The 53,336-nt window shown below is 25.8% G+C and overlaps 3 protein-coding genes across 3 annotated transcripts in view; 2 read left to right on the top strand and 1 right to left on the bottom strand.

Moving 5' to 3' along the window:
- The first annotated feature begins 9,435 nt into the window (after nucleotides 1–9,435).
- On the top strand, nucleotides 9,436–18,697 carry LOC145849468 (DNA polymerase epsilon subunit 2-like). The gene is made up of 14 exons (XM_082954471.1): nucleotides 9,436–9,538; nucleotides 10,242–10,342; nucleotides 13,165–13,237; nucleotides 13,552–13,629; nucleotides 14,052–14,179; nucleotides 14,801–14,916; nucleotides 14,976–15,032; nucleotides 15,549–15,670; nucleotides 15,828–15,960; nucleotides 16,184–16,362; nucleotides 16,789–16,926; nucleotides 17,084–17,186; nucleotides 17,352–17,531; nucleotides 18,489–18,697. The coding sequence occupies exons 1-14, from the start codon at nucleotides 9,468–9,470 to the stop codon at nucleotides 18,570–18,572; spliced, it is 1,563 nt and encodes a 520-aa protein (XP_082810597.1). The 5' UTR covers nucleotides 9,436–9,467; the 3' UTR covers nucleotides 18,573–18,697.
- Nucleotides 18,698–34,413: 15,716 nt separating this feature from the next.
- LOC145843389 (osteopetrosis-associated transmembrane protein 1-like) lies at nucleotides 34,414–36,922 on the top strand. The gene is made up of 4 exons (XM_082950864.1): nucleotides 34,414–34,626; nucleotides 34,958–35,240; nucleotides 35,762–35,926; nucleotides 36,190–36,922. The coding sequence occupies exons 1-4, from the start codon at nucleotides 34,440–34,442 to the stop codon at nucleotides 36,335–36,337; spliced, it is 783 nt and encodes a 260-aa protein (XP_082806990.1). The 5' UTR covers nucleotides 34,414–34,439; the 3' UTR covers nucleotides 36,338–36,922.
- A 12,418-nt stretch (nucleotides 36,923–49,340) lies between these two features.
- LOC145836977 (uncharacterized) overlaps nucleotides 49,341–53,336 on the bottom strand; it is a 17,997-nt gene continuing 14,001 nt past the window's right edge. The window contains exons 20-24 of the mRNA XM_082944748.1: nucleotides 52,763–53,336; nucleotides 52,015–52,198; nucleotides 51,236–51,350; nucleotides 49,784–49,961; nucleotides 49,341–49,522 (exon numbers count right to left, since the gene is read on the bottom strand). The exon at nucleotides 52,763–53,336 is cut by the window's right edge and continues 12 nt beyond it. Coding sequence (XP_082800874.1) covers nucleotides 49,360–49,522; nucleotides 49,784–49,961; nucleotides 51,236–51,350; nucleotides 52,015–52,198; nucleotides 52,763–53,336 — 1,214 coding nt within the window. The 3' untranslated portion in view covers nucleotides 49,341–49,359. The remainder of the gene's footprint in view (nucleotides 49,523–49,783; nucleotides 49,962–51,235; nucleotides 51,351–52,014; nucleotides 52,199–52,762) is intronic.

Raw genomic sequence — 53,336 nt, 5'->3', positions numbered from 1 at the left:
AAAATAACATTTACGTAACAAACAAAACATACATTTTTAAACCTATACTAGCTTGTTCAAAACATAAACAAACAAAACATAAACTCTTTTACACTTTCTTTAAACACAAGAACTTGTATTGTTACTTTTACTTTCACAGCTTAAACGTATAAGTAAACTATGTGTTTAAATAAAAGAAACATTTATTTTGAACTAATCACTGATACTTATAATAATGTTAATGTTGAACTGCTAACTTCATGAACTAAGTGTTAAAATTAATCCTACAATAAACAAGCCTTATACTTTCTATTATGTTCAAAACATTTTAAATTTTTTAACTATAATGACTAAAAACGAAAAAAGCTAAATCAAATATAAGGATATGAGAAACACAATGTCTAAATCTATAGTATTATTAACCAAATGGTTTACAACTAATTATAACTTGTTTAATAAAAAAATTGCAGAATACTAACATGCTTTAGTTTTTAATTTTTTCTTTAACACTTGAGGCGGTGGAACTCATTCAAACTATAAAATAAACACACCAAGGATGAACTTTTAAAACATTATGCTAAAACTTAAATGTTTTTAAACTTTGTGTGTGCTCAAAATAATATAAATAAAAACATTTTCAAACTTAAAATTTAAAAAAACTGACACTTACCAAAATATGTTAATGCTATAAATAATGCATTAAATTTCGTTGAAATCTTAGATTAATCTAAAGTTTATTTAGTTTTAATAACTCTTTACGTCTGTGATGTAACTTAAGCAAGAAAATAAATTGTACAAAAGAACTAAAATTGAAACATTTAACAAAATAATTTAAGTGGTTTCTTATTTTATTTTTCGAGTCCACAGTCAGACTTGTCAAAGTTTCTTTATTATATTTTACCTTTAAATGACTTTTAAATAGTTATTAATTTAGAAAGTAGAATGATCAAATTAAGTTTGTTTACTTATATTTATGTTGTTAAATTTTTTAGACCTTACATTTAAATTATGTTCAAATTTTTTTTAATAAAAAGCTTAAAATAAATAAATACTGCAACGGCTTTGCGTCGATTAGCGGGGAAAATTACTTTTCTTTTTATTGGGTTCATTTTATTGTACTGTTTTGGCAGTAACTTGTTGCCGTTGTTATGAGCTCATTTTGGCTGTGCTTTTGCACAGTTAAGCCATTATTATCTTGCTCAGTTGTTCAAGAATTTAGTTTAAACGAAAATTTTGTGTTCTGTTTCTTTGATTCGGTATTTCAATTAGTTGGCATTCATGTTCTTTAGTTTTTTATCATCTTTATGTTTCGCAGTTTATTAATTGTAAATACACCATTTCCTTGACTCGATTTTATTACAACTAGTCTAAATTTAAATAGTTAACTGTTTTTTAAATCCTTTTTAATAAACAATAGTTCGTTTAGCACCTATAAAATATTAAGTTAATAGTAAAAGTTTAATTCGGATTTAATACATCGGCTTTATTAACATGTCAACTTAATTTAAAAGTAACTTAAGAAACTATCTACGACCTATCTTATAATAACGTGTTAAGTCAGTTAAACGCTAAACCCGCATGTATAAAAGTAACAATATCGGCAGATGGTAAAATGCAAACATGAGTACAAACACTTTTGAAACAATCGGCTTAAAATAATCAAATAAAATTTTTACTGATCAAACTTCAAATTGTAATATTTCTTAAAATTTAAAAGAATAGAAAACCTAAATAGACAGAGAAAATTGTAAAATAGTTTTATTTACTTTTGTTGCAGTCTATATATAAATTTTACACATTTACACTTTTATGTAACGTATTTACTAATATACTAGTATTTATTAGTTGCTAGGTACTTTTGTTGCTAGGTTTAAACAAGTAGTTTTACGTTTAAAATAGTAAAATAGATAGTAAATATTTAAATACGTTAGTTAAAATATCTTAATAAAATGATTTGATAGAATTCTTAAAATTATTTTTGTATTGTTATTATTAAGTTGAGGTTTGCCATAGAGTAACTAGTGTAATTCTATATTAAATACAAAGTTTTAGTTGAAGCTTTAACTTGAAAGATATTAAAAGCTTGTAGTATTATGTTGCATAGTTTATTTTTATATTTTTCAACATAACATATAAGCATAAACAAATGTGTCTTTCCATGCTAAAATGACGCCGTGCGAAAGTGTTACTCCGTGCTAAAGTGACGCCGTGCTAAAGTGTCATCCCGTGCTAAAGTGTCACCCCGTGCTTAAGTGACGCCGTGCTAAAGTGTCACCCCGTGCTAAAGTGTCACCCCGTGCTAAAGTGTCACCCCGTGCTTAAGTGACGCCGTGCTAAAGTGTCACCCCGTGCTAAAGTGTCACACCGTGCTAAAGTGACACCGTGCTAAAGTGTCACCCCGTGCTAAAGTGACACTCCGTGCTTAAGTGACGCCGTGCTAAAGTGTCACACCGTGCTAAAGTGTCATCCCGTGCTAAAGTGTCACACCGTGCTAAAGTGTCACACCGTGCTAAAGTGTCACACCGTGCTAAAGTGTCACCCCGTGCTAAAGTGTCACACCGTGCTAAAGTGTCATCCCGTGCTAAAGTGTCACACCGTGCTAAAGTGTCACCCGTGCTTTTCTGACCCGTTCCCAGTAACATCAGTATGTACTTACTTTCCCCTCTAAAACTAAAAGTTATGTAAAACTTTACAAACTATCAGCTGTTTAAGTGGCGCCAAAAAACATAAACAATACTAAAACATTAATGTTAATGTAGTAAAAGAAAGAAGGGTAATAACACAGGAGCATGAACTTAGCTTAAGAGCGTTTTCTATGAATTTTATAAAAATGTCCAAACTTAAGACGAAGTTATGTCCTTCTCTTAATAGATAAATAAAACTTTTTTTTTATTCTAAAGAACAGTCCTTTGTCTTTAATTAAAAATACATTCATTGAATTGGGGTTTGACTTTTTGAATATGGCCCCTTTAAAAATTATGTGTTTTTTTCTAGTTTTTTATTTATCCCAATTCAAATATCAAAAAGTCAAACCCCAATTCAATGGATTTTTTTTTAAATTATAGGCAAAGGACTGTTCTTTATAATAAAAAAAAGTTTTTAATTAGCTTTTAAGATAAGGACATAATTAGGTCTTAAGTTTGGACATTTTTATAAATTTCTAAAAAACGCTCTCAAGCTAAGTTCACGCTCTTAATTTTAAAAAACTCATTTATACTAATTCAGCATTTAACCTATTTAGATATTATTACCTTCACTATCTAAAAGTATATAATTTTGAATCTCCTAGACTCCAACTAAAATAGTAAAGTAAAGTTAACAACTTTTAGCAATCAAGAAGTTTTACTAACTTTTAATGATGTTTTAAAGTACTATTGCTCATTTTACTGTAAATTTTAAAGCTCATTATTTGTGAAATGTTTTATTTCTAAATAGTTTTTATAGTATTTGTTTTTTGACAAATACTAAACCCTTTACTTGTTTATTCTTTTTTTTTTTGTAGATAAACATAAGAACTCACCCTCCCCTCTCTTGAAAATAATAAGACTTTAAATAAAAAAATAGAATATTTCCATTCTATTTTCAGTATTTATAAAATCCAACTAGCCTTATATAAAGCTTTAAGAAACATTATTAATATAATTGTTAACATTGACCACTCCATGAAATCTTTGAATATGATCCATAAATTATTTTTATAAAATATTGAAATATCTAATATAGAAATGCTTTGATATTTGTTTTTAAGATGTATTGATTAAAAAAGAGTCAAGTACAAACTTATGAACTTTAATATTTTTATTGACATCTTGTGCAAAGATCAATTATAGCAAGGCTTCCCAACTTTTTTTTTATAAGGCCCCCTTTAAAGAAATTAAAGAAGCAATGGCCCCCTCCAATAAGATTCCTCAAAAAAACTATCTTAAAACTTATTTTTTGCTGTTCATTATCAACAATAGAATATCTAGTGTAAGTTTTAAACTTTAGCTTTATAGCCCCTTAACTACTAAAATTAGTCAACTTTGAGAAGCCCTGATCTAGTATAAGTTTCTAATTTTCCTGTAATATCTGGTGTAACTTTCAATAATACATTTAAACACACCTAAGACCATTTTTTGCTCTCCTTTATCAACTCTAGAATATCTAGTACAAGTTTCAAATTATTCCCCCCCCCCCCCCTATGGTCCCTTTACTAGTCATATTCCCCCTGGCCCATTGCGACTTATAGCCCCCCAAATTTATGAAATGGCCCACTTTGGGAAACCCTGGTTTACAAGGTTGCTGGACACTCAAGGTGTTTTGAAGTTTTGAAAATCTCAGCTGACACAAGATAGTTTTTTCAGTTTGTAAAAAAATCAGGATAGTTTCAAGATTTAAAAAAAAATCTCAGACAGTTTTTTCTAGATCCAGAATGAGATTTTGTTGATATAGTTTCAATACTTTGCTATCTGTACAACTATTTTCTTTTAAGAACTTAATTTTTATTGATTTTGCTTATCTAAAATTGTTTTAGCCTTGTGGCTAGCTCTTCACTACTCTTAGAAATAACATTGTAGCTTTTGTTTTAAATCTGAAATTAGTATCTATCATTGTTTGATTTTATTGTAAACCAAAACAGTACAGAGACATATAAGTTGAACTATGCATAACACAGGGTAGCCACACACTCAGAATAAGTGAATTTATGAAAATTTCAGGATAACTCAAATCAACTCAAGAAAATATGATCTTTTTTTATATAGTCACACTGACTCAGGATATTTTTGCTTTTTATAAAAAAAATCAGAATAGTTCTAAGATTTTCAACAAATCTCAGGACAGATTTTTTCTAGATTTTGAATAAGATTTAGTTGTTCAAATTTCAATATTTTGATATTTTGTAACCAATTTTGTTCGAGAACTTGTTTGTATTGAATTTAAAGAAAATTTTTATTTTAAAGAGTTTATTAAGATTTTGTGAAGTTAATTATTATTTATTTTATTAGGATTGAAAAAACAGGATAACTAAAGACAGCTTAAGGTCACTTAAGACAGTTTTTGGTCACTCAGTATAATCTTTTTCGCAACCCTGCAAAATAATTAAAGCATTTTCTTAGTCTCTGATCTAAAAAAATTTAATTTGTTTTTTAGCTTTATTTAACTACAGAAATGAGTTTACCAGCTAATGTTTTAAAAAGAAACTTAAATAAAAGTGATTCAATATATAGTTACTTTGCAGTTATTCATTCTGATCAAACCGATGAAAAAACAGAAGTATTAAAAATTAGTTTCAATGGCAGTGATGTTATTGAAGTGGATAAACAAAAACTGCTTCAAAAATCTATGTATTTTCAAGTAATCACTAGTCCTAGGTTCAATGATCACCAAAAAGATAAAGTAGAAGTAAATTTTGATGCAAGCATTGAATTTTTTAAACAGATTATCAGTTATATAGTAACTGATGATATTATAAAGAAAAATAATTACAATATACTTGAAGTTTTTGCCCTTGCAACTTATCTGCAAATTGATTCTTTATTCATAATTTTAAAGATACTTTCATTTATAATCTCAACACTAGAACACTGTGTAACCAATTAAGCATGATTGAAAATAATCCATTATTTAAAGACTTTGAAGAGGTGGCATTAAAATTTAAAAAAAATGTTTCCATCTGTTTCTGGGCTTTATATATTAGAAAGTTTTAAAAATAGTATTTACTGTATTTGTTTGAAATCAATTTTTAATAAAGAAAATTATTGTAACTGGTATCTCCAAACAGTGAATTTGACTACAGACGTCAGTTCTATGTACCTGGGGGGATGGGATGTAAATTTGAATCAGTGGTGCAGTTTTGTAATACTTTAATTGTTTCAGATTATGAGCTTTACTATCAATACAACCTGATAACTGATGTTTTAGTTAGAATGTATAATGTACCTAGTTACTGTAAATTTTGTTGTGATGATAAAAATCTTTATGCTGTTGAACCAAATGTAAAATTAAAAATCAATGTTTTTAGGAGTATTGACTGTGAAGAACAATTACAGATTTCTCAAAGAAAAACATTTAACTCAATTAAAGTTGATTACATTATTAGTTTAATTTGTTACAATGGTAAAATCTACATTTTGTATAGTATAGACAATGGTGACCGATCTAATCTCTTCTGTAATCTTTTAAATCGAGATTGTGGTTTAAATAAGCAACTGTGCTTTGTAAGTTTACTAATACTTTGCACCAAAACGTTTACTGTTTTGAACAATTTTAAAGTAAAAGACAGGCTAAGTATTGATGAAAAAGTCCTTGATGTTACATGTTCTTCAGGTTTAACTAAATTTTTAACTATGTTCCATGACAAGATAAATAATAAACTTTTTATACACACTGGAGAGAACACACCCATTTTGGTGTTTAATGTTCGAAAAGAAACTTTATTTTGTTGAAAACACAATAAATGGACCTTCAAGCAATTTTGATTATCTCATAGAGTTTTGTGCAGATTATAACCATAATATTGTTTACAAGCTAGTGAAAAACAGCCAACCTGAGAATGAAAATCACAAAATTACAGCTTATGAATATGTTAATGAAAAATTTGTTGATACTGGTTTCGAGTGTAAATACTTTGCTGGCTGGTTGAGCATATATTTTGTATAAAGTAATTAGAATTTAAGGTTAGAAATTTCAGTTCAAAAAGCTTTATTTCTAGCCAGTGTATGTGCAGTAAAATATCTTTTTTATTTTGAACTGTAGAAGTTTAATATTGAAAATGGTTGTTTCCAAGAATGGACCTTTTAAATCGAGATTGTGGTTTAAATAAGCAACTGTGCTTTGTAAGTTTACTAATACTTTGCACCAAAACGTTTACTGTTTTGAACAATTTTAAAGTAAAAGACAGGCTAAGTATTGATGAAAAAGTCCTTGATGTTACATGTTCTTCAGGTTTAACTAAATTTTTAACTATGTTCCATGACAAGATAAATAATAAACTTTTTATACACACTGGAGAGAACACACCCATTTTGGTGTTTAATGTTCGAAAAGAAACTTTATTTTGTTGAAAACACAATAAATGGACCTTCAAGCAATTTTGATTATCTCATAGAGTTTTGTGCAGATTATAACCATAATATTGTTTACAAGCTAGTGAAAAACAGCCAACCTGAGAATGAAAATCACAAAATTACAGCTTATGAATATGTTAATGAAAAATTTGTTGATACTGGTTTCGAGTGTAAATACTTTGCTGGCTGGTTGAGCATATATTTTGTATAAAGTAATTAGAATTTAAGGTTAGAAATTTCAGTTCAAAAAGCTTTATTTCTAGCCAGTGTATGTGCAGTAAAATATCTTTTTTATTTTGAACTGTAGAAGTTTAATATTGAAAATGGTTGTTTCCAAGAATGAGTACAAACTTGAATATTTTTTTCTAATAAAAAAAATGTTAAATATTTAAAATAATTAGTACAGTGTTATTTTGTTAGCTTAGTATTTTTGAAGAGCTCTAAAATATTTGGTTGTTATCAAATTGCCTGTATTTTTTAAGGAAAAGTAGCTTTTTAAACTTAATGTTAGTATTTAAGTAATAATTTTGAAAATAGTTTTAACAAATAGTATTTGATAAAAATTGACATTTTTTGCTGAGTTTGTTAAATTTTTAGTCTAACTATTAGTTATATGGATGAGATAAATTAGTAAAACAATTTTTAATAAACTTATAAAAAATATTGTTTATGTAGTTCTTGATACTTCTTTACTTTTGTTAGAACTAAATAGTTTTGATTTAATCTTTAAGTTTCTAGTTTCTTTATTTGTTTATCATAACTATTTTAAAACAAAGCTTTTTTTTTTAAATAGTTATGTTTATTTATATTAATGTTTAAAAAAGTTTTAAATATTATTGTAGATAACCAAATTGCATGTTGAACTGGTTTTATAGTTATTCATAAAGTTTTATTGAAAACGATTTCAATTTAATTAATAATACCAATTTATTTGATATGATTTTTTATGTACAGTATTTCGTTTTGACAATTTCTTTTTAAAACGTTAATTAAAAATGTTTCTAGTACTGTATATAAAAAAAAATAGTAACAATATTCATAGAAAACCTGTTCTAGATATAACTAAAATAAGTTAAAATTATCGTATAGAAAACATAAACTAGAGTTAGCATTGATTTCAGAATTAAAATTAAAAGTTTTGAAGCAAATGTTTACATTTTTTTAAAGGGTTTGTACGCGTCAGACTAAATCAGTTTGTTTAGAAATGTTGGTTATATGTCAGAATTTTTCAGATTGATTCTAAATAGAAAATTTCTTATAAAAAATATTTTAAATAAGATTTTTTTAAAGTGGGTTATTAAATTGTAAGTTTCATCCTAAATAAGCATTAGGTTAATGAACCTGTAATTTTACAGAAAGAAAAGTTGGAAAAATGTTGTTATTAGTTAATAAAGATTTCTTGAACATTTTCTGATTTCTAAAAGAACATTGAAACTCAGTTTGTTTTTGAATAGATTCTTAAATTGAGTACTACTTTATAACTAAGGTTCTTGTTTTAGTAGATTTAATTTTAGTATCATGTTTAAACACTTAATAAAATGAGTCTTATTTTATTCCAGGTATGTATAAATCAGGGTTGTCACACACTCAGTATAATCAAAATTTTTTGAAGTTTATTGAAAATCTCATGATGACTCAGAATAATTCAGGGTACTTTGAATTTTTTTTTTTAAACTTAAGATATTTTTTTAAACTAAAAAAGTCAGGATAGTTTTAAAATTTTCTAAATATCTCAGACCAGTTTTTTTCTCAATTTTAACTAGATTTAGTCAATTTGTTTTCAATTTATTTTTACTTTATAACCAATTTTGTTTAAGACCTTAATTTTTATTGATTTTGAAAAGTGTTTTAATGTATTAAAAAAGAAAACAGTATACTTCAAGACAGTTTAAGGTCACTCGGGATAATTTTTAACTCAAAGAGTGGCAATACTGTAAGAGTATCTTTTAACTGAAGCATTGCACTTAAACTTATCATTGTCTAGGCTTCAGGTTGTATTAAACTTGGCCTATTGACCTTTTGTCTGTTTGAAAGCTACTACTGCTCTTCTGTTTGATTTTGGATCTTACATGTTGACTATTGGAAATGTTTTTGGAAATGTTTTTATCGTTCTGAAAAATAACTCTTTGTTTAATTTGCTTAGTTAATTTGTAAATAATAAAAAGTGCTCAAGTATACCATATAATTAATGGAAATACTAGAAGCTACATTAATTAAAAATTGTGGTTCAAAGTTTAAAAATCAATAAACAGTAAAATTAAAACTTAACTTTTGATTAAACCTATTTTTGATTAAACCTACTTGTGATATCGTTTATTAAATTAAAAAATTTCTACTTGTTATCACATAGTTCTAGGAACATTTTTTATTTTTTAAATACATTTAGTCCAACTGTTTGTGGTTTTATTTTAGCTCCATAAATTAAAAAATATCAAATAAACTATGTCTTTAAGTTTGAAACTGAAGAAAAAAGTATGCAGTTCCTTTAAAATGAATGGCTTTGACTTAAGAAAGTGAGTTTGGTCATTTTAATCGAAGTACTTAACAACATATAGTAAATTTAATTATTGTTTTTAATGTTTAATCATTGATTTTATCTGAGATAAAATTCAATCACATATAAAAAGTTTAAAAAACTGATTTATCTAGTTAGTTTAACAAGTTAAATAATCTTCTGTTGAGTTTATGTGACGTCCCTTGTTTTAAATATTTTTGTAATGGATGTACTGACTTCTTATTTTAATTTTGTTTTTCTTACTATCTAAAGAATTAAAAATTAAAGCACATTAATGATTATAAATGGAATTAAAAAGTGTACTTCTTTAAACTAGACTTTTAACTATGTTTTACAACTAATAACTTTCAATTCAATTAAAAGGTATATTAACATTAGAAAAATATTTTGTTATTTTGAGTAATAAAAAAATAGATTTGTAGTTTTTTGCATAAAAATTTACAACATTAATTTACAAAATTTATTTTGGTTTTAATTACAATTTAGTTCTTACATTTTAAAAATTTTCAAAATTTTTACAAAAACCTTTTTTTAAACTGAGATTTTAAGTACATTTTACAAACAATAGAAAAACTTGTTTATTAATATTTGAAATTTGAGTTTAAAACTATTATCAACTTTTTATATGCATCCTATATATTTGTTAAATTGACATTAATTAAATAATACTATGTATAATATCTATTCATTAACAACTTTAGAGATGCAATTGAACTTATCTGTGATGTGTTATTAGTTTTGGAACCAACTGAAAGATCTTTGTACCTAGAAAAAATTCTCAACATTATACAAAATCAAGAACGTTAGTGTTATAAGTTATGAATCACATTGATTGTGTAGTATATTCAGTTATATTTTTGCATTATATGCTTTTTTTTATTAATAAATATTTTTGTCAGAGCTAAAAATAAAAAAAAGTAAAAAAAAAAACGTTTTTTGTTTATTATTAAAAATTTATTAGCTTTGCTATTTAATATTAAAAGATGAAAATCACATAATATTATATAATGTTGAAATAACTGAAGTTTTTTGGCTTTAAAAGCTATTCTAAACATATAATATTTATGACTGTATTCTTTTACAGACTTGAAGTATCGAAAATTTGTTATGTTAGAGTAGGGGTGGGCAACGTTTTTCAATCAACGGGCCGGATCCGGAAATATTTAGTCTTTTGCGGGCCGAAGCATTTTGAATTAGTTTTTTACTGGATGCAGTCGAATAATGACTTTTTAGGTCCGAATCCGACTGGATACTAGTTTTAAGTCGAGATCCGAATCCGGTAGGATTTTAATTAATATATAAGTTTTGGATCCAGCCGGAATCTAGTTATATTGATACGGTGAATCACTTTTTTGAACCCTTAAAATTCACAAATCTTTCTCAAGTCTGACAACTTAAGATATATATTAAGACATGTCAAATGTTAAAACAATGTCTATAAATATAATTGACATTGTAGTTGACATATGTACGTATGTAAAATATTGTATTTAGAAAAAAACTTTGCTTGAGTCAATTTGACAAAACAATATTCCAACTAAGTTAGAACAACACAAAATATTACGACAAAATGGTATATTTATTAGTACACATTAATTTACAAAGTCATTTTTTAGCATGTTTTTAAAGTCAAATTCTTACAGTTTAGATTAGTGAAAAAATGATGAAAAAATTTATAAAAATTTTGTAATATTGACTCTTCGCGGGCCTGTCACTTCGCTTGCGGGCCGGATCCCATTATACTTTGAAAATCGGTTGAGGCCGGTCATTTTTACTCTGCGAGCCGGATTCGGCCCGCGGACCGTACGTTGCCCACCCCTATGTTAGAGTAAACTTTTAATTTGTTTCACACTTATTTTCGTATAGGTTTTGAAACAATTATTAACTAATCGTACATTTTAGTTCATTACGAGTATTATATTATGTGTTTTTTTTTTGTGTTAAGTGTTTTATTTTCTTTGACACAGTTGTTATAAGTTTGGAATTTAGTTTTTGTTTAAAATTTTCATAAACTGGCCAATTTAAGTAAAAGACACAAACTCTTTAAAAATAAAATATTTAATTTTTCAAAATATGTAAATTGTGTTTGGCATCAAATGTAATATCCTTGATTCAAAAAGTTGTTTTTAAGTAGTGATCTACCAGATCAACTTTTTAAGAAATCCAGATCCTGATATAGATAGTTTAGAATTAAATTACTAATGCTAGTTTACATTAAAATTATCCTTTTATATTTAGAAAAAAACCTTTTGCGGGTCTGGCATATCAAAACTGTTTCTAGTAAAAACAAAATTGAGAAAATCTTACTATATAAATTATCTATTGAAAATAAAAATTACAGCTATTTGATAAATTTCAACAAAGGCATAAATTACATAGTTTTCGCACAATTTCTTTTCTAGTTTGAAAAGCAAGTGGCAATCTTTAGCTTTATGCTTGAGTTACGCACCATGTGTTTCCCTGACCTACTCTATTATTATTTTCTAGCTAGTAATGAAATTAATTAGATAAAAAGTTTTTCGCTTATTGACTTCAAGTTCAATCAGTTTTGTCATATAAAATAGGTTGACAGCATGAGGTCTATGGGTAAGAACGGGTCCGCAACTATACTTTTAAACAGAAATAAATTACTAATAAACAAAAAACTTGTAAAGAATGTTTAAAAATATTAGATGTTTGAATCAAATAAAATTTTGAATAAACTGTTGTGCTAATTAAAGATTCTTTTTAATATTAATTTTAAAATAATATGCCAATCAATGAACTACAAATGCCAATCAAGTACAGCTCATTAGGTACAAACGGCTGTCTAATCTGGCCCGAAGACTAGAAAAATGCCTGACCCTATCATAAAATATTGAAAAAAAGTAATACATTTTGTTAAATTGTATATCCAGTATTATGGAATTGTTTATTATTGTAGAATGTTAGTTTGTTTCTTTTAAGGGAACTTTTAGTTTTAAATTTGATGTGATTTTTTGAAATTTGTTTTTCACAAAAATATTTTTACGTTTTTCAGTTATTTGGATTAAATTTCGAAATAAATTATTTTTTTAAATAGGACCTAATAGACAAATATTTTTGATTTGCAAATTATTTCTTTTATGCACATTAATTGAGTGCATCCGCTAAAAAGTTGGGAGTCCTGAACATAATTATTAAGAGAAAATATCTTTGTAATCTACGATTATTTTATGATATATAATATCAATTATAAACAATTATATGATATGTTTTGGTTTTAAGAAAACAAATAATGAGATCTCAACAACTGAAGGAGAAATAATGAATTTATTAATTCAAGAGTTTATTTTACAAACTAAGTTTCGGTCGGTTATCTTTTTAGACTTATTTAAGCACTGACGAGGTCTTTGACCGAAACTTAGTCTGTAAAATAAATTCTAGAAAGAATAAATTCATAAACACTTATATTTTAAACTAGTTAAGTAAAATTAAAGTCAATTTTATCAGCTTGGAAAAGTACTATGTAGTCATAACTCTGTATAACGTATATAAAAGCTTGATGAAAAACTACAAACTAATATAACTAAGTTCAGTAACTTAAAAAGCTTTAAAATTAATTAAAAACTGAAATTAAATAATTGAAATTTTTCTGTTTTACAGTGAAATGTTCCATGATTGGTTGCAACGAAGTTCAATTAGCTGTAGATGAATGTAAAAAAGATGGAGAACAGGCGTTAGTAATATTGTTATTTTTGAGAGTGTCGAAGGTCTAACAGCACAGAAAGCTAAATGCTTTTAGAATAGGTGTTAAATTTAGAATAAAATATATTTAAGTATGTTTTATTAAAAGAATATTGTATATTGAAAGTTTAACTTGTTGTTTTTTCAAAAAAAAAGCTGATATCACGCTATAGTTAATGATAAGTTTTAATGTTAAGTCATTTTGAAACGTTAAAATATTTGACAAATAATTTTTTTACTAGTCTTAACATCACATTAAAAAAGGTTTTTATACTGAAGAAGTTTTTAATATTTTAAAATGTTCAGCAAAGGAGCTCTTCAGGTGTTCGATGCTTTCACGCTTCCCAAATTCACATACAAGAGTGAATTTAAAAAGTTTATAAAGTAAGTTAAATTTAACTTTAGCCATCATAAACATTTTATTAAACACTCTTCATAAAAAAGTTTATAATTTAATTATATATCAACACAATTGTTACATTAATTTATACAAGTGATATTTTTTTTGTTGTTTTTAGAAGAATTAACAAGTTATTTATTCCATAAATTTATATAAAAAAAATCTCAAATTTGAAAAATTAAATAATGCATTTAACTTAAGGTTTTTATCAAACTTTGATGCTTACTCTATATTTTTTTTACTTATTACAACAAAAAAAGATTAAAATAGTATTAATGCTTAAACTATAAAAAATTGGTATTGATATTTTTAAATTTATGATATGTTTTTAGTCAAATATAAGTAGTTAGTGTAACTAAATAAATACCTTATTAAGTAAATTAGCGCAGTTTGTTAACTTTCGCAGAAGAGAAAACAGTAAAGATAACAGAAAGCTAGGAGGAGCTGACGACAAAACACAGTACTATTTGGACAGATACTGGCTCTTACATCAAAGAACTTCCAGACACAAACTTTTTACACCTCCAGCTACTGGTTAAAAAATTTAATTATTTTTTTTATGCAGTAAAATGTAAGAAAAAATATTGTTATGAGTTTTAAGAGTTTTAAGTCGGAGCTTAAAATGAAAAGACGAGATTCAGCTATTAAATAGTATAGTATTACACTTTTTTGATCAAAGTTATCTATCAAAGTTGATGCTTTGTATTTTTTGTTTTGAACCTTTTATAACTTTTTAACAATGTCAATTAAAAACATTAAATTCAGTGTTTTATTTAGAAATTTTCATGGTTTTTATAAAATAAACTATAGTATTTTTGTAATAAAAGTTCATTTATAAGTTAATTTTAGTTCTAGTATTTAAATTATGCGTGAAAGTATAACAGAATTTAACTTATCAGTTAAAATGAGATTGTATTTATTTAAATTGTTATAAGATAATTTTTTACAAAAGATTAAACTAGTTTATTATTATTTGTTTTTCTCCACTTTGAACTATTTTATATAATAAACTTTGTACACTATATATATTCAGTAAAACAATAATTGCGTGCTTACATTTACATATAAAACTTAAAGTGTGATTACTACTTTAAGAATATGTTTGAATTTTCAGTTGTATGAGATTTTAAAACTAAAAAATACAAATTTCAATAGGTATTAGAAAAGCAGAAACTAGAAAATATCAGCTTCGAAATGTGGAATTTCTACTAGGTTGCACTTCAAAACTAAAGGAAATTATTGTTTTGGGTATGATAGCTAAAATACACGAGGTATTGAAAGTTGTTTTTTAGATTTTTATTCCTAAATATAATAGTTTATTAACTTTTAGGGAAAGTTTCATTTGGAAGATCCTACTGGAATTGTTGAAATGGATTTAAAAGAAGCTGTTAGTTATATTTTAAACTATCATTAAAATATAAAATACACTCTATAAAGTAATTTAACTTGCCACGTTTTTAGCACTTACTAATTATATTTTGTATCCAACATTTAACGTTTAAATTTATGAATTTTTGATCTAAAGATAAAAGTGTATATTTACTCTACTTACTATTAAAATGTATTTGTAACCATTTTTTTAGTTTGTATATTTAAAAATAAAAAAATTTAGACACTAACTTTTTTCTACTTTAAATACCTGCAAAGTATATGTTTTAGACACAAGCTGGAATTTTTAGCGTCATGTTGGTAGTCAATCTCGTATACTATTTGTTACAAAGCGCAGAATAGTATTTATTACCAATAAAATTTTGTTTTAGAACCTCCCGTTTTTCCACAAAAATATTTTATTTTGTAATTTTTTATATATATATATAATGTTAATATTTAAAATGTGGTATAGGCTGGTCATTAAAACGAAAAATCAGGTTTAATCTAGTAAAAAATTGTAATTTGTACACAGAAATTCCAGACTGGAATCATCACGGAGTCGTCATTTGTGCTTGCGGAGGGTTGGTATGACGATGACATCTTCCATGTTACTGCGTTGGGTTTTCCCCCATTAGAACCCGCACAAGTTACCAAGTAAAATACACAAACAATAACTATATATGGTTTAATTTAAGTCATTGTTTTATTTTTCATATTTAGAGCATTTCTGAGTTAAAATAAAATAGCTGTGAAATTTGTTCAATTGTTAAGTAGTTAGTAAGATATAATTTACATTGTTATTTTTCTAAAGGTCTTACTACGGAAATATCAACTTTTTCACTCCAGCACCTCTCCCCTGTCCGAAAGCTCACATGAAATTGAAGAACGCGGAAAGTAGTGAGGCTGGGTTGATCGTGTTTCTGTCCGACGTTTTTCTTGATAATGTAATATATATATACATATTTTATTTATGAGTGCTAGCTTATTTATAAGGTTTTACCTAAATGTAAGCAGTCTACACTTTTTAATTGAATTTTTTCCTAGCTTTTTAATTCTCATATTCTGTAGTAAGCAGTTTTACACCATGTTTCTTAACTAAAATATACAAAATTCAATAAAGTTTAAGTGAAGAAGAACACTAAAAAATTAAGACTGCTGTAAAAACAGGAAAAAACGCTGGAGCATTTAGAAGAGATGTTGAAAGGATTTGATAATTACCCCCCGGCTTGCTTCGTGTTGTGCGGAAGATTTTGTTCTGCTTACGGTTCCTCCCACCTTCCAAAGCTCAAACAAGGACTTTCTGACTTGAGTAATATCATCACAAAGTTTCCAAACATTACCGAAGAGTGAGCTGATGAGTTTTAATATTTTTACTTGAATATATACAGCTGTATAGTTATTTATGATAACGTGACTAAAAAAGACAATTTAAATAAAATAATAATCAGTTTTTTTTTTGTTGACCACTTAAAAAGTTAGATAGGTATTTTTTCTTAGGAAAGAAAATTTGATAAATACTATTGATGCTTAAAAAGCTGACAAAACACATTCAATCTTGATCAATTTAATTCTATATTTTGTAAATAAAAAGTGGAGATATATTTCGCTATTTTACAGAAAACTTTAAATACAAAACTATTTACTATAATTAAAAAGTTTGATAAGAAGATCACAAAACTTCAGTTTTATTTAATTAAAAAACATAGTGGTAAGTAAATTAGAAAAATATATTACAGCTTTTAATAATAATGTAATCTATCAAATATTAACAGAAGTCATTTCGTATTTGTGCCTTCATCTCAAGATTACGGGATCAATAAAATGTTACCAAGACCACCAATACCTTCATATGTTACAAAAAAATTTTGCGATAAAATACCTAAAGCAATATTCACATCAAATCCATGCAGGTTGAAAAAAATGTATTTCAAAATAGTAAATCTATGATTTTAAAATATGAATATATTTTGTATTTTTCTAAATGATTATAAATTAAGCTTACTTACATTTTATTAAAATAGCTTGAAGTGATTAATTTGAATCATCAGATGAACTATTTATTTACAGAATTCAATATTTTACACAAGAAATTATAGTTTTTCGCGATGACTTGATGAGAAAGATGTGCAAAAACTCGTTAAAATGCCCCACCAAAGATCTACCCGAAAATGTTAGTTTTCTTTGATTATAATTCAATTTTTATTTAACAAAACAGCCCACAAAACACAAGAAAGTAAGTTGAATTATTGATTTTAAAAAAATGTTACATAACGAAAAAAATATAAAATTTAAAAATATATAACTAAACGTAAAAAATTGATTTATTATCAAACAGCTGAGCAAGTCGATCTTGTCGCAATCCTACCTGTCCCCGCTTCCCCTCCACCTCAACCCTGTTTGGTGGCAGCACTCCCAGGCCCTCCACATCTACCCCATGCCCGACCTGGTGGTCCTGTGCGACCAGTCTGCCCCCTCCTACATGTCCAAGCACGTCGACACCAACTGCATCAACCCTGTTCGTTTGATTTTGTATATATTTTTTACATAAAAGTTGAGATATTGGTTTTATTCTGGGACTGTTTGGAAAAAAAGTGCGTAAAAATGTTTAATGTTTTGTTTTATGAAATAAGTTTTAAACGCAACAGTTTGATTTTATCAAGTTAGTTTAAAAAAAAAGACACTTATATGAAAAAAAAACTAATAAAATTATAGTACAAATAAACCCACTAGATTTTTTTTAGTTATTATAATTTTGAACTTAAAAAATTTAAAAAATTATAAAAAAGTTATAGGGTTGCCATAAAATTTGGAATTTGCCAGTTTAGGCAAAAAAATCCTAGAAAATCTAAAATTTAAGAATTAAAAAAAAAACTTATAATTTGAACAATTTTAACATATAAAAAAATGAAGTTTAGATTACAGACAGAAAAACTGTCATATTTATTATTGTTATTATTATTATTTAGAATATCTTTATCAAACATAATAACAAATGTGCAAACTAAGTATTTTATTTATTTTCCGACCTCAGTAAAAAAATCCAACCTCTCAAGTATTAATAAAATAATAAATTACACTGAGCAATTTTTGATTATGTGAGAACTTTATTTATTATTAAATATTTATTCATGCAAGAATTTCATTCATTATAAAACAGATTTAAAGTAGCATTACATTATCTAGTCAATGTTTATATACTTCTTAAGACAATATTTTACCAGAAATCTAATTTTATTCTAAAAATCGAAAAAAAAGTTGTAATTTAAAAAACCTAGAAGAATATCAGAAATCCTGGAACCTTTTATTGTTTCAAAAAACAATAGCAATCCTGTATGTACTTAGTGTATTTTGAGTGTATGAATTTGTAGAACGATTTTAAAGACTATTCTAAGCAATCACTGTTTAATATTTTTGTTATTTGTGTTTTTCTTTATACTTATATATGTTTTAATCCTTATTTCGCAAATTTTAGGGATCTTTTTCGTGTGGGGATTATAACTTTAAAGTCTACGATGCATCTACGAAAGAAATTGAAGACAGCCGAGTACCTATTTAATATTTTTATTTAAATAATTTTTATTTTAGAAATTTTATTGTGATGAACTTTTTTATTAAATATTTTTTTAGTTAAGTTTTTATATAATAATTTTTTTTTATTGTTTTTTTTTTCAACTTGTTACAATCTCAGTTATCTCATAGATTACTTATAAGGTATTATGAATACAACTTTAATATTTTTTTGCTAAGCTTCTATCAAGTCTGAAATAGTTTTAATTTAATTATCAAGCATTTTTTTACAAAAATGATTAATGTTTTACACTAGTTATGTGTGTACTATTATATACTGTAAAAGTTGTGAATAAAAAACTAATTCCACATAATTTTTTGTTGAAGTTAAAGAAAGACGTAGTGAGAAAAATTGCATATTTTTAGAATCACTGCTTTAAATTCATGTGATGAAATATGTATTTTAAAGTTTTGTTTATATCAATTAAATCTATGTTTTTCAAAAATTTTTCTTAAGCTAAAGTTAAAAATATATATATATGTATTTTAAAATTAAATGGATGACTACTTAGAATACTACTACTCAGGCCAGTTCGAAATTAAAAAACTCAGGCTAGTTTGTACTTTTTTTTTTAAGACACAGGCTTTTTGAATTTTTATTTGAAAAACAAAGTCAGCTTGGATATTTTTTCTAGATTTCAGGCTAGTTTTTATAAATTAAAATTTTTGGTTCTTAAAGTATGACTAACAGTTTTTTTTTTAGTTTTTAGCTAACCATAATTGTAAATTTATTTGATATTCTCAGGCTGATTCAGACTAGTTTTTGGTCACTCAGGCTGACTCTTTTGCTCCAATAGTAGAAAGCTCGATTTTATTAAAAAAAGAATAAAATAATTGTCACAAATTATATAAGATAAAACCAAAAAGATTAACCTCTTAAAGGTTGCTAAAATTTCACATTTTTTAGAAAGTTTTAAAATTTAAAAAAACTTTTAAAGTCAACATTTGTTCTTTATTTTCTATTAAAATTTTTTTTAAACAACTTTTTATCTTATTAGAAAAATTCTATAGTTCTTTTTTTTAGTGGTGATTTTTAAAAAAGTTTATAGTTGTTATTTATTTAAACAGCAAGTTAAATTGTAGTTGAACAATATGAATAACAGTTTGATAACTATTCAAAGATATAAATTTAAGCGTTTGTTAACAAAGATCTGAGCGAAAAACAAGTTCACTGGAATATATTATAATAACAAATTAAACAGCATTCTTTCTTTATTACATTAACACATGTTTCTGTTTGTAAACTTTTAACAGGACGATATTAGTTTTAAATCTAATTTTGTTGACAACTATCTCTATAAAAAATTACTTGAACTATTTTTAACGTTTCGAATTATGGGTTGTCATAAAATGTCAATATTACATATTAGTTTTTTTTGTTATGTTAGATGTGGTTTTTAAGTTTTGAAAATTTTTTTTTGGAAATTTTCTTTTTGTTTAGAGAATTTCAACCTTAGTAAAATGTTTATGTTTTTAATTTAAGATACTTACTTAACAAAAAAAAACACAGCAATATTTTAAAACTTAACAAAATTCCTTTACGTGTAATAAATACACATGACAATATTACATTTAACAGTAATTGTTTGTACAGGTAAAAATACCAAAGAAAGAATGGTACTGACTATTAAGCATCTAAAAATACAAGTTAGATACGGATAAGTTAAAAAGTTGCTAAATAATAAATAAATAGTTTTCAATTAAAATGATTTTGTTGAAAACATAGACAAGTATAAATCATTAAAAAACTTCAATCAATTTATTACAGTAATAATTATATACTTCGTTAACTAAATCTTTAAATACTTTACTTATGTTTTTGATTTATTAGACTTTAATGTTAATGTACAACTTAACTCATAAAACTTATATGTATGAACAAAGTATAAATTGTTAACTCGACATTTTTACAAAAGTGTACTAAATCTAAATAAAAAGTTTTAAATCACATTTTATTCGTGTAGAAAACTAGAGAAACAGTAAAAAAAAAAGAATTTTATTAATCCTATACTAGAAACATTACTACTTTATTTAAGTTCAGCTTCTACGTTTGCCAAAAAAAAACATAAAATCAATAATTACAGTTTTACGACTGTCTTTTAAAATCAGTGACAGTTTAATTTCTTTAAAAAAGTAACTCAGTTTTCTTTCAAAGTCTCTTTAGTAGGGTCCTAACAACTAGAACAGCAGCAGAAAGAACTAACTAGTTAGTATACCAGTAAATTAACTAAGTAAAAACTTTTGACTTGCGAGGTGCTTTTTAGCTAATAGACAACTGTAATAAACAGGATATTTATTTATTTTATATAATAAAACATAACTCATATGCTCTCCTGTGTAAAAAATATACCTATTTATATTATTCTTTAAATAATAAAATACTTTTTTGTTTTCTTAAGTAGTTTTTTTTTAATGAGTACTGAACCATTTTTCTGAACTATGCATTTTATTCTAACAATTCGGCAAGCAAAGTATTTCAGATTTTATACTGTAAGGTGGAATCTATAGGAGTAATATCATTTAAGTGCGAGTTAAATTTTTGATCGTAAATAAAGTTCAGATAAAGACTTAATGATAGAAAAAAGCCGATCCCAAATTGATTTGAAAATATGGCCGTATCAACTATTGCGCCTTGAAGTTGAGTTAAAGTTTACTGCAGTTATATTTTTCTATAAAAATAGTAAACAGAGAAAAGAAACTAGTTAAATCAAAATTTATTGTAAAAAATAGTCAAAATTACTGATCTACCGGATCCAAATATCAGGCTGGATAATACCTGTTTGGATCCTGATTTTTATTTAAAAATTTTATTCATATCTCGTAGGAAATTAATCTGAAAAAATTATCCGATATACTTATGACATTGTAATTATTATCAAATGTAAGTATTATTATTAAATGTATGGATCAAGTGGATCATAACTGAATTTACTTTACGCGTTTAAGCTCCTACCAATGGTCTACATAGTGTGCTAAAAAAGGGTAATAGACATATTATAGGGAAGTTTTAAAAATTACACTAAATATTACGTGAAAAATTTTAAAAGGCACATTAAATATTACAAGAAAATTTAAAACTTCTACTAGGTATTACGAAAAAGTTTAAAATTTACACTAGAAATTTTGCATATTATTATGAAGATAAAAATGTAATTTTGAAACTTACACTAGATATGAAGAGAAATTATTTGAAAATTACACTAATATTTCAAAAAAAAAAAAGAAAAGTAACACTAGATATTACGGAAACGTTTTAAAATTACGCTAGATATTATTGAGTTCTTGGTAAAAAGTAAAAAAATTGAAACTTTATTTTCTTCTAGATTATTAAAATTTTTGAAAATTACACTAAATATTACGGAACAGCTTGAAACTTACACAAGATATTACAAAAAACTTGAAACTTCTATTAGATATTCTGAAGATCATGATGAAAAGAGAACTAATAGGCGTATTTTAGTTTACTATTGAAACTTATACTAGATATTAAGAAAATACTCTGAAAACTAGAGAGTTTCATGCGTTTAATTTTAAATACAAGATCCGAATCTAGCCAGACACTATTTCTATGGATCCGATAGATTTATTTTCAAAATAGTAGTATATCATAAAACTCAACAACCTAGTATTCAAACTCAAAAAATAGGATTTTTAAAGAACAATAATAAAGCTCTATGTTGTTATGTTAATTAGACTTAAATAAAGAAGTTTATATACAGTAACACTCCTTTAGTATGCATTTTAGAATTCTCATAATTTTTTAAACTCAGTTAAATAAATCATAAGTACTGTACATATTAAACTTGTTGTATGTTTTGAACTAAGAATATATTTTATAGTTTATTGAATGAAAAAAAAGACGTTTAAAACTTTTGGTCTTAGGTTATCGAGTCCAACACATTTAAATGTATTGTCAAGTCATTTTATAATTAATCTTTTATATAAAATTTTAGGTGCAACTCACCTCTATACATCATTAGACTTTGGAAAGTTATGTTCCTTGACCGATGGATAAACATTTATTTTACCTAAGTGTACAATAAATTTTAGTAGTTTTAGTTTATAAAAGTTTTGATCAAAAGCATAAAAAAATATGACAATTTTACTAACAGAAATGCAAGTTTGATGGTACACTTAGGTATGATACAATGCTCTGCACTATGCATGATAGTCATCTAAAGAAAAAGCTCAAAAGAAGTTTTTCATCAAAATGTGGCAATGCTAACAAATAAAAACATGTAAACACATTACAAAGAACTAACTATTAAAAAAAATAGGTTTGAATAAAAACTATTTTTGTAAACAAAATATTGATAAGTCCCCAAACTGTATTTAATCAAATGCATAATAAGAAAACAGCCAACATGGTAATTAGATTTGATTCCTCTTGTATAGTCACGTCCTCTCGTTTAGTTACGCACTTTTGCTGAGGACACAATGTGCGTAGATTCGCGAGATTCCACTGTATTTGCAGGGTTGCTGTTTTGCATGGAAGAGCTTGGTAATGGCAACAACTTCTTCGATGAGTTTCTTATTGCAGAAGGTGTTACCATATCATAAATGGATGTAAGGGTATCAACAATTTTTATCTTGTTGACCCTTTTTAAAAATACTGTATGGAGAAGGTTGATTGTAATACAAGATCTTTCAGAATCGACTTTCTATAGACCCTTTCAATAGATTCAAGAAATCATTTTGATCTATCGGTTGTAGGAGTGCAGTAACATTTGGAGGCAGAAACTTGGTAGTGATTTTGCCGTCAACCAATATAAGTTCCTCCTGTTTTGGATTGGCAGAGCACTTGTCGAGATACAAAATAGCATTTTCTTCCTATTTAAGTTTTCTCTGTCTTTGTTTTGTTTCTGGAAAAAAACAGTTAAAAATCTAATCTCAGAAAACATTCAAGCAGTTGCTTGGTATCGGTATAAATCTGACAGCGCCACATTGTTTATATTACGAAAACAATGAAAATTATTAGCCTGCAAATCAACAATAAAAGTAACCTTATTGTTTCACTGGCATTTGGACAGGCACTTATTGTCATCCTGTATTTGGCTTTTTTTTTGTTCCATCCAGCCGGCTTTGTACTGATACTAAGGCATAGCTAGGTGACATTCTTAAGTACAATCCGGTTTCATCGCAATTAAAAATTTGATGCTCGTAGTTGCCTTCGGTTATGCCAGAAAATTAGTTTCGATTGTTTGAAAACTAATTAACCGCATATTTTGAGATACCGCAAGCTAAACTTCCTGCAAAATCTCTATTGAAACCTCACACTTGCTGAAAATGGTCTACAGTTTTCACCGTAAATTAAACGATGGCACTCAGAAGCCTTTTCTAACAGTATTGGACGAGTTACTGGCAGCCCTTCTCACGTTCCTGACGAAACAAAACGTAAAGGGCGCTGTCTAGCTTGTTAAAGAAACCTTCCCCTACTTTTTTTTGACGTTTAGCGGCTCCAGATAGTCCCAGCTACAATTTTTTGGCTTCCCTTTGCTTCTCAAAATATCGTTCATAGTCTACTTGCCTATAATGAGCTGGCTTATTAAAACAGATTTAGGCACATCACTTTTTGCCATTTCGCAAACTTTTAGCTTGTTTTCATTTGTTAATCGAACTCGTTTTCTGTTTCTATGCCGTCTTATTCATTTTATAAACCAGGTATATTGACTGAATCAAAAGTATGTAACTTACTTTAAAAAGTCAGGAAAGCTTGCTAATAAACAATAAAATCTTTTTTTTTACTGAGCGCGAAAATTATGAGCTATAAAATTAAGTTTGAGAAAATCTTAGTAATATGACGCAACTATTAACTGCTTGCTTAGACAAAAAAATTAATTAATTATGTATATACAGCAAAACATTGATTTTAACTTCAAATTTTATTACCAAAACCATGTTTTACTCGTTTAAACAAGTAAAACGAGCTCTTCAGTTTTTAATAATACCTTTTTCAAAACTATTGAATAAAATATTATAAATACTAAGAATGAGCGAGGAAGCACTGTAGTTCACTACGAATACAAGTTTCCTTGAATAATATGATTTAAAGGTTGTAAGTTAATTAATTATTTACTGAGATACATTTAGTTTGATGACTTTTATTGTACACTGCAAATAATTTTACTCTTTTAATAGAGCTAAAAACATTTCGTTCTATTTAACACCAATAGAAAATATACTATCGATGTTCAGCTGATATTTATTAAAAAATTTTTCTTAACTATTTGTTGGAATAAATATGACGTCAATAGGGTTTTAACTTTTGAGTAAATAATTAGATTTTACTTCAGATTTCATTTTCTGTTACTAAAAAAGAAAAAAAAACTTCTTTTAACTAATTATATATGGTAGATAAGTTTCGTTAGTGTCATATAAATAAGATAATGAATATAGAATTCGATAGATATAAAAATAGTTAGTAATATTTTTCAAGTAACTTAATGTAACTTAATGTAACTTTTAGCATATGTTATACTATTATGATTTATTATGTTAGACAAAAAAAAAAAACTGACAGTCAATTATTAATCTTTAAAGCTTCTTTTGTTTTAATTCTTATTTAAGTCAACTTTGTATCTTAGAGTTATACAAGCTCATAAATAAAAGAGCATACAAATTTTAACTTGTAAAGTAGAGACAAATAAAATGCTTTATTTTTGTTAAGTGTTCCTCTTTAAAAAAGAAATACGTTAATTTTTGTTTTGCATATCTATTAGTTTTCACTGCTATTCTTAATAAAACACAAAACAATATGATTCAAACTAAAATTTATTTTTAATTTAGCTGTAAGATATAAAAAAACGGTTTGCTCAATTTTACTGAAGTATAGTTCAAAGTTTTTGTCATCATGCTATATTGCTGGAAACAAAATCTAATAATTTTTAAATTTCCTTAAACAATTTAATGTAGTTTCAATGCATTAACCTTTTAATATTTTGGTATATTCTTAACTTAAATATGTTTTAAAAACAACTAGATTTGAGATGATTCAACAAATTTATCGCAGTAAATAACACAAATAAAGAACACAATATAATTTAGTGTTTACCTGTTTTTCAGAAATTAACTATACATAAGTATAAACTTTGTAAGGTTTTTTGAAACTTAATTAAATTTATGCGTTTTAATTCTCTCAAGATTGTTTATATAGTTACCACTCGCAAATCTACGCACTCGTTTGAATCTTCAATCTCGGTTAGTTACGCATTTTAGAATTCTCAAAAAATACAAAAAACTATTTAATGTTGTAAATTTATTATATGTTTTGAGTTAACAATATGTTTAATTTTTATTCATCAGTTGTATACTACAATCGCTCAAAATTTCAGTTTTTTTTTTCCCCAAATTCAAGGTCTTTTTTGTTTAGTTTTTTTTATCCAAAAAACCTTGAATCCTGGAAATAACTCAAAATTGACAATTTAAGCAAGGTAAAACCTGGAATATGAGAAAAATAACTGGAATTTTGAGTTTTTTACTGAAATAAATTCATTGTAAACCTCAAATCAAGTTACTTTTAAAAAATTTTTAAGTAAAGATAAATCCAATTATCAAAAGATTAATGCCTCGAAACTACATTAAATTGTTTGAGGAGTTGAAGAAAATTATTGACTTTGGTTTCCAGCAACATGGCATGGTGACAAAAATTTTGAACTAAACTACAGTAAAATTGAGCAAACCGTTTTTTTATATCTCACAGCTAAATTGAAATTAAACATAAATAATAAACAAAATTAAAAAAATTTAATCATCAAAATATATATTAAAAATAGATAAACACAAATGAAAAATGTTTTGAATCATATTGTTTTGTGCTTTGTTAAGATAACAATGAAAACTACTAACTTTTTAAACGATATTCTAATAAATATGCAATACAAAAACTAATGTATTTCTTTTTTAAAGAGGAACACTTAACAAAAATAAAACATTTTGTTTGTCTCTACTTTACAAGTAAAATTTGTATGCTCTTTTATTTATGAGCTTGTATAACTCTAAGATACAAAATTGACTTATATATAAATTAAAACAAAACAAGCTTAAAAATTAAAAATTTACTGTCAGATTTATTTTTACCATAATAGATTGTAATAGTAGTACATATGCTAAAACTTAGATTAAGTTACACTTAAAAGAAATATTAATTTTTCTATTTTTATCTATTAAGTACTATATTCATTATCCCATTTATACAATACCAACGAAATTTATCTACCATATATAGTTACAACCACCTTTTGCGAATCTACGCTCTCGTTTTGTTGCACATTTAAAAATTTCAAATAAAAAGTTTAAAAAATATTTAAGTTTACATAATTCCAGGTTTTTTGTCAATAATACTAAAAAAAAATAAACAAAGTACTTTGAAAATAAACATTTTGTATTTTAGTTTGTGCCTTCCATAACGAATCTACTAAACTCCATTGGTTTTTTCTTTTTATTTTAGAGAAAGATCTATCTCTAATACCATACAAGACAAGTTTAATTTTAGGTGAGCAAGGAACAAAGTGGAAAAAATAATTACAGATATAAACTATTAAAATTAGAATTCACGTTTATGTACAACATGAATTAAAACTAATTCTGTAAACAAATTAAGTGGGAAACTGTGTTTTATTAAATACATTATAAAAATACAACCAGTATAGTAGGTATAATTGCTACCTCTTGTTTAGTTACGTTCTCTGGTTTAGTTACGCACTTTTTCTGTGGAAACAATGTGCGTAGATTCGCGAGAGGTAACTGCAGTTAAAATTAGATAACTTTTTTTTCTGTTATATGAATAGAAACTGAAGTAAAACCGATTTTTACAATAAATGTACTCAAACGTTAAAATCCTACTGACGTCATTTTATATCTAACAAATAGTAACGACTAACTTTTGAATAAATTTCATCTGAATTTCTTATTTCATGAAAGTGTTTTCAAACAGAGTTAAATGGAAGGAATGTTTTAAGCTCTTTGAAAAAAGAGTAAAGATACTTGCAATAACCAATAAAAGTCAACAAACTAAATAAAGCTCAGTAAGTAATTAGTTGACTTACAATCTTTAACTTATATTATTCTAAGAAACTTGTAATCATAGTGAATTACAGTGCTTCCTCGCTTATCCTTAATGGTTATAATATTACACTCAATAGTTTAATTGAAAAAGATAGTATCAACAATTAAAGGTCTAGTTTAGCTAAACGAATAAACATTGTTCTGGTAATACAATTTAAAAATTTGAAGTCAAAATCAATGTTTCACAATAAATTCACGATTATTTCAGTTTTTATGTCTAAGCAAGCAGTAAATAGTTACGTCATATTTTAAGAATTTCTCAAACTAAATATTATAATTCATAATTTTCGCGCTCAGTAAAAAAGAAAGTTTTTTATTGTTTATTTGCAAGCTTTCCTGACTTTTCAAAGTAAGTTACATACTTTTGATTCAATCAACATACTTAGTTTAAAAAATGGATGAGACAGCGAAAAAAAAAACAAGTTACGATAACAATTGAAAACAAGCTAAAGTTCTGCGAAATGGCAAAAAATCATGTGGTTAAACCTGTAGTAATGAGCCAGTTTAAAATTATGCAAGTTGATTTTGAACGATATTTTGAAAAGCGAGGAAGAGTTTAAAAAGTTTATAGCCGAAAATAAGGAGCTGGGACTAGCTGGAGCCGCTAAAAAGTCAAAAAGAATAGAGGGAGGCTTCTTTGACAACCTAGACAAGCTAGTCCTTAACATTAAGTTTCGTTAGGAACGTGAAACGGGCTGTTCAGTAACTCGTCAAATACCGTTAGAAAAGGATTCTAAGCACCACCGTTTATTTACCTTATTAAACTGTAGACCCTTTTAAGCAAGTTTCAATGATAACGTTTAGCTTGCGGAATCTTAAAAGATGCGGTTAAAATTTTAGTTCAGATAGATCATTTGCTGATCAATTTTATGAATTTTCAGGCAGAATTGAAGGCTATTCCGAACACCAAATTTTTTATTGTGATGAAACTGGATTGGACTTTAGAATGTTGCCTGGATATACCTTAGCATCAGTACACAACTTACAATCGTTGTCAACCAGAAGCCACACCAGAAAATGTGTCAAAACTCATCCGATTCCGTCAGTTTTCTGCTAAGAAACGAGAAAGCTCTGTTAAACAAACCTAATTCTTTCCTTTTACAGAAAGAGTTCCTATATTAATCAAAATGTTTTCCGGCGTAATTTCTATACTTTAAATTAATTTTAAACTTCATTAAAGTATTGTTTCTATTATTCTTTCTCTGTTTCAATATGTAGTTTGTTTCGTTGAAAGTAATGACTATAAAGTAAACTAACTGAAAACTTAGTGTCTATTTTATTGTATGCACTGCATAATATAAAAAAGGCAGTTTATGAAAAAAACAATGCTTGTAGTTATCCGGCTAAAGGCTTATCCGACAAAATTACAAAAAAATCGTCCAAAATGGCCAAATAAGTGAGAAAGCACTATACAAGTTAAATGCTACTGTGTGGTTTTGCAAATTTATTTTTTAAATAGTTTTCTGCTTAATTAGATATCATAGCCAAAAAAGTTTAAATTGTAAGTACAAATATATTAAATCTAATGTTGTTGATTTTTTGTTAGAAACATAAAAGCTTTTAAAATTAAACATAGCTTTATTAATAAACTAGTAGATTCATTTGATATAAATGTTAGCCTTAACTTCAAAAATTTAAAGAACTTTTAAAGTTTTCCTACAACAGTAGCTTACGAAAAACTTTTTAAGAACATGTATAGTACTAACATTATAAGCATCATAAAAATTTAATATATAAGACTAGTTTTTTGAAAAGTGGACAAGAATTGAAGAGTTCGTATGAAACAAAGGAAACGATAAAAATAAATGAAATAAATATAAAGTAGAACTACTTGAAAAATTGTAAACAAAATGTACTCAAAATTTTTTATAACAACATAGAAATGAAAATAGAGTTAAAAAATAGAATTATGCCCAAACAGGTGTAATTATTGTCTGCTATAATTACAGTATATTATGTTTGTCCCGACTAGAGTCTTGATACAGATGTGCAGTTAAATAAGGTTAAGCTTTTTTTTTGGTCGTTTAGAATATTTATTTTAATTAGTAGATAAATTAAAATCAGTACTAAAAAGTCGATTATCTTGTTTATTTAAAATAAATGAATACCATACTCGTTTATTAATAAACTTTTTAATTAATTTATGTACAATTGTATTTTAAAAGGTATATTCATTTTTATATTGTACTGATGTGTTCGAACTTAGTCTAAAGATCGAAATGATATGATAAACCTTAAGTTAAATTGAGCTTTTCCCTCAGCGCACAAAAGTCCAGACCAGACCTAGGCTTTGTTAGATGTTTTTCGCCGATGTTTTTTTTTAATTCACACTATTAACATTATTAAAATGAAAAAAGTTGTTTAAAAAATGTTATGCTGTATCGTTTACACTAATTGATTTCACTCATCAAGTGATTTTAGATTCAGTGCGTACTTTTTATTTGGTGCGTATGTTATCTATGTCTATAATGGATTTAGTAGAACATGGTAGAATTTTTGGCCTTACACAAGTATTGACACACGAATTGGGGCACAAATTCTAAAGCTTGCTATTATATTTTACAAACTTAAGTTCAACTTACATCGCTTTACTTTTTTATAATTCAAGAACTTTAAATTATTTGATTCTTACTTCTGTTTTGCAAGTTATCTTTACATTGTTAATATTTAAAACAAATAAAACAAGTAATTTTTTAAAGAAGTTATGATACGCATTGTTGCTTTAATTTTTTGTATTTATACATTTTGCATTTTAACGCGTAACTTTGGCGGGTTCGTACCTCTTAAATTGCGTACCTTACCGATTTCTTTCTTTTTTAAAAGCAAATTGTAAAAATTTTGACCCGGTAGTAAATATATATTGAACATTATATAAAACTAAGAAAAGTTTTTGCGATTGTTGTTGAATAAGGTTTTCCCCCGATTCGTGCGTTTAACCTAGCCAAAAGTTTCTAATTAATAAGACTAAATAATATTTTTTTATGGTAGAAAAACAATAGTCTTACACTGCCTTTATACTACAACAATGAACATTTGTTGAAAGTCAAGCAAAAATGTTGTTATCACATGTAGTTCTACCTCCCCCTTTAAAACTCACATTAAACTAACCAATAAAAAAAATAAAAAAAATAGTTAATCTATTTAACGGATAAATCTATTTGGTGAGGCGTCATTTAGCAAACACTCACAAGTTTAAAATCTCTACACTAAAAACAACAAAGTGTGAGAAAATCATAAAGTTTAAATTCCATTTAAATATCCCTGTCAACACTGCTACAAAAAACACATCAATATTACAATCATGTTATCGCTGTCAAAGTATCATTAAAACCCAATCAAAATGTTCATTCTTATTTATACACATTTTATAAACCTGTTTTTTTTTGATAAAAAAACTCATGAAACCTTTTAAGAAAATTTGTACTTTAACTTAATAGGTATGTCAGCCAATTGCTTACTATCCAATAAGCTTGATACTTATGACTATAATTTCTCTAGTCACACTCTTAGTAGTTTATAAACGAAGTCTAACTATATAAAAGTGAAAAAAAGTAGTTGGAATTAAAAAAATGTTCTTTATAAACTAGTGCTAGTTTTTTTTGCAAAAAAGTGGCAAGTTTTTTTTTCGAACTTGACCTAATGTTACACAAATTACAGTTATCTGCCACCTGTGTATGCACTTTCAACACAGCGCAAAAGTGCGGACTGCGGACCTTATCGGCAATGAGTTGCGTTCTTAGGAAATTTTTTTCTTTAATTATTTACACAAACATGACACATCTTTTTAATACGAGCATAAAGTTAATTTTATAGACAAATTTATAAATTTTTCAAAAAACATAAAAATTTAATGTCAATTATTTTCCTTATCTTAAAAGCTATCTAAAAAATTTTTATTTTATTTTAGAGAACGCACCTTTGTCTTTAATTTAAGAAAAAAAAATTGGTTTAGGGTTTGAATTATTTCATGGGGTCCCTCCAAAAATAAAGGTTTTTTTTTTCTTTTTTTCATTCAAATTGCATTATAACCAAAAATAATTTTTTTTTTTAAATATTTTTTTTTGATTTTCCTTAGTTTGCATGTTGTTTAAACTCTTAAATAGTTATTTTATAAATAATGTTAATATCTTTTACGATTTGGCCCCAAAACAAAATGATGTATATTACACTATAATTTGCCTTGGCCGTTTCCAAGATAAAAAATTGATAAAAGGAAAAAAACAATTAATAAGAATGTGAATTACAACAAATTTAATTAAATTATTATAGTTTATTAAAATTTGTTGTAATTTACATTCTTATTAATCGTTTTTTTCCTTTTATCAATTTTTTATCTAGGAAACGGCCAAGGCAAATGATAGTGTAATATATATCATTTTGTTTTGGGGCCAAATCGTAAAAGATATTAATATTATTTATAAAATAACTATAACTATTTAAGAGTTTAAATAACATGCAAACTAAGGGAAATCAAAAAAAAAATATTAAAAAAAAAAAATATTTTTGGTTATAATGCAATTTGAATGAAAAAAAGAAAAAAAACCCTTTATTTTTGGAGGGACCCCATGAAATAATTCAAACCCTAAACCAAATTTTTTTTTTTCTTAAATTAAAGACAAAGGTGCGTTCTCTAAGATAAAAAAAAGATTTTTTAGATAGCTTTTAAGATAAGGAAAATAATTGACATTAAAGTTTTATGTTTTTTGAAAAATTTATAAATTTGTCTATAAAATTAACTTTATGCTCGTCTTTTTAATCCTCATTTATAAACATGTTTAAAGCCACTAAAGTTTACAAACAACACAAAATAAAATCCCCGAAACAAAAACTTTTAGAATAAGAATAAAAAAGATTTGTTAAGGAAAATAATTGGCATTTAAGTTTTAGGTTATTTCTAAAACTAAAAAACTTGCTGTTCAAGCTAAGTTAACGCTAATTTGATGAAACTATATTAGAAGTCTTGAATGTATATTTAAAATGTGTGTTTATGTGTAAGTATTTATTTATGTATGTGTGTTTATATTCATATTCAAACCACAAAGTTTTAATCTATCTAATACTACCTTGTTCCTTTAAATTTTACAAAGAAAATATAACTGAGTAATAGTTTTTAGTAAATAAAGCTTTATAATAACATTGATCACACTTTCTTTGAATTCTATTTAACCAAAATTATAATTTAGGGTTTTAAAATTTTACTCCTGCTTGCTTATTTTTTAGCACTTTTTTCATTTTAATTGGTTGTCTTCATAGAAAACACAACACAGGGTTCGTGCACATCGGGCTAAATCAGTTTTTTTGAAAAAAAGTTGTAAAACATCAGTTCTTTCATTTTTTTGCTTGAAAATTTTAGAATTTCAGTTTATGTCATTTCTGGATTTGTTATTTAACTTCTTTTTAAATAAATTTTAGTAAGCACATAATTTAGAACATTAAATTGAAACTAATAAAGCAGACTAATTGTGTTTTCTACATGTTGATATTATTTTGTAGAGCTTTATAAAACAGTCAGATATTAGTGATTAATTAATTAATTTATATTAAACAAAACTTTTGGTTCAGATGTTAGGGGTTAAAAAAAGTACTTCATAGAAGGTGAAAGCTATCCACTAAAGCTGTATTTTATGCTTTGTTTTTTAACATTTTGTAATTTGTTTTAAATAAAACAATTTAAAATTCATGACTTAAATAGTTTTAAGGAGATTTTTATCTAATATTTATTTATATAGTTGTTATAAACAAAACAATGTTTCACTCCTATATTGGCATATAGAAGATCATCAGTTGTTATAACCAATTAAAAAAAAAGTTTTTGAACAAAATAAATGGAAGTTATGTAAAAATATTAAGTACAACAAAATGAAAAACAAAGTATTAAACTTATGATTTAAAAACTTGTGGTTTTTAACCATATTTCTTCATTTTTCTCAGTATAAGTATTTATTTTTTTAAATGGTTATGTGCAGGAAATTTTTGAATTAAAAAAAATATATACCTTTCAAAAATAGAATTTATACAATATTTATTGAGTTTTTTGTTTACCTAAATTTTTTTATTTTAAGGTCTCATAAATCTTTTTCGACCTGTTAAGAAGTTTCTGAAAATTTCAAGTCTCTACCTTAAAGAATAAAAAAATGTAGACTGATTTTTGTGGGTTTTTGAGTTTCAAAAAATAAAAGATAATGAAAATATTCGTATCGGAAACTTTTTACAAAATTGATTATATCTCTATTAATGTTTTATAAAAAAGTATCTTATAGTTCATACTTAAACTTTCATATATGAGCCAATTTTTTTAAGTCCTCTGGCTTAATTAGAATACTATTTAATTTAAATTTTAAAATCAATATGTTATAAAAAAAGTAGTATATTTGTTTAAAACTCTAATGAAATATGTACTAATCATTCTCAATTAACATTACCAGCATTTATTTCAAAATCTACGACTTAAAATTTTTTTTTGAAGTTTATGACTTTTTTATTTATTTTTAATATTTGAATAAAAACATATGATTTCATAAGTTTTTAGCAATAAAAAATCTAATATACAATCTTTTCATAATTAAACAGTGGAGATTCTAGAGTTTCTCATTAGTTTAATTGTTTTTTAAATTAAATTAACAAATTTTAAAAATGTCAGTAGTTTTTTTAAGTGGATCATTTGTGATTAAAGCAAACTGAAACATTTTTCTATAAATTTATTACCCAGTATTTGAAAGTTTTTAGTTTTTATGTAACAAAGAAAATTGTTTTTTTTTAGAAGAGTTTTTATTTTAGTTTCAAAATACTAACTATGAACACATGGAAACGTTTATTGCTGTTAGTATTCGTACAAATGATATGTGTGAATTCAAAAAAAGACTTTAAGAAGTCAGCAAACTATTATAATCAAATGATAGAATCAATTAAGTTGTTTAGAACTTCTGAACGCTGTCAAGTAGAACTTCATAAGTTTAGTGATGTCACCTCAAAATTCATAGGTATTTTGAAAAATAAATTTTATATTTCTTTATGTTAAAATTATATGGAAGAAAGTATTTATTGTGCTTCAAAATGATTTTTAAACTTACTCAAACAACAGCAGCTTTAAACTTATATTAAATGCAAGTTGTAACAAAATAATTTTGTTATAAATAAAAAATCAATTATAATGCTAATAAAATTTCTGACATAAAGTTGAAATTAATTATTGTAAGTTTAAGATAAACTTAAAAATTTTTGTACAGCTACTATTCTTTTATATACTTAAAATAGTTTTTTTACAGTATAAAGTGCAGAATGTTTAAAATATTATTTTATTTGTAATAACAGGATGTGCAATAGATTATGCTCATCCTCTACAGTACTGTTCAATGTGTTCCGAAAACTACCTCGATGTCAAACATTCATTTGAGTCAATGAAATCATCCAATGCAAGCTGTGACAACGAAATTATATCTGCTGATCAAATTGGCTTTGTTGGCAAAGTTTGGGATTTTATTGAAGATATTTGGATTAATTCTGCTTGCGATAAGTGTTTTATTGAAAAGAACAACACTTATGTTCTTCGTAATGAAACTATTAAGTATCTTACAGACTACAACATCACAATCAAGTTAGATGTTACATTTTAGATGGATCTTGATTGCATGCTAATCTGTCACATTATTTACAAAGTAGTTTGTACTTAAAAAAACTTATTTATATACTTATATTTTTAATTACTATTGGTTGTTATTTGTCAGATTTTAATAAGTTTTTACATACCAACTAAAACATACCCTTAATTTTATAATTTGTCTGACATGTTTTTAATGATAGTCATAATTTTTTTCCGCAAAAAGCTGTTTTTTAGTTTATTTTTAAAAGTATTTATTACTTTATAGGAGTCAAACTATTTCTCATTTTAACTTAATAAGTACTAATTGTTTTAATTTGTTTTGCTTACTAAGTCCAATAATGGGTTTAAATTATTTAATTAGATTAGATGAAAGTTTATCAATAAAATTCAGAATTTTTTGATTATTTTAAACATGTATACATAATTTTTACATGATTCATTTAAGTACTTCTGGAAAACTAATAATTTAATTTTATGTCTTGGATTGGCACTTTAGTATATTGAAGTTGAAACAGGTGTTTTAAGCTGTTTGATAATGTATCTTCTGATCAACCACCTAAGTACAAGGACTCGTGTCTAACTTGCTCTAAACTATACTATGAGTTAAATGATTACTACTCAACATTGTCAAAAGAAAAAATATTATGTGCTGATATTATTGATGCTATGAACTATACCAGGTAATCTTAAAAAACTAATAAGTAATCATTTTAAAAGTTTGAGTATGTATTTAATTTTCTATTAAGTTTAAGGTTAACATAATAAAATAAATGAGTTAGTCTACTATAAAGCTGCATAAAAATTTAGGTTAGTTTAAAATTTATTTTTTTATAGATCTAGTAAAAAGTTTAAAGTGTACATGTACGCACTTATAAAAAACTCTTCGTGATGAATTGCATCTATTGAATTAATTTAGTACTATATTTAGAGCTGTAATTAACAGATACTCTTGGGCCACAACACTTGGCTGCCATCCAGTTCACGAACAATCACTAGGTGTCATAATAACATCCATAGTTGTTGGAGTCTTTACACTCGGTTTCTACTTAATGCTATGTTTAACTTACAAAGAAGATGCACACAATATCTAGTGTAAAGTTTCATTTTTGTTAATTTTTTTTAAGCTAGTATGTTAAAAACCAACAAAAAAAAACTTATAACTGATAAACTATTCATTAAGTAGCTTAGTAATAGCAGTGAAGACTTTTATAATTTTAATTGTTACAGTTTTTAATATTTTTATAACCTGTTTTGAGAGTATGTAGAGTTAAGGGTTCGCATGTTCTTGATTTGAATTTAATTTTGTTCTACACACTTATAAGAGTATATTTTTTTTTACGATGTGGAATAATGATTTTGTAGTTATAAACATAAGATATTTCACTAATCAAAAATTTTCAAAGTGTTGTGTTTTTTAAAACTCTTAACTTATAAAAAACAGTTTTGTTTTCAATAAATATGGAATATTTTTTAAAAAGGCTTTGAAGATTTTAAAACTGAAAACAATTTTAATTTTTAAAACTCCAGTTTAAATTTAAGTTTTTTTTTAAAGCTGTTATAGATATCAATATTTTGTTTTATCATTTTATGCAGCATATATCCTTAGCCTTTGCTAAAACTATGAAATACTGTTTTTTTACAAACCAATAAATAAATTTTTAGATTCAATTTTTACATTTAACATCATCAAATTATTATCTTAGTTTTTAATCATTTGCAATGTTTTGTACGTTATTTTTACTAAAAGAACTAGCTTGTTTAAATAAGGTCTACATACTTAAATTTAAAATTGATTTCATTTAAAATTGCTGTATAGTTTGATTTTCAAGTTCTATTATATAGAATATTTCTTGTAAAAAATATTCAAAGTTGTAAAAGTTTTAGTTTTTTCTTAAGTTTGTTTTTGGTTATGTTATATAAGTTTGATATTTAAATTGATTAATTTTTTTCACTGATTTTACTTTTTATTAAAGGAAATTATGTGAAAATTTTTATTATTTTTGACATTTTATTGACATTAAGTAAAAAAGATTTAATAAGTTATTTAGCATCTTAAAATAAAAGTAAACTTATTACGAGCAAATGATATATTAATTTTATTTGAATTGAAAATAGTCTTAATTTAAGTAATAAAAGTAATATCACTTTATTGTTGAGAAAACTTTTATTCTATTAACAAAACCTAAGATTAATGTAAAATTTTGTAAAACTTGTAAAATATATAGAATGTACAACGTTATATCAAAAAACCCTCAATTTTTTTGGATTAGCTGTTTTTTAGAAGCCCTTAAACATTTGATGTTTATTAGAACTTAAAGGTACTTTTAAGTTTTTAAAAAGGTTATTGTTAATCTGTAAAAAACTTTTTTTTTAAATAAAGAACTTTTTTAAGTAGTAAGGTAAATAGTTTTAAATATTAACTAATTTTTCAAATGCGTCAGCTTATAATATTTTTGATAAAATTAAGTATAAGCTTGATAGAATTATGAACCACTTTATTGTTATATGTACATTTTTCTTTTAAGTAAAAGTATTTAAAACGCTTTTTTGATATTTTATAGTGTAAAGTAACAGTAAATAACACCAATAAGTGAAGTAAATGTATCATATTAATTGCAAAATAATTAATAAAAATTAATGATGATGAGTTTATAATTTATTGGAGGACAAAAAAGCGCTTAAATACTCGATCCTTGGACCTAGTGTATGAAAAAACCTTTCGATTATCGAGTCGCACACGACTTGGATACATTTCAAAGTTTTGTCCAAGACATATTAAGAATTAAGACATTCAAACTTTTATTTTTTTACACAAATATAAATAGGACGGCTTAAAGTTATTGATTAGGAAAATTTTGATAACAATTTTAAAATTTAAGAAAAATAATTTTTCACGCAGAGGAACTGCTAATTTTTATAAGAGAATTATCTTTAAAATTATAAGTTTGACGCCGTTCAACAAATTTACTTTGACTTATTTACAATAATAATAAGTTATTTTTAACATTTAAAACCTCATTGGTCTGAAGAGGATTATCAAACCGATTATTTGTTATTACTCAGAAACTTAGTTTAAAAAACCTTCAAACTACAAGTTAAACTTCAACAAAATAATTTACCTGTTAATTAATCATCTTTCATTGTAAATTTAACAGTAACAAATATATTTTCAAGTAGGAAAATATTCTTTTTATGTTTGAATTGTATTTTGTTAGTTACGAATTTATTATAAAACTTTGTGTTGTTATTTACTTATATTAAAAATATGAATACATTATTTTTGATAAACTATCAAAAATACACATATATTTTATCTATTCTACTGTAAATAGATTAAGAATAAACCATTAGATTATTAGAAAGTAATAATGTTTTTGAAATTTAATTAGATATCAATTAGTTGTTGTATCAAGTTCTAAGGAAGGATATGTGCGGCATAAAAACATTTTGTCGAGCAAAAAGTATTACTAAATATAAGTTTAAAAAAGTCAATAGCTAAAATATTTATAGTTTTAATTAAGTGGTATAAATGTAAAGTCATGATCTGCGAATATTATAATCAAAGTGTTAAAATAGTTAAACAAAACTTCTAAATACAAGATTATAAACAAATATAAGAACAGTAGTTTGTTACAGATTTATAAATTTTAGCAATTCTGTTTTACCTTATCTAGAAAAATAAATCTTTGTTTTTATTTGAAATAAAAATAAGTTATATAGATATTCTTTAAAAAGAAGGTTGCCAAAAAACTAGAGTCCTGGAAAAACTTGAAATTAGGCAAAAGACTTTGAATCGAAAAAAAAACTGGAATTTTGAACAAGGATCACTTAAAAACCTGGAACTTAAAAAATTTTTACATGAAAAGTAATAACATTTTAATTAGATTGGAAAAACCTATCATACATACAAAATTTTTATTAAATCATTTATTAATAAAATATATTTAAAGTAGCTTCAAAGTATCTTTTCAATGCTGTTATACTATTTAAGACACTTTTTTACCTTGAGTTACATTTGATACTAAAAATGAACCAATAAAATTGTTGTTTGTAAATACTCTGAAAAAGTTTACCAAAAACTTTTGGCAACCCTGTTGAAACATATTTTGCTTAGAAATTTTACGTTTTTAAATAAATACATTTGTTCTGCTCTATCTCTGAATATCTCAAAAACATGACAAACCTACTGTTATAAAGTATTAAGTATTAGGTTAATATTGTTATCAAACCTGTAAAAAATAATTTCGCTTTTTAGTGAAGTAAATAGATAGATAAAAAAGTTACTTCTGTTCTTAAGCAGACGAGAATGAAAGTTTAAATGCAAAATAGAATTAAAAATTAATTGTTTAAAAATTTCATGTTCAAAATTAGTAATTTCATACTAGTCTACCTTTGTATAACAATAAATTTTTTTATTTTTATTAAAGATAAAAATTAAGTTATGAACAGCTTTTTTTGAAACATACGGCTCAACAAAAGGGCTTTTAAATAAAAAGATTGAATGAAATTAGACTAAAAATGTGCCTGCTGCCTTATTTAAGTAACGGGCCGGATTTCTTTATCAAATTTTTTTCGCAGGCAGTCGAATTTTAATTTTTTGAACAAAATATTCTTAACTTTATTGAATAAAATCAGTCTTAAGTTACCACCGTTGCTTACTAACAGTTAAGCTATCAGTCTATTTGCAATTACAAAAAAAAAAGTTTTTTGTACAGGCTGCTTTAGGTATAAAAAGTTGCGCACCATAAATTAGCGATTATTTAACAATAAAAAATGTTTAAAAATTATTGCTAACTGAGACGAGTTTTTTTAAATCAGAGTCTAAGAAAAACAAATCTATACATTTTCGTAACTTTTATCAATTCAACTTAGTATTTTATTATAAAGTTTTATGATAAAAGTATTCGTCTACCTAATTAATTTATATACTTTTTTTTTCTTTTTATAGATTAAATATACTTTTAAATGATCATATTCATGTTGTTTAGTCAGATAAAATTTACAATAGAAAAGCAGAGAGACTAAAATACAAACTTTCAGTATCCAATGTATATAAATAACAAACTAAAGCGTGATTAAGATGTAGAATCTGAAGAGTAAAACAAAAACAACTTTTATAATGTAAGAAGTAAGCATTCAGTTGAGAACTACATCCGACATTAACCATTAGTAATAAAATCTGTACGATTGCTGTATAGAATAAGAAGAAAACATATTAATTTTTTTTATTAGCAAAAAGTAAATAAGCGCTCAAAAAGTTTGGTACAAAGACCTGGTGCACGAAAAAACCTTTCGGTTATTGAGTCATACACCACGGATACAGTTTAATGTTTTGTCTAGGACAAAATAATAGTAGTAAAAACGTTTGAACTTAAATATAATAAAATACGTATACAGAAATAAACTAATGAAACATTCAAAGTGAAAAGTTTTATTAAATAAATATATTTAAACTAAATTAACATGATTTACTTACTTTTTTGTACTATAATTCTAAAATGAGAAATTTTAATAAAAATCTACTAAAAAGTTGCTAAATTATTCAACAGTAGTTTTAGAAAACTAACAAATGTTAGATGTAGTTTATAGTAACTTTGAATAATATGTTTTAATTTTACACCATCTTCTGTTGTTGTTATTCTGATTTAAAAAATATATAATTATATAAAAAAGTATAATATTGATATAAAAAATGAAAGTATATATTATAAAACGAACTAAAACTTGCTTTTTTTTGAGAATAATAAAATCTAAGCATTAAAGCTATTTTGCTCTCGTCAGACTGAACCGATAAAATATTAATAACAAAAATAGCAACAGTTTAAGCACAACATAAATGTTTATGAAAGAACTTAATAACTATTTTTTATTCACTAAATTTTGTTTTTGTAACTACCCTACATAACTACAAACTAAAACTTTTCTTTACTTAGTAAATATTGGTAAAGCCTTGAATTTAGAATTCGTTGAAGCTAATGTTTTTTCAAAAGATATTAGTTTTATAAATTAATAAATACAAGCTTTAGTTTAAAATAAGTTAAATAGATAATATTTTTTTAAATTTACTTAACCTCTAAAAGGTCTTATTGTTTCTTACGCATAATAATGCTGACATTTATATCAATTAAATGTTCATAAATATATAGGTATACATGTAAAACTAAAAACATAATTCCCAAACTGTATAAACCTGTTTAAAAATATTATACGATCTAATTCAAGCTTGCTTACCTTTGTTATATTTTTGTACACTTATCGCTTCTGTAACAAAAATTGATAAATTAAATAATAATAATAATAATAATAATAATAATAATAAAATTAGATCAACTTTTTTTTGATTCAACAAAACTATTTATTTTGAGTTAAGAATAATAATATCCATGACATGAAATTAAATTGTATCAAAATAGTGTACGACTCGATAACTGAAAGGTTTAATGTTCACCAGGTCCTAGGACCAGTTATCTTGAGCGCTTTGTCGTTCAATAGATGATAATAAAACATTTTTAGTACTAATTAGTAATAATTTGAAATATTATAAACTGTAAGTGTGCAGTGCATAGCATTTACTAATACCTATCTAAAAATTATAATTAGTTCTATTGTGTAAAAGTTAAACAACTAACAAGTTGTTTGGGTTTTACTATAGAACTGTTTTTGTTTAATTAAATTGTTTTTAACGACAAAAATATAGTTTTCAAAAAGTAACGAACTTAAGTTTTTAGGTAAGTATAAAAGTTTTTATTTAAAACTAACTTGTTTTTACTTAGGTGTATACATATAAAGTTAAGAATGTACTTTTCTCTTTTTTTTTGTTAATATACTTCAATTTATCTGTTAAAGCATCAAGTTATTATTTCACCTACTAAACATGTAAAAATTTCAAGATAAAGTTTAGTATTTTAGTTTTTTATTATTAAAAATTCAAAATAATTTACTTTAAATGCTTTTAGACACAGTTAGTTTCTGTTTCTACTTATAGTGAAATTGTGTATAAAAAAATATTAAGGAGAGTGTTCTATCTGACTGAAAAATTGAAAAATCTTTAAAAAAATAAAATGCTTATGATAAAATGTAACTGAGAAATGTAAATTTTCGTATTTTAAATATAATAACTATGAGGATGAAAAGGCTTTAGTCAAATAAAACATTTGTAAAAGAGAAAATTGGTTTTAATTCTTACTGGTTTGATTGTATTTATGTAAAGGATCAAACGTTCAATTAATAATAATAAAATATTTTATCTGATAATTAAAAAACAAACACAAATAAATAGGGTCAAAAGGTTCATTAAAAAAAGTCTCTCTTATTTTTTGGTAATATTCAATGTTAAAGTATATGTACCACTTTTATCAGTTTGTAGTACAGATAATTTTATAATCAAAAACTAAAACCAACCAAAACAAATGCTAACTTGCCCTAAGTTACATCAAGTTTTAATCTTAGCTATAATGCTGCGTGAAAAAAATTAAGTATATTGTACGTAAAACTCAGTAAGAAAAAGTTAGTCTGTTTTATTTGTACGTAAAATAAATCTGCTGGGTAAATAATTTTTACTTATTAACTTTTATAGTTTAAATTCTATACCTAAGTAAAGTTTTAAAAATATAACTTAAAACATTTCATTAACTTTTGAGGCTTTCATTGTAAGAATTTTAACAACTTTAAAAAAGTTAAGTTATTTGAAAAAAAAGTAGAACTAAAAATTCTATAGTACCACAAAAATTAATTGCGTTTACCAATGAATATAACATTTCTTCATTTTTATTTAATTTTAAAACTATTAAACTTAAAAGTGTTTAATTAATTTACGATGATATTTTGAACTTATACCAAATGTGTTTTAAATTTTCAAACAAAAATGTTCTATCAAATTCAAATACGTGGACACTTTTTATTATTCAAAATCTCAAGAACTTTTAATTGTCTTGTTTATTTATATTCTTTCATTAAAAGTAGTTTTATGTTTTTTATATTTTAAACTTATTTTTTTAACTTAAGGGAGTTATAATGTTTTAAACTGTTCAAAACTAATGTTGTCCTGGAAAAGACGTTAAAAAGTATCCAAGTGGTGTGCGACTCGATAACCAAAAGGTTCTTTGCGTATCAGGTCCTAAGACCAAATATTTTGAGCAAATTTTTTCTCGTTCAATCAACTATAATTAAACAACCTAACGTAATGAATTTAAGCAGATGACCAATAGTTTTTAGTAAAAATTACTAATAATATCTATATACAAGGATTTCCCAAAGTGGCTATATGGCCTCCTTAGGGTCCATTTCAGAAATTTAGGTTGTTTAATTGTAGTTTATTGGTCATAATTTCAAAGTTACACTATATGTTTTGGAGTTAAAGATTAACAGCAAAACATAAGGTTTTAGGTGTATTTAAGGATATTTTTTGAGCTTATACTAGGAAATTTGAAACTATCAATAGACCAGGGCTTCCCGAAGTGGCACATTTTATAAAGTTAGGGGACCGTAATTTGAAAATATACTAGATATTCTTGAGTTGAAAATTAAAAACAAATATAACTTAAGCGTATTTAAGGCGTATTTAAGGGTATTTTTTAGAAATTTTATTGGAGGAGGTCGTAGCTTTTTTAATTTCCTCAAATGGGACTATATGAAAAAAAAAGTTTTTGAAACCTTGCTATAAACTATTTAACATAAGCTTATTCAACAGTTTGTCACTAAGCTTACAATTTTCATCTAAACAAGGCTCATCAGAGCAAATAACGTTGAAGCATACAAATATATATATATATATTTTAGATACATATAACTTGGGTAGTAGTCTAATATGCACGAAGGGAAACTTTTGCACGAAGAAAAATTTTTGTGCGAAGACAATTTTGCACGGCGTCAATTTTGCACGAGGGGTAACTTTTGCACGAGTGAATTTATTTCTTTTATCATCACTATTATTCCAAACCCTTACCCTCGGTTTTTTTTTCATTTTTTATAACAATTTTTTCATAAATTTTCTTGTTTTTTTTTTATACACTTTATTAGAATAAAAAAAATTAATCACTGTTACCCCTAACCCTTAGTCGTTAACTTTTTTTTTTCTTTTCGTTATTTTTTTAGTTAATTTTTATGCTTTTTTTTACTTTTTTAAATTTTTACTTTCGTGCAGAAGTGACCCTTCGTGCAAAAAAGTATTCGTTCAAAAGTATCCCTTCGTGCATATTTGACCCTTTGTGCAAAAGTATCTTCGTGCATATTCGACCCGTTACCATATAATTTACCTCTCTGATTTTATTTACAAGGATTGAGCACTTTAATTAGAAAAGTTTTCAGAAAATCAATTTCTGCCAAGGTTTCTTCAAATTATCTAAAATTTTGCCCAAGATATTTTAGTGGTATTTGCTAAATGAAAAAAAACCTTCCAACTGAAAACTCAAAGGTCGCTGTTTTAACAACCACCCTAGAAAACAGTCATGTTATTTTAAAAATTTTTGTATAACCGACATACAAATTTATTTAATTATACATTTGTATATATTTACAGGGGCGTGTCCAGACTTTTATCAGTGGGATAGCATAATTTTTATGGTTCACTAAAAGAGTATTTTTTGTAGTAGAATTTGATAATACTTTATAAAAAATAACATAACTGTCTAGTGGGGTGCTTATTAATACGGCGACCTTTGAGTTTTAATCTGTTTTTTTTTTTACTTTTGGTAAATACCAAAACCACTCAGTCCAAAATTTTAGATGATTTGAAGAAACTTTCACTTTGGCTGAATTTGATTTTCTGAAAACCACCCAATGCAAACTGTATGGGACCCAAAAAATGCGACCTTAAAGTTTTTAGCTGGAAGTTTTTTTACATGTGGCAAATATCACAAAAACACATTGTGCACAATTTAAGAAGATTTAAAGAAAGTGTTATGGAGGCAATTGTTGATTTTATGCATTTTTATTTTTTTTGTAAGTTTTCTTGAACTTCCAGTATTTTTTAAATTAAGAAGTACCACCATAAAACTTTCTCTAAAACATTTAAAACTCTGCACAATATGTTTTTGTGATAATTTTCACACGTAAATAAAATTCCTGCTAAAAACTCTAAGGTCGCGTTTTTTGGCTCCCATGCAGTTTGCACTTGGGTGGTTTTCAGAAAACCCAATTCTACTAAAGTAAGATTTTCTTCAAATCACCTAAAGTTTTTCACAAGGTGTTTTTGTAGTATTAGCAATATGTTAAAACATTTCCAGCTGAAAACTTAAAGGTCGCCAAATTTATAAGCACCCTACTGTCTACTACATAATTGTTTGAAACTTGCTTATGTAGATAAAGATATCTCAATATAAGGGGGTTCTTAATGGTAATAGGGAATAGTAAAGTATAGGAATAATACAACAAGCAAAACAAAACTTATTTCTCACGCATTCATTGGAAAGAAATTAACTCCTTCGAATAAACAATGTTGTTTAGATAAATTGATAAAATTGTTGTGAGAAAGCTTTTTATTGATTTTATTGTTACAAAAAATTCCATATTTAAGCACATGCTTTAAAATCATAAAATGTAATGTTGATTTCATTACACTGTTTCACTTTAATTTTTCAAATTAGTGAATAAAGCCTGATTAAAACTGTTTAAATCGTTAAAATCCTACTTGACCTTAAACTTTTACACAAGTGTTAAAAGCGCAGATCAAAAAAAAAGTAAGAAATAAAAACTTATTACATAAGAAATTACAAATTATACAACAAATAAGATAAAATTAATCAAAAAACTAGAAATAAACATCAGAAATGTTCTATAATTCTTAATCATTTACTTCGGGCTTCTTCTCTTTTGGTTTCTTCTCTTCCGGCTCCTTCTTCTACGGTGGTAAATAGGGGCAGGAATGATTTGCTGTGAAACGTCTATCTTCATTGGCATGGACAACGATCTTTTTCTTCTAAGAAAATTTTCGACTTCCTGCCTTCTAGCTGGTTTTGTAGAATCAGCAAGGACCACATTGATTGGCTTTAAAAACAGTTACCATAGGATTTTTTGATTGTGATGTCATGAAATAAACACAAAATCTTCATACTTTCTTTTGTTTATTGTCGTACTCATAAACAAAATACTTACTTTTAAGCAGTAGCAAGATGTTAGGTGTGCTTAAAAGCTGTGCTTTTCAAACGAAAATAATTATTTGCTTCAAAAAACATTCAAAAAGATACAAACACAGCAATTTATTTAACAAACGACGACTGCTAAATTTAAGAGGAGTTTGTTTTTGATTTCAAAATTTTGTACTTACTTAAAACGAGTAATAAAAAATTGGAAAATGACTTGCCATTTTACAACTAGGAAAGATGAAAACTCATATAAACATATTTTTAAACTTCAGCAACATTCTAATTTAAAACAAATACAATCTATACTTTAGAACAACCAATCAGCAGATCAAAACAATAAACTAGTAGTAGTAAACACACAGGAAAATTTGTTTTATCAACTAAAACGTTATCTAGAACAACCATTCTGCTGTTTTAATTCTAAATTCTAACGCAGTTCTTTTTCTACGTTTCTATGCTTAAAAAAGTAATAATTGCGCTTTCTTGGCGACTTAATAAGTTTTAATTTCTTCAATAAAACATGTGCACTTGACTAAATAGATTGTGCTTTTTAGGATCGAAATACTGCGCCCCCATGCGACTTGTGTTAGTTGCAACATATATTGTGCACTTAAAAGTAGAAATATTATGCTCGTTAGCAAATAAAGTTGGGCACTTAAGCACTAAAAAAGCATAAATAAAACTATAAGTATAAATAACCGCAAAAAATAGTATTTTTAGAAAAACATTCCCGACATCAAGCATCTCATTTAATAAAACTCAATAAACCACTACTACACACTTGTAACTTATTTGTAGAGTTGCTGTTTCAAAATATTAAGTTTTTCCCACTGTTTTTCTTACTATTATCATAGAAATAGTCGCAAAACAAAACATTATCGCAATTTATATTGTCAAGATTTTAAACTTGTTTAAAATTGTTTAGTAATAAACTAAAGTTTTTTCTCACTGCGTTTTTTAACTTATAAGGCTTCTGACTCCTATTAGAACTTCCTACAGTTCAGGCCACTCATGGTCTCCAATACCTCAATACACTAAACCCGGAGTGGTCTCCATTATCTCAATATACGGGGGTTCTTAAGGGTAATAGGAAATAGTAAAATATAGGAATAATACAACAAGCGAAACAAAACTTATCTTTTATTTACATGAACTAAAAAAACGCAAAGATACATTATAACTACATCACACTATACTAAAACTACAGTTAAACACACATGATCGTGAAATACTAACACATATCTTAGAACTCAAGTAGAAAACATTAGTTCTTAAATCTAACGTGTTTAAAGCACAACATTAGCACACCAATCGCTGCCGAATGCTCATAACTTTCAAAATGTTGTTTATTTTATATCAAAAGCAAAGAAAAATTCTTTTAACTTACGTATTCATTGGAAAGAAATTATCTCCTTCGAATAAACAATGTTGTTTAGAGAAATTGAAAAAATAGTTTTGAGAAAGCTTTTCATTGATTTTATTGCTACAAAAATTTTATATTTAATCACCAGTTTAAAATTATAAAATTTAATGCTGATTTCGTTACAAAGATGTTTAAATTTAAAAAACACTAGTATAACAGAATGCAAAATCTTAACAAATAGTCCAGTTATTTAATTTTTTGTAAGTTAATTAAAATATAAAACTTTGGTCCTCTTAATATTGACAAAGTGAAACTTTTATCCTACATTATGAAGCTAGCATGTGTTACGAAAACTTTAATACACAAGAAACTTAAAACAAACTTTTAATCAAAACAAGTAATTAACTTGTCTTAATAATCGAAAAAGTTATTCAATGATATGTAAATAAATTACTTAGTCAAACAAAATAACGTATAAACTGTATAAAAATAGTATAATTGCGAAAGCTGAAAAAATAAAATATTACACATTTCATGCATTTTTTTCTACAAAAAACTTTTAAAACTACATCATTTTTGCAAAAAAAAAACTTAACTTTACTTGATGGCAAAAAAAGGTGGATGAGTATGAATTTTTAGTAAACAATTTAATAACAAAACCATATTCAATCGGTATAATCGGTTATAGTTATTTATTTTCAGATTCACACAGGAAACCAGTCAAAACACGCCCCTGATCTGTTATCCTTATAACAGGGATCGGCAGCCTTATGTGACTCGCGGGCCAACTTTTTTTCGAAAAATTTGCTCGCGGGCCACACTATTTAGAAAAAAACTTTTGAGGGCCGCAAAAAAATTCTAGTAATCATTAGGAAAATATTATTTAAGATCAAAAATATAACAAATTAAGTAAAATTAAACCATTAATAAACAGTATTTATTGAATTAAGAGACTAAATGTAAGTTTTTATCATAAAAACTATAACTTTTATTGTTTTTAAATTGTATATTTTTTGCTGAAAAGGAGCTCGCGGGCCGCTGATTTTAACTTAAAGGGCCGCATTTGATCCACAGGCCGCAGTTTGCCGACCCCTGCCTTATAAGCTTGTCTGAGTGACAATCATTTGTAGCGTGAAACGTTATTTTATAAAATAAAATTACTTGTCAAATGTGTCTGCGTTTTTATTAGTAAGCAAGTAAGACGTCTATTTGATAAGCTCGTTAGCAAAGCTGGAGTGTTTTCGTCCTCATTGGGACTTGCTTAATATAAGGTGGAGATAATTTGTAAGAAATTTTTTATTTAAAAATATGTATAAAAGAAGTACAGCTAAAATAATTTTAAATTTATGAAAACCGTTATACTACATACCAATATTTATTAAAAACAAACCATTTTACTTAATAATTTTTTTTAAGTACGATTGTATAGCTTAGAATTAAACAAATAACATTTTAATTAAATTGATAATTTTTTGTATACTCAAACCTTTGATTTTATAAATAAGCTTCTAGAGACTACTAACATTAAATTTTAGTCAAAACTCTAAAAATCATTTAAAAGTAGTTATTTAGTTTGAAAAAATCACAGTGAATTATAAAGTATAGCGAAAAAAAGCAAAATATTCTAATGATACAGTTAAATTAAAATATAAAAACAAGTATAAGAAAATTAGTGCAAGTTAGCTTTTTTCAGTTTGGTTAATTTCTTAAATTGATTGCTTTCAGATGATGAACTTTTATTAGCTTCTTCGTTATTTTCGAAAATTTTGCTTTTGGACATTTTAAGCTTTACACATCTGCGCTCTTGTTGTAACCAGTACAGCATTTCAGTTCTAGATAAAATACAGACGTCGTACAATATAAACATTATGAGTTTTGTATTCTTAAGCTTTAATTTGTAAAAATAACTACTTAAAATGTAATTTGTTATAAATGTTTATAATTTTTCTTTTTAATGTGCATTAGACCTACTTTAGTACCTTTAAAAGTGCGTAACTATTATAGTTTTTAGAGTTTTATCGAACTAAAAACTTTTAAGGTAGTTAGGCATCACTGTTGATGCTTGGGAATTAAACTATTAGTCTTTTAAAAACCTGTCAGTTTTAATTTTGTCCGAGTAATTTCTTCCACAATAAGTTATGCACGGGTAACCAAACTTGTTTTTCATGATTGAAATCTGACGGAGACACCTTTTGTTTTTCAATTCCAATATTTTCGTTATTTCTTTGCGACGTCTTTCCTCTTCAATTCGATTGGCTGATTTTATTAGATCTAAAGTTGTTTGTTTTTTAAGTTTAGGCACAGTAATTCTCAATATATTCAAAAAAATTCAATGACAAAAAATAAAACAGTTAGACTGCCTAACCTACTTTATACTTGTTTGAATTTAAGATTTGTTACGTTTGAAACAAATTTTTATATTTAAGTAAAACTAAAAAATAAACTAGTAAGATTAGTTTACGTCAAACGAGTAATCTAATTTGTAGAAAGTAATTTTAATATTCTTTTGTTTATTTAAAGATTTAAAAAACTTATAAAACTTATAAATTTATAAAAAACGTAGAATTTTACAATGACTGTTTTTTATCGAATTAAAATTTAAAGTTTATAAACTAATTTTCTAGCTTATTTTTAAAATTAACTGTTCATTTTTGAGGAATCTTAACTATGATATGTGATTATTCACGATTAATATGTAATCTCATTTATTTAAAATTATGATAAGTAAACAAAACGTATAAACTTTAAAATTTAAATACTTCAGTTTGGTACAACTGATAATTTATAGAAAAACTGTAACTTATACTTAAAAAAAAAACTGAAGAATGTAGAACGAAAACTGTGGAATGTAATGTTATAATTACTTAATAATAAAAAACCTATTTAAAAAAACATTAAACTTTCAATAATTTTTTTATGTTCATGAAATTTGCATTTTTAGTAAAAACAGGGTTGCCATAAGTTTTTAAAAAAATGTTCCATATTTTCTGAAAATTTTTAAGCTTTTTAAAAGTACAAGCTTTTTCGTACACTTTTAGTAAACAACTAAGTTAAGGAATAAATATGTCGTAACTAGAATAAAAATATTGAAAAGATACTGTAATGATAATTTGAATGTGTTTTATAAAAATGAAACTCTAAAAACTACAAAAAAATATTGTATATTACATATTTTTTGTATCTAATCTAAAGTTAATTATTTTAAAAGTAAAAGCTTTTTAAAATTCCAGGTCTTTCAAGATTTTATGGCAACCCTGTTGACAGAAAACAAATATCGATATTTGTAAAGAATTAAAAATGTTCACTGTCTAAATTATTTAATAAAGAAGTTGTAATTTTTTTCATTAATTAAAATTCATTCATTTAACTTTAAATAAATAAAATAAAAACATTTAACAGTAAATATTAAAGTGAAAATGAAGTTTTGATTAATAGTTCCGCTAATTTATTTTCTATTATACAACAATAAATAATTGTATCAGAGTATCCATAATTTAATTATGAATGACATTAGTTGAACTAAAGCAATCAAGTAATGAATGAACCTTTGTTAAATAATCTGGTAGGGTCGGAGGCGTATCTTTCAAAACTTTCAAGTTCAGCTAACACAGATTCTCTTTCGTAAATCAACTTGCACATTAGCTCCCAATTTTCTACTTCCTGCAATTCAAAACGAACTTGGAAAATATACACTTTTAAATAACTTTAATCAATTTCATGTAAAACCCCTCGAAATAAAGTACTGTAAAGTTCAAAGTTCATTTTATTCAGAGTCCAACTCAAAGGGTTAAGCTTTGTACTTTAAATTGACCTCTGTAAGATGTTACAACTCTTTAGGCAGCCACTTCGTTGGTTTATTGAAGTATTTCAATTTTTTTGCTTTACAACAAGCTTTAATAGTCAAGATATTAAAGATTTAAAACCCCATCAAAACGTTGTCTTAAACAAAAAAATTGACGTAAATATAAAAATCAAAATTTAAAATTAAACATTATACACTTAGTTTAAACTAAGGATGTCAAAACTTTAAATCTGCTGAACCCCATTTCGAATAAAAAACTACACGGACCACAAATTTTTTTCTTCCTAAATTAAACATAAAAAATAATTCACGATATGAGAAAATTATATGACCAAATATATTTTTTATTGTTACAAGATGTTAAATACTATTTAGTGCAGTGAAACGAAAACAAGTATAAGAGTAGTATTAATTACATATTTTTAATATTAAATTACTTAGTCGACTCAAAAATATTAAAAAGTCTGCAGTATAGACATTCCTGGTTTAAAAGTTATCAAATATACTGATAGGTTTTAAAACCTTTTCTAAGTTTGTATTGTACGGATTAGCAGTCATTTTCGCAGTAAGTTGCATTATTTCCTCATACGGAGTTTGCAAAATTTTCCATATCTTGTCCATTCTTTCTTGAATGTTAAGACTTTGATTTTTAACTTTGTTGTATTCCTTTTTTGAGGAATTAACTTCAGTTTTTTCATCATATTTTCTGTTTGTTTTTTAGTTTTATAATATACTTATATTTTTCATCTCATACATTTAAAACACGTTTACTTAAAATTGGTATATTTATTTAATGTTTGTTGTTACCTTTTCGTAAACAAACACATATTGAATACTACTATGCTAAACCTGAAAAATACTTTACATAGCAAAGCAATATTTAAAATTGGACTCAGCAGAAAAATTCAAATAATATTTACCAAAAAAACTTGCTAGTTTTTGGTTTAATTAAAGAATCTCGTTTGATGTTTTAAACCATAATAAAATTAAGTTTTTAATTTGTTTTGAACAACTTTAAACGCTACCTGTACTCAAGTTTTAAACAAATACTAGATTCAAGCCTAAGTTTTTACTAAAGCAAAAGACTTTCTATTTAAATTTTCTTTACCTAACCTTAACTTATGGTGGCATACATAGATCTAAAAGCAATCAAAAAAAAGACCTCTTTGCAATGTAGTGTAACACAAACAAAACTTTAAACATTTATAACGATGAACGTTTTCTACAAACAAACAAGATTCTAACGCTAGCTAAAAATAAACAAACTAACTTCCCTCTGAAGTATCCAAAATAAGGCGCCAACAGCCTCACTTTGTTGTCAATTTTTTTATACTTTGTCTTGATGCGTGCGGGGGCGGACACGCGTTTATCCTTCTTTGGTGGGATTTCTTCAGACACTTTGCGAGTCCTGTTATTTATCACATGCACTCTTGAACTCATCAACTTTTTCGTCTTTTCTTGTATAGCTGCTTTCGATTTTTTCGACTTTCTTCTTTTCGCCGTTTTGTTTTTTGCCTGATCCTGTTCTTCGAAGCTGTTTTCCGTCGCCTGTGAATTGTTGCTGACGACGTCGGCTTCAACCGACTTCTTGTTTTCGTCGTACATCTTCAGCTGTTGCCGCTTCTCGCCCAGACCCTCCGAAGTGTTCTTTCTCGAAACAGGGGCTTTTTGTTTTGTTCCGACCACTGTGAGTTCTTCCGCGTTTTCAGCGAACTTCTTGAACTCTTCCAAGTCCAAGTCAACTTCGGCTCCTTCCGCTTCTTTGCTCGCAACTTTTGATTCGGCGCGCGACAGTTTTTTCTCGAACGAAGCTTGGTGGCCTTGCGGGCTCTCACAATCGTTCG

The sequence above is a fragment of the Thalia democratica genome, chromosome 1 (assembly GCF_965202585.1).
Source record: "Thalia democratica chromosome 1, ktThaDemo2.hap1.1, whole genome shotgun sequence".
Classification (NCBI taxonomy): Eukaryota; Metazoa; Chordata; class Thaliacea; order Salpida; family Salpidae; genus Thalia; species Thalia democratica.
Note: the sequence above shows the minus strand (reverse complement) of the source record. Positions and strands in the feature narration are given on the sequence as shown.

Excerpts from the sequence above, each read along its gene's own strand:
- LOC145849468 (XM_082954471.1), top strand. The coding sequence starts at position 9,468 with ATGTCTTTAAGTTTGAAACTGAAGAAAAAAGTATGCAGTTCCTTTAAA. Across the intron at positions 10,343-13,164 it reads CATTATACAAAATCAAGAAC|TGAAATGTTCCATGATTGGT; the intron begins GTTAGTGTTATA and ends TCTGTTTTACAG. Across the intron at positions 16,927-17,083 it reads TTCACATCAAATCCATGCAG|AATTCAATATTTTACACAAG; the intron begins GTTGAAAAAAAT and ends ATTTATTTACAG.
- LOC145843389 (XM_082950864.1), top strand. The coding sequence starts at position 34,440 with ATGAACACATGGAAACGTTTATTGCTGTTAGTATTCGTACAAATGATA. Across the intron at positions 34,627-34,957 it reads TGTCACCTCAAAATTCATAG|GATGTGCAATAGATTATGCT; the intron begins GTATTTTGAAAA and ends TTGTAATAACAG. Across the intron at positions 35,241-35,761 it reads GACTACAACATCACAATCAA|GTGTTTTAAGCTGTTTGATA; the intron begins GTTAGATGTTAC and ends AAGTTGAAACAG.